A 67,657-nucleotide genomic window follows, 5' to 3' on the forward strand; every position below is an offset into this window, starting at 1 on the left:
TATGAAGAGGATGAGTCATTTTTAATAAATATAAAAAATGAAGAGAGGTAGACGAGAAAAACCTATAGTTTTAATGTATAGGATAAGTGACGAAAATAAAATTTTATAGCTCTATTAAAAAATACTATAAATAAAAAATAATGATTTTTTAAAAAATAATATAATATTATATCAATTTACTCTAAATTGCATTCAGATGGAAAATTATTTTTATAACAAATATTTTATTCTTTTTATAAAGAGTACGAGTTGTCTTTAGTAAATATATAAATGATAGGAGGGAGATGATAAAAACCCGTGGCTATTATTATTTTTGATACAAAAGATAGGTGACGAAGGTGAAATTATATAACTCCATTCAAAAATATTATAAATAAATTTGTTTATCATTTTATTCAAATTGGTTTTAGAAATTTTTTTTTATAAATATTTTAAATATTTTTATTAAGTTATCCTTCGTAAATATCGAAACGAGGGGAAAGAGATAAGAAAGACTCACAACCATTGAATTTTATTTTTATTCACACGATAAGTGATGAAGGTAAAATTTTATAACTCTATTAAAAAACATTATAAATAAAAATGATATAATATCATATTAGTTTAGTCTAAATTTGATTCATATGAAAAATTATTTTTTTATTTTTGTAATCCATTAACAAAGAAAATGAGTTGTCGGGGAGGAAGATGAGAAAAACCCATGGTCGTTGGGGTTTTTTTTTTAATGTAAAGAATAAATGACGAAGGTAAAAATACTATAACTCCATTCAAAAATATCATAAATAATTTTTTTATGATTTTATTAAAAATAACATAATACTATATCAATTTTGTCTAATTTGGATTCAGATGAAAAATTATTTTTTTTAAAAATATTTTAATCTTTTTATAAGAAAATGAGCCATTTTTCATAAATATAAAAATGAGAGGAGGGAGACCAAAAAAACCCATAATTGTTGATTTTTTATTATGTAAAGGATAAATGACGAAGATGAAATTCTATAGCTCTATTCAACAATACTATAAATAAATTTTTTTATGATTTTATCAAAAACTACTATAATATCACATCAGTTTACTCTAAATTATATTTGGATGAAAAATTATTTTTAAGAATACTTTACTTTTTCTATAAAGAGAATGAGCTGTCTTTAGTAAATATAAAAATGAGAAAAACTCATAACGTTGAATTATTATTATTATTATTATTATTATCATTTAATATAAAGAATAAACGACGAAAATAAACCGTTAAGATCTTTACCGGTTAGCTAGCCGTTGGTTTTTATCGTTACATCACCCAAGTTTCTAAGGAGGTAACGAATCACCCCGGAAACTTTCACGGGTGTACGACAGACGTGATACGGGACCCCTAGTTTGGGTGCCATCAAGGATGACGTCACACCTGAAACATTTCAAGGCTCGAATCGGTCCGCTCGGCCTCTGCGCTTCATCCTCACCCTCGAGTCGGCCGAGTCGAAAGCGAGAGCAGAGAAAGATTCCGTGAGTGGAATATTGTATGAAGGAAAGAGCAGAAGAGCAGCTTTATACCCCATCTTTTTGACGGCAGAAAAGCCACTTGCGACCCCGGTCTAGTCTTTGCCTTCGACCCCACGCACCCGTCCCCCGTCGATTCCAGATCGACGGCGCTTCCACGAGTCCCATGCGCCTCCCGGGCCCGCCACCCGTGCCGGGTCTTGTGGGGTGAGGTTCCGCTGTCTCGGACGGGACAGGGGAGCCAAAATCCATGGGCGGGTCAGCTCCCAACGCAAGCAGCAGTTGAGCGCTACTGACACCGGTTGGCTGCCCTATCCAGCGAGATCGGACATTGGTTTCAAGGCGGGTGAGGTGAGGAGGAGAAGGTTCAGAAAGCGAGAGGAATGGAGAAGGGTGCTCCAAATGCGAAAGCTTTTCGCTGTTGTCAAAGAGGGGAAGGCTGGTGGAGGTAGGCCCCGCTGGAGAGGGAGGACCAGGAAGGGGTGGCCTGGTGTCCCCCTCGCGGCCTCGTCCAAGTGTCCAAGATCTAGTCTTTTGTGTCGTTTCTTCCCCACGACTCTCGACTCTCGCTTCTCGCCTCTCGCCTGATAGGTGGAGAGAAAAACAGGTTCTCTCTTGAGGTCTTTCGCGTGATCGTGCCAGCAACCTGTTTCTTGGACCTCATCTCTTTCCGCTGCCTGTTTTCGTTCTGGGAAGAAAGGGGGGACCTTTGGTGCTTCTGCTATTTCACCACCAGTACCAGGTAATGGTGATACTGTAAAGCTTTTCCCACTGCGATTACCAGTTCTTTTTTGTCTCCCCACAGTCTGTTCTTGATCATTTTGGCGTTGCTGTTCCTTTTTTCTTCAGTTATGCGAGAAATTTGGTATGTTTTTTCTGTTTTTTTTTGCTTGCTAGCTTCTCTTTCCTTGTCGTGTTGCTTCCGGTGTGATTTAGTCTCTTCTGAAGCTGATTATTCTGGGTAAAAGTTGAAATCTTCTGGAAAATTCCATCCGTGAGGCTCAAAAGAATTTTCGGGTTTTTAGTCTGTTCTTATTCTTTCAGTTTTGCTCTCCTCGTCAAAATTTCTTCTATGGTTCCGTTTATTCTTGGAAAGATGTCACCTTCAGAAACGCTTTGTTACTGCAACGAGAGTAGGAACGCCAATTTAAATCTTTTCTGATATGCGAAACAAAAGTTCTTAGCGGCACAGATAATCTAGTTCTTGTGGTTTCTGGTGGAGATGGGATAACACTTGTTTGTTTCTTTGCAGCTTAGGAGAGATCTAGTAGAGAGTACAGGAGACCAAGAGGAGGAAGGTGGAGATGGGGAGAAAGGGGAAGTGGTTCAGTGTTGTGAAGAGTGTCTTGATTCCCAACTGCTGTCAAGGAGATCATGGCAAATCCAAGCATTCCGATCCACTCCCTACAAAAGAAGTGGAGATTACTGCTCACGATGCTGCTCAACCACTGCCACTGGCGCCCATCGAGGGGGATAAACTGACAGAGAAGGGGGATGAACAGAGCAAGCATGCTTACTCTGTGGTGGCGCTTGCTAGTGCTGTTGCCGCAGAGGCTGCAGCTGTCGCCGCTCAGGCTGCAGCAGAGGTTGTTTGCCTCACCACCTCAACAACTAGGCTTGTAGGTGAACCGAGAGAAGAGGTTGCAGCCATCAAGATCCAGACTGCTTTCAGGGGGTATCTGGTAAAGTTTCTTGTTTCTCTTTTTCCTCCATTGTCAAATGTACAATTTGTTTGGTTTCAAAATTCCTCCCTGGGGACAATGGTTGAGCTGTGCTATCATGCATAGGAAGAAAAGGGAAAGTTTTCTTGTTATTTATTCACTTTCAGATGAACTGAACTGCCTTCTGAATGTCATGCAAATATCACCTTATCTGAGAATCATGGAATCTTGACACGCTATTATTGTTCACTTTATATATTTAGGGTTTCTAATTTTGATAACTTCCCTACTTTAGTTTGAGTTTGCTCGTGGTAAATGGTCATCCGTTTGGTAAACTGCTTTGTGTTTATTAGACTTGTTTTGCCTAAAGTAAGATCAGCAAGATATTGGATTTTCATTAATTCTTTATTAACCGGATAATGGCAATCATATAAAGTTAATTGCTCAAAATGTGGCTTAAATAAACATATGACTTTTTACATATGGCTTTTTACAGATCTCAATGGCAAAAGATCTATATGGTCGATCCCAAATAGTTGGGACTTACGGTTTTATTGTTGTTGTGCTTAAAATGTATGGTATGCACATTGGCATATAGTACAAAATTGTGGGCACATTATGTTGGAAAACGTCTATTCTATGTGCTATTTTTCACTTTAGTTATGCATGCCAATTTGCTTGACAAATTTTTGTAACGGTATAATCTTCTTTTAAAACAATGCAAGAAAGCATCAAGTTACCATGAAATGTAAACTATTACTCGTGTATTCAAAGACAAGGCTAGTTTACTCCGAGTGCATAGTTCTGCCACATGTGCACAAGCATCAAGTAATATCATGTACTTATTTAGGGTTTACCAAGACCTATCCATTCTAGCATGAATGAACTAGTTTGACAGTGAATGAAGGCCATTTTTTAATTTCTCTTTTGCTATCTTATGCTGATCTGTTATTGTTGACGATTTGAACCATTGTCTTTTATTGAAAATTTTGTCAAGGCAAGAAGAGAATTGCGAATTCTGAGAGGACTGTTTAGGTTGAAGAGACTAGTTGATGGAAATGCTGTGAGGTCTCAAACCTATAACACCTTACATTGCATGCAAAAAATGGCAAGAGTTCAGACACAGATACGTGCAAGGAGGATCAGAATGACAGAGGAAAACCAGGCTCTCCAGAGGCATCTGCAACGGAAATATGAAAAGGAACTAGAGAAAGTGAAGGTGAGTGTGCATTTTATGTTAAAATCTCATATAACACAGCTCTTGATGCTCAGAAATCTATGATATCTGCATGTTTTCTTCGAAAAAGCTGTGTAAACTTGTAAGATCTAGGAAGGAAATTAATTTCACTATGCTACTTCACAAGAGTGAGGACTTGCATGTTAGGAAATAACCACATTAGTTTCAAATAATGCTACTTATTTACTCTATTCTAATTCTGAACCTTTTAGATGGTATAATACCTTCATGTATGGGGGGTGAACAACCTTGTATCTAGTTTGACGATTGGGCTAATTAGGCCTGAAATTTAACATTCCCAAACCTACCCGAAATCTGCTCTATTTCTTGATTGCAACGGGAATCTTTCCCCCATTTCTGCATTATCCAAGCATAGGATCCCTAGTTCCCACTTTGCCAACCCCATTATTCCTCATCGTATAGAAGAGAGAGGAGATGACGCGCGAGAGAGAGAGAGGGCGGGGGGGGGGGTGGGGGTGGCGCGGGGGCGGGGCAGGTGTTGGGGTTTTGTCGAGAGAAGGTAAGAAAGGGATAGGAGTCGAGAGAGGGAGAGGGAGATGGGGTAGGCTAGACTATATTCTAAGGGTGAGGGTTTGAATCAGGTTTGTGTCAGGGTTCAGGTCTGTGCCGAACTGCTTCTTGCATTGTCAAAATCCAGGTTTCCTCAAATAAAACCTGAACAACCATGAGCTGGGGAAAACCCCACCCCAATTAGGTCGGGTTCCATTCAGCACCGCATGGATTGGTTCCAGTCTTCCACCTTTACTTGTATTTTGTTTGGTCGATAATGCTCTCAAACTATCTTGGTCCCATTTTAATGGTAAATTTTGCAATGTAGCAATCAATTAACTAGTTAGTCTCTAAAAGATTACATTCCACCAAGACAATTAGCTAAGTGCTTATCAAGTCATTCTTTCGGTATCTTGTACAGGTCAAATTTAATGTAATAATATGCATTGTAAAGCTAACTGCACAAAATAAACAACTGCGGCCATAGTAATTTAGTTTGTACATCCACTGCTAGTAAGTTATACGACATAATTTTGGAAAGAGAGATTTATCACTTGCAATGATTATGCAGTTATCTTAATGATGATATGTACAATTTTACATATTTTACAAATCTACGTTGAGGTACCGTGACTGTTATCTATCCATGTGTTCTCACATTTCACATCTCCTGAACCTGTATTGCTGTCTTTTCATCCAAACTGAATTTGCCATATTTTGACTAATGGTTAATGTTGAAGTACAGATCGAAGAAGAATGGGATGATAGTCTTCGGTCCAAAGAGAAAATTGAAGCAAATCTAGTGAACAGACAAGAAGCTGCTGTAAGAAGAGAAAGGGCACTAGCTTATGCATTTTCTCATCAGGTAGTGGCCATTTCAACTCCTTAATGCATATTCATTATCCTTGCTATTCCAGTTCTCAAGTTTCTTCATTGTACTAGCATGATGATTAACTATATATTAGGTATTATTTGATGTATTTTCTTTCCTACTAGTATTTTGTACTTTATTCTGTACTGTAGTAATGATTTCATGCATTTTCTGGCACAGTGGAAGAGCTCTTCCAGATCCTTGACTCCAGCATTCACCGACCCAAGGAATCCGCAATGGGGTTGGAGCTGGTTGGAACGGTGGATGGCAGCAAGGCCATGGGAGAACCACAGGATAACAGAAACCAATGATCATGACTCCATAAGGAGTGCCACCTTCAGTCTCATCGGACAAACAATGAAACGGCGCGACACTAGCTTGGAACGCACCCCATCAGCAATTCGGAAATCAAGCCGACCTCCCAGCCGCCAGTCACCCATGACACCACAATCTAAGCCACGGTCCAGAAAGATATCGCTGAGTCCAAGAGGTGGTCGACGCTTGGTAGATGAGGATGCGAGGAGCATGGTCAGCTTTCAGTCTGAGCGGCCAAGGAGGCACAGCATTGCAGGATCATCAGCGAGAGACGACGAGAGCCTGGTGAGCTCACAGTCCATTCCGAGCTACATGGCATCCACAGAATCAGCTAGAGCCAGGTCCCGGTTCCATAGCCCACAAAGTGACATGGCTGACACTCCGGGGAAGAGATCTATTTGCTCAGTAAAGAAACGCCTTTCTTTTCCTATGGCTGACGATAACAGTATATCATCTCCTGCAGCAAGGATTAGGCGCTATTCAGAGCCTCCTAAGGTAGACATTTCCCCAGTGAATAACGAGGAACAATCAGTGGAGAATTGAGTTAGTTCATAACCTATGGGGGAGTCTTGGTGCTATGCCCTGTATGTATGTGTGTGCACGTCATTGAGAGTTGGGTTCATTGTTGTTGATATGGCTTGTTTGTAGCCTAGGGTTCTTAGCTTTCTTGTGTGTGTGTTAGTGAATGTGCTTTGGCTTTTGATTGCAGGCACAAGCAATGTGTGGGTTGCCTTGGATGTTGCTTGTGAGTCTGTCAGAATCTGACTTGATGTTGTATCCATTGCTGAAATGTTTTCTCCAACATCTGTTTCCCTTCCCCTTCCCCTTCCAGACAGAGGAGTCTTTTAGAGATCCCACTATCCATGAGTGTCAACTGTAAGAGAACCAACTGTTTGGCTCAATATTTCATTGGCTGGTGAGCATTTAGGAACCTACATTTCTGAAGCTGGTTCACTTCATAAATGCTATCTGCATGCTTCTAAGAGATGCTGTTGTGGTTATGAAGCAGGAGACACACACTGACCTCCCATGTCTTCCCGGTTGTTGGTTTCCTACATCGTTGCTCCAAACTAATCCATCATTGTAGCAGATGGACAGAGCAGGAAAGGCCATACAAAGACAATAGAAACTCCAGAACTTTTTCTTGTGGAATACATGAAGGCTAATAGTTTGCCATCTGATACTGTTTTATTAGCAAAGTGAACCTTTTGCACTTCTGTAAAGAGGAATTTAGGCCTTAAAAATCCTTGAAAGCATGCTTTGTGTGTCAGAGCTGTTCGTGATCGTTCTCTGCCATTCATTTGTTTGAAGAGCTGCTTCAGAGTTCAAATTACTTCTTTGCTATCAGTCTTTTTCGTCCAAGAGAAGTTACAGTTTCCATGAATCATTCCTCATCTATCCCTGCTATTTCCTTGACACTCTCGACCAGATTGCTATCTGGCCACCTGCCTGATTCCCATCAGTTCATCACAGTTGAGCAGCATGTTTCATGGAGACATCCAAGAACCATGCTGATATTGTACCTACGATGAACCATACCGGTGGATAGCTAAATGATGAACACAGCCGTACGATCAGCACAAGATCCGTAAACTTACTCACCGGAGAACCAAGTCGATGCAGGCAGCAACGACGCTACCTGCGCAGCAGATGACACCGCCGTCATCTTCCCGAACAAAGCGGATTCAGGACGGCAGCGATGTCATCTCTCCTGCGAAGGCAGCACTCCGATGCGGAGTCCATCCCTTCTCTCTGCCAATGGTTTCAGCGGGATGGATCATGGATGGCATGACACTTCACGGAGCTCAGTCTTCTGCAGTCAGCAAGCATCAGCTGCGATGTGTCTTCTTCTCATCGATTCGTGCGTGCGATTGATTGGGCACAAGAGAATGAGCGAGTGGGGGGTCGTTAATTATTATCATTAAGTTTAGTTTTAATTTTGTCTTATAGTTCTAATCATGTCATTAATATCTCAAGGTCGGTGGTAAGTGACGTCAGCATTTATGTCTTCTTCTCCTACCTTTGTCACTGCTCGAGCGGTGGTGAATGCCTCTCTGACAGAGCTTCGGAGAGGTTTCTTACTGCCACCGCCAGCGATGGCAACCTTCTGCATGTGCTCCCCTTCCTTGTCGCCCAAACAAAAGCGAAGTCGCAACAGATCTCGTGGCCATCATGAGTTAGGGTGAGGAATCCATCGCTCTTTTGTGGCCATCATGAGAATGTCAACTGTCTTCACTGCCCCCACCACTCCCTCCCCTTCCTTTAATTCCCTGCCTCCTTTGGATCTCACTGCGAGCCACGGCGAATGGGGATCTCGACCTTTACAGGCATGTCGCCGATGCTGTGGCTGCTGCTGTCGCTGTCGGTTCAGCTGAGATGCGGGCTGTCGGCGGACCAGGAGAGCGACCGGATCGGCCAGCTGCCCGGTCAGCCCGCCGTCGCCTTCGCGCAGTACTCCGGCTACGTCACCGTCGATCCCCGCCGCGGCCGCGCCCTTTTCTACTGGCTCGTCGAGGCCCCGCCCGCTGCCCAGCCTGCCCCCCTCGTGCTCTGGCTCAACGGCGGCCCCGGATGCTCGTCCGTCGGCTACGGCGCTTCCGAGGAGATCGGGCCCTTTCGCATCCGCCCCGATGGCTGGACTCTTGACGTCAATCCTTACGCTTGGAATAATGGTGATCATGTTTGTTCGTTTGATCGACTGATCGGTCGAGTTTAGGTTTTGATTTGTTCCTCGAACTGGTGGTTGGTTTTGCAGTGGCGAACTTGTTGTTCTTGGAGTCTCCTGCGGGCGTCGGCTTCTCGTACTCCAATACATCCATGGATCTGTACACTGCTGGTGACATGAGGACAGGTTGTGATTACATAATGGCGTGATCTTATTGGTAATGAACAATTTAGGGCTATTTGATTTCAATTTTCTTGATCTTTGTCATTAATTTCATTGTAGCGATGGATGCATATGCTTTTCTGGTGGGCTGGTTTCAGAGGTTTCCTCAGTACGAGGACAGAGATTTCTACATAGCAGGAGAGAGTTATGCAGGTATTGACTGGGAATGGATCTCTTAGCATTCAGCAGTGTGTTGAGGAGATCTCACTTGAGCTATTGTGGTCTCATTTGATTTCAGGGCATTATGTTCCTCAGTTGTCCCAGCTTATCTACAGGAGAAATAAAGGGATTCAGAACCCCTTCATTAATTTGAAAGGGTTCATGGTATTATTCAAAATCTTCATGAAGTGCATTATATTATTCATTCACATATATATATTGATATAATGAATGTGTGTGATTTCAGGTGGGCAATGCTGTTACTGATGATTACCATGATTATTTGGGTACATTTGAGTACTGGTGGACGCATGGCCTGATCTCCGATGGCACCTACCATGATCTGAATGCCACATGCAATCTCCAATCCTCAGAGCATCCTTCGGTTGAGTGCGTGAAGAACCTCAATGCAGCCACTGCAGAGCAGGGCAATATCGATCCCTACAGCATATATACTCAACCTTGCAATTCATCTAGGTCTCTTAAAAGTAGCCTAAATGGTCGCTATGTAAGATCTCTAGCACCGCAACATTCCTTGTCTTGCAAATCATATAGTACGAATATGGATGTGATAGTTTGACAGCTATATGCTTTTATTTTTGTCATACGAATCTTGCTAGTAAAGCTAAATACAACAACAACAACAACAAGGCCAGTAGTCCCAACTATTTGGGATCGGCTACATGGATCTTTTACCGTCATTGAGATCCGTAAAATGCTATATGTTTAGTTAAGTTTAATGTACTTAAATATTTATTTATAGTTTGTATTAAAGTCTTTAGGTCTTCCTCTACCTCTCCTCGTACCACTAACGTTAATCATTTTATCTTTTCTGACTATCGTATTTAGAAGTCTTCGAAGGCTAAGTGCATGCTTAAAATTGGTAAAGATTGATCCAAAGGCAAATAGGCAGATCAACGTCTGTGCACTTTGAATATCAGTTTTGTTCTCAATTATATTGCTCTTCATGGTTTGTTACATGTTTAGTCTATATACATGCTCAAATATGAACTTTGGGCCATCACACATGTTTATATCCCTTATCTCTCATCTGTACTATTCAGCCTTGGATGTCAAGAGCATATGATCCCTGCACTGACAGATATGCCAAAGTATACTACAATCGTCCTGAAGTGCAGAGAGCGCTCCATGCAAATGTTACAGGAATTCAATATCCTTGGGATACATGCAGGTTTTTCATATACCATGAATAAAATTTGATTTGTCTGACATTTTTCTCGTGAACATTCAAATAGTGGTCTTTGATTCAGTGACAACTGACATTATATGTTTACCTTCGTCGTCAGTGATATTGTAGGAAACTATTGGGCAGATTCTCCTAGGTCCATGCTACCTATTTATCAGGAGTTAATTGCAGCTGGTCTAAGAATATGGATGTTCAGGTACATATTCTTTCTCACTACATAATTTTCTTGCATCTAGTCTTGAGATTAATTCCTAAATTATCCAACCTTATCTGGTATGTGAAATATATTTATACCAGTCACAGGCTTTACCAGGTACCAAACTTTGACTAAATCAATAGGAAAAGTAAATTATTTAGTCTGATTGAAGATGACAGTTGCCGAGTTATATATAACAAGTAGATTGAAGCTTGCTTTACTTGGAACATATGTAAAACTGAGGTGGGAACTCATCTGAAGTATTTTATTCTTTCTTTTATCTTAGAATGTTAGATATCTATTAATTATTTCAGTTCTATATATTTAGCAAGAAAAAAGCTCCTTATAATACTTAATTCAGGTTCTGTATGACAGACTGAAAAGAACTAGCTACTTTCTCTTAAATCAGCTTGAAAATCCTTCTGTATGCTGTTTAAGGTTTTCTACAATAACAACGTTTTTTTTTCCCTTTTGTTTTGACAATTCCTATATGTCAACATTCATTTGTTGAACATAATAATTCAGTATCGTTGATAGCATTTGGTGTTTAAATTGCAAAATACAAGGATGATTAATTGAAATATATTATGTATATGTGTATTTAGCAACTTTCATTGAAGAAATCTGTCAATAGAACCCAAATGGATCTATCTTTTCATTCAAGAAAGTTTTTATAAGACATAAAACCTGCCAAATAAATTTTATTTCATGCTTAAATTGGAAGATGCTCGTACACAGGACTGCACGCAAACTCTTCTCTTTTCTGTGGAACTAGTGTTAAAATTGCAACTTTAAAACTATGTTCCAGGTATATTCCTCAGATCCTTCCCACAACGTCCTACTTTTACCAGCCTTCTGTGATACTGCAGATCACCATCATATATTCAGTACTGACTGCTGATAATGTGCACTTTGGCAGAAGTGCTTTCCATGCTTTTGAGATATATGTTAATTATATAAGAATCATCCTTTAGAATGCACATATGATGAGTGGTTGTAGCTGTAATATTAGTATGATATATATCCCTTGCCAAGAGAATATGCAATACATGGACTTTTAAAATCAACCTACTGATTTAAGATAAAAAATTCTTGTCCCTTCATGCGGAAGTAAAATAAAAAGAAGGAACTTTAAAAGCTCGAATACTATGGGAATGGACAACATATTTTAATCATGATACCAGCTATGACAAACCAATCACAAAATATCTCCTTGGTGCTAGATAAGAATGAAGCTAATTTCATGATCAATAAGATTCTTCAAACTGCTTCTGAAGTGTTAATTTCTTCCATCTCTGCTCCTGATGGTTACATTGATTTTATCTTTTTCATGTTCCTCATTCATCCTGTTGCTACTCCATGTGCTTCCTTGGCAGTGGAGACACTGATGCGGTGGTACCTGTGACTGCAACTAGATACTCCATTGATGCTCTTAACCTCCAAACCCTAATAAGTTGGTATCCTTGGTATGACAAAGGAAAGGTCAGTTGGGAAAAATCCTTCTTTACGATGTTCATTCTGGCACCAACGTATACTTGAATGAATCCATCTAATTACTAATCAAGATGTTTTTTCTTTCAACTCTATGCTTCATTGTTTGACAGGTTGGTGGATGGAGCCAAGTTTACAAAGGTTTGACATTTGTGACGATTATGGGAGCAGGGCATGAAGTCCCTCTTCATCACCCTCGGCAAGCTATGATACTATTTAGACAATTCCTAAAGAATCGCCCCATGCCAAGGTAAACCACAGAGCATGACAGACTAGGCAATCATACATAGAAGATTAAGCGGAGCAAATCTGCAAAATCATAGAATCCATGATTAATATATTCGTTTCACATCATAACTCTTTTGATTCGATTGGTACTCTTCTTAGGTTATTGAAATTTTTAGCAACCAATGTACCATCAGGTGTCAATTAAGGTTGGCCAGAAAATAAATACTAGGCACAGCGATAAGTGGTATTACATTTGTATTTATTAGCATGTCATGAAGAAATCTTATCTCTCAATGGAATTGCACTCGTCGATTTACTGTATGAAACATGCTGCCTTTATTAAATTTCTACTGGCAACTCCATCGTTTCTCAGAAAAATCATACCATTTGATGGATCAAATATACCGTGAATCATCTGCTTACATGACTTGACAGATGACTTCCCTGATACCAGCAAATTGCTCATAAAGGATAAAGGTATATGATAATGGAAGAAAAAGAAGGTTGATGGTAAAAGGTGAGAAGAAAATGTATTTATCCTACTATGATTGATTTATTAGTTTTTCAGAAACAAATTCACTGAGAGTCCATTGCTCACAACTATAATGTCCTTTTATGACTGTATCATTTTATTTCCAAGAAGTTTATATCATTAGATACCCTAGACATATGATAAGAAATATTCTGAGATAACATATGTGTTGTTTGTTAATGATGCATGATATGATTTTGGGCAATGTTCATATAACACGAACTATATAGCTTACAACAAGGCATTGAGGCACAGGGTCTCAAAGGATATTGGATTTATCAAACTAGTTGAATAGGCTTTTTTCCTATCACCCTCACAAGCAGCTTAATCTTGCTGTATCAGTTGCATATGTAAGAAACTGGCACATCAATATCAAAATGCAGCAACATTCAATATGTAATTTCTTACTATTGTGCTTGGTTGTGTCCTCGGATACACTGTTGTTGTCACTGCAAACAGTAGTATTAGTTGCAGTCAATTCATTGCTGTTTACTTCACAGTTTCTCCAGAACAAAAACTACAATCACCAGTTGGAGGAAGAAATAATTTCTCACTTTATTCAATTTATAAAGTGCTTGTCAATGTTTCATTCACTGTATCCTTTATAATTTCTCATTTTGATATGATTAGGCATTGCAGTTGTTTGGATGAGCATATTATGGCAGGGAAGTTGATGAACCAACTCATAAGCCATTGCTTACCTTTATTCATGAAAGCAGATAACGCATTGAATTTGAATCATTATGCCACATGATTTGAAGACTGAAACCAAACACTTCTTGTCTACCTAAATGTGTTAGATAAGATAACATGATATGTTACTGCTGATGAATGCTCATTTAAGATGGAATTCTCACCTTATTAGCCAATTCTTTTTGTTACCCTTCGAACGTGACCTGAAGCGCGACCCGCATGGTGATTAGGGGGAGACATGGGCTCCTGTGGGACCCAGGACATGTGGTCATCCAAGTGGACTGTGACGCTTTCTTACGCTAAACCGCCGGAACACCGCAATCCGGCTACCGTATCAGACCGGATGGTGTGACCTACTCGGATCTCGTACCACTGTGTCATACGCCCGGTAGTTCGTTGCACGGGGTCCTTCTGTGGGACCCATTTAATGGGTCAGTAAAGGAGCAGGTAGGTGCGTAGGTTGACGGGTAAGTCTTTCGCCAAAAAAGGAAATTAAAATAAGAAGAAGAAGCCTAGGTTTTTCCGGTTACCCTTTCTGGCCTGTTTTGATTTCTTCGATCTACCGATCTCGCGGTGGAATGGCGAGGGGAAGCTCGCAGTCGCAGACGGCGTCGTCGGCGGGGGGTGGGGCGCGGCCGGCCACGGTGGGGCCTCGTGGGACGCCCGCGGCGGCGGCGGGGATGCGGAGGCGGAGGCTGGGTGGCGGCGGCTCCGCCGGGGGGTTCGGAGGCGGAGGCGGAGGCGGCGGCGGGGGGAGCAACATGTTGCGCTTCTACACCGACGACGTCCCCGGGCTCAAGATGACGCCCACGGTCGTCTTGGTGATGAGCCTCTGCTTCATCGGCTTCGTCACCGCCCTCCACGTCTTCGGCAAGCTCTACCGCTACCGCTCCTCCGGCGGCTCTTGATCCGCCTACCCCCGATCTATTGGCCTACGCCGGAGGAAACTTTGTAACAGTTCGTGATCGCTTACCTTTTGTCTTTCCGCTTTTTCATTGATTCTATCTCGTGTTGTTTTGATCTGAGGGTTTGAAGAAAGAGTACTTCCGAAATGGAGCCTCATCTCTTCGTAGGCTCTGATCTTTTGCACCAAGCTTATCTTTCCTGTTCTCGCATTAATTTGCTCATATATTACATTGCATGTTCTCTTTCTGAGATTGTTCATACATATTTCAGCTCTTTGTTCATACACATTGTTCATACATATACAGGCAATAGATTGTTCGTGCATATATCAGCTCTTTGTCAATTACATAACACTCGTTGATGACTAAACCTTAAAAAAAACATGTAAATCAAGCATTTGATGATTCGTAAAAAGATATCGAATGAGGCTTTGAACCCTCAACCTTCGCAAATGGGGTTTCTGCCTCAAATTGCTCGGCCGAGCTAATTTTACCTTTGTGCCAAGATTAGCTGGGCACTGCTACTATGGAAAAGAAAGTGATATCACCCTGGATTGTCTGAGGGATCTTCTCGAGGCCTCATTTTGGAGAGTATTAATGAAGCTGAAGATAAGATTCAATCCATATAATTGGAAGACAGAGAGATTAATTGAATAAGAATTAAGATTATTTGATGGATGACAATGACTTGATTGTGTGTGTGTTTTTTTTTTCGGTTATTTCCTCCAAGTCCTCAAGAACCTGATAAAGTTTACAAGGTGAGGAGCATTTGCTAGCTCTAGCTTTTCAGAGCGGAAAGGGCTATAGACGGCTTAAAATTCGGAAATGTAGGATAGAATTGGTGACACTAATAATATTCTGACTTCAAGAACTCAATTCCAATGATATAGTCTAAAGACGTTTACCCTTCCAAACATGTTTGGTAAATGGGACTCAGTATTGAGTTGTCTAAGGATGTTAGCTGGATTGTTTGATTCACTCTTTCGAAGATCCCTTATTTTGGACAAGCTTGAGATATATATTAGGATGATGGTTTTTATTCATCTCCAATCAGCTATGGCAGTTTGTGATTTAAATGTTGGCTTAAGACTTGATTCTCTATAGAGTTTCTTCTTGCTTCTTGTTGGATGTTGTTTTAGATATGAGCATTGTTACATGGACTTCATGCCCAAACCCACAATCTGTGTTGTATGTGTATCTTCCTTGTGCAAGTCATTCATTTATCAGACTCTTAAACTAGTCCAGTATTAAATGGTATACCGATAACCACTGTGGCTACACAGTAGCTACTATATTCTGGCTCAGAGAAAAGAGTAATTGCAATGCTTAATTTTGGCTGTACTGCTTCAATAATGTTCGATCTGGGTCCACTCAGGATGTGGGCTGTAAGGCACTCGGTGTCCTATTTCAAATGCACCGCTGGAAGTTTGTTTGGCATGCCAAAGAAAGATAAGATGTTTTATCATCTTGTTAGCAATCTGATTGGCGTACAATTTCATGAAAACCTTTTGAAAGTTAAGGAGGTTTAAGTGGCTTTTAAAATCTGGTGAGTTCAAGGATCTTGAGAGGCCATATTGCCCATGCTTGCAAATTTGTCTAGAGTCTATGTTCCATTTTCTAAAAGAACCGGAAATTTTTGTTCATTATATAGTTGGGTGTTGTCGAAAAGTTGTAAGGCACACTTGTCATGTTAATGTTTTAGTCACTACCCGAAGAAATTTATGCTTACTAATCTTGGAAAGCTTCAAAAAAATTGAAGTTGGTGATGATCTGACCAAACAGTTTGCTTATATCTGACTCATCAATATTATTCCATACAGATTCGTGGAGATTGGCAGTGAAATGTTCATTACTGTCGAATCGGTACTCAGAAGAATACCATTTTCTTTTGCCAATTTTGATCCAATTTATCTTCCTACAAATTTCATCACCTTTTTACTCATTTCTAGTCGTTGCTGTCGAAGTAGATATAGCTATTAGTTCAAAGTAGTGATCTTGCAGCTAAAATAAGCAATTGCTATCTTCATGATAATATAACTTTTATATTCCAAGCGGTATATGCATGTTATTTATCTTTTTGATTGTTGATATGGAGTGGAGTGCCCAGAAATAGTTAACTGTGAGATAGTATTCTCTGCTTAGCTACCAATATGGTCAGAAGAACTCTCTTATGCATGGATTCTTGCTTCCTAATATATCCAAAGGTATCTCTTTATGTTTAGTTTTCATATAGAAGAAAACTTTAGTGGATCATATTTCTCTTTAGTTAATATGTTACATTCAAACATCCTAAGAACTTGTTGTTGTTGTGTTACATTCAAACAAAACCATCTTCAAAATTGAACAAAACTTGGAATGAATCCTATAGACTGTTTCAGATGTTTAATGCAGTCATTATTGCATAGCATGATGACAAAAGATAGTTGTTCATCTTTTACAAGTATAGCTTTTATGATGCTGAGTCTGATCATACTATCTTTGCTTGACTTGAGCAGTATATTTTCCTTTGGTATGAAGTGAAGTAGATTTGTGTGCCATGTGATGACAATTTGAACTGCTGTTGTTTCTTCCATTTTTTTGTGCTTCCTAAAGGCTCTCCAGAATAGTATATGCATATGTCAAGAGGGTTATCATCATCTCTAAAATGAGAATATTTATTTGAATTAAAAATAGTTTAAGTATATAAAATAAAGTAATTAAAAATTATATATATTGTTAGAAAATATTATTCTTAGTGTTCGTCTTCTAAGGCTAATTATCTATTTTAATTAATTATTTTTAGTATCTCGATATTTATATTTTTAAAATTTATATTAGGATCTTTATATTTATATAAATAAAATAATTAGATCTTAATATTTTAAAAAATATATTAAGATCTCTATATTTATAGAAATAAAATATTTAAACTTATTTTTTCTTATGCTTCTATCTTATTTCAATTTATCGTTGAATATATTCGATATTTTTTATCAATTGAATCGACAATATGAGAAAAAAAATACAATAAAATAAAATAATTTAAATTTTAAAAGTATAAAAATTAAAATGTAAGGGATAATCTTTAATTGCCCATTGTCATTCAACATGACTCACCTAATAAAAATATACTATGATGGAGTATCTATCATGCATCAGATTGTTCGAGTTGTATCTCGTCATGCATCTACGTCAAATCTATTACAAGATGGGGTGCAGAACGTTCTGCACCCAATGCCTTGAGCCTATGCATCCGAGCAATGGAACCGCATCAGCCGCCTTTGTTCCCCGCTCGCTCCGTCGATCGCCCCCACAAGCTCGGAAACAACAGCTCCCCATTCACAGTGCTCGCCTCTCTCTCCTCCGCCGTTGTCGTCGTCGTCGCCGTCGCCTCGCACGCCGCTTGGTGGGCCAACAAGCTGTCCTTCCTGCTTCCACCGCCAACTAACCATATCATCCTCCCGCGGGCGAATCGATTTTGAGCGAGGCGTTCGTTTACCTGGCGAAGAGGGTGCCGCAGTGGCACTCGTACTCCCGGGTGCCGCAGATCTTGGTGTGCGCTTTCCAGTCCGCCCGGACGGCGTACTTCTTGGGGCACCGCTCGCACTCCCACTTCTTCTCCCCGTGCTTCCGGCTGTAGTGCTTCTTGATCCCCGTGAGGTCCCCGAGCGCCCGGGACGGGTCGTGGTACACGCAGCTCGCCTCCGGGCACACGTACACCCGCCGCCTCGCCCTCGCCGCCGCCTCGTCTGACGACGCCTTCTTCGCCGCGAAGTTCCACGGAAGGTTGTGCCCGCGGCGGTGTATCTGGAGGTTCTGATCCCGCCGGAACTCCTTGCCGCAGACCTCGCAGACGAAGCTGCTCGCTGCCAGCAGCGTCCCCGGCGACAGCGCGATCACCTCCGCCTCCGGATCTGCACCGCACCGGAACTGGTAAGCTTTTAATCGATGAATCGATCAAGAAATCGAGAAAAAGACAAGGGTTTTGCCTGGGGTTCCCGGAAGATTCCTCTTTCGCTTAGGCCTCCGATCGATGAGAGGATCTCGATCGTTGCTGGGGTTAGGGTTAGGGCTCGGATATGGACTAAAATTAGGGTTCGGGATCTCGTCCGACACCATCTTCTACCCCTCTCGACCTCCTCTCCTCCTCTTCCTCGTGAATGACTTCCTCGGTGGAAGACGACGACGACGCGGCGCAACGGAGGCGTCGCTGTGGGCGAGAGACACGCTTCTGTTGTGGCACACCGGTAGTGGACGAATTCCGAATAGCTGACTGGTCACCGTGAGTGGGGCTGTCGGATGTGACGGGAGAGAGCTGAGAGATCGACACGTCAGGTGATACAGCTGGGTCAGTTCTGTGAACGGATGAGCTCGTGTAAGATTCACAATAAGAAATCACATAAAATGGAAGCCGAATCAACTAATTAGGCGACCTCCCATTTGTCGATGTCTTGGACCAAACCAACACATGGGCCTATGTCTGTTTGGGTCATGTCGGAATCAATTAGAGTCAATGTAAATGTTGATCGCATGTGTAGACTTTGGCAGGGTGCGAATTGATTTGACGAACTATTTGAGATCAATTAGAAATTATTTTTATTATTAATCGATTTAAGATTTATGTTCATATGATGTGATATAAATCGTCACATATTAGAATGGTTTATTATAATTAAATAAACCATGTTAAATTGACAAGTTAGAGAAAATTGATGTGATTGAAAAATCAATTGAAATTTATACGAAGAATCACATAACGAAAATTATAATTTGCAATCGAAGATGTGATTGAAAAATCAATTTAAAGAATCAAATAGTGGAAATTAAAATTTCCAATCTAAGATCTGACTGAAAAATCAATAGGAATGCATGAGAATCAAACAATGAATATCCAAATAAAAGCAGTAAAGAAACGGATTGATGGGTTTGACGAGAGAAGGCTCAGGTGGGCCCATTCGATTGATGAGGTGAAACACCACGTGGTGGCGGAGCCCACCTCTCCCTCCTCGACTTCAAGACGCGTAGTAGGTGTCCTTTCCTTCGTTTCCCTTCCCCCCCCCCTCTCCTCACAAATCCTATTTGATCTCCTCTCGCCCTCTCGATTGCAATTCTTCCCCTTTCCCCTCTTAGAACAGTCACTCAATCTCATCGCCTCGACTCTCCCTTCGATCTCGTGAGGAGACGGGATAGGGATGGAGGTTCGGAACGTGGACAACGCGTCCGCCCCGCCGCCATCGCCGGCGCCCTCCTCCAAGCAGCCCAAGCCTCCGCCTAATCCCGTCGACACCGCCTCCGTCTCCCAGAGGTCCATCCGAACCCTCCCTCCCTTTCTTCGTTCCTCTGAATTGTTTCTTTGCTTTATTTAGGGGTTCTTTTTTATGATTAGATCGGTTTCCGATTGACGTTTCTCTTCGCAGGCTTCAGAAGGAGTTGATGGCTCTTATGGTGTGTTTTCTTCTCTAGTGCGTAATTTTGTCGATCTCTTTATTCTCTGTAGATCGAACATGATATGTTGTCGTCATAGATTACAAATGATGCAAAGGCAGATTTAAATTCAAGTGTTGCAGCATCTTTCATGTAGTTTTAGTTTCGTGATATGGGATGTATGAATTTGTTGTTTGACCGATCGATCGATCGATCGATCATTACTTCCAATAGGAACTTGGGAATCCTCCTTTACTTACATTTAATTAAATCCCAATCCCATTAGGGTTTCTTTCTGCATTTGGTTTCGCATTGTTGTCGATGGCTAAAACTCCTGGCCTTCTTTGTTCTGGTCTGTTATCAATTATCAGGATGCTCTATGTTGGTAGTGCCTGTTTCTGCTAACTGGATCTACAAGTTCTGAAGTTGCTTATGAAGCTTATGATAAAGGCTAATCATGTTTTGAATTGAAATCAATTTGATCATTTAAACATGAAACATCAAAATTTTGTTATACGGATTAATATTTTCTTTGCTTATTATTCCTATGGGTAATGCTATATGGATTAATATGTTCTCTTTGTGTGTGACCCTCTAAGAACATCTAATTACTATCTGGTACATGCTATTTGCAGAAGAGAACCCTTTGCGATGAATTAATTTTCTTTAGCATGGATTTGGAGACTCAGTAGATTACTTTTGCGGTTTTGAGTCTTCCTCCAGTATCAATATTCCTATGTCGGTATCTGATAGTTTTTTCGATCCACAGATGAGTGGAGATACTGGAGTATCAGCATTTCCTGAAGGTGAAAATATATTCTCTTGGATTGGTACAATCGAGGGAAGCAAGGGAACTCCTTATGAAGGCTTGTCGTACAAGCTTTCTCTGAAGTTCCCGTTGGACTATCCATTCAAGCCACCACTGGTTAAGTTTGAAACTCCATGCTTCCATCCAAATATTGATCAATGTGGCAACATTTGTTTAGATATCCTTCAGGTACTCTGCTGTTTTGCAGTACTATTAGGAAACTACTACCATGCTAATGCGGTGTGCTATACTTTTTACTCATGATATTTCCTGTGCTCCGACCTAGGAAATGTGGTCGTCCGCCTATGATTGCAGAACGATCTTGTTATCTATACAGAGCTTGTTAGGAGGTAAATTGGATCTTTTTGATGATATGTGATGGCACTTTCTCGTCTAACCGGATGTTCTATCTTGTTGATTTTGGATTATTTCATTTGACAGAACCCAATAATGAGAGCCCTCTCAATTGCTATGCTGCAACACTGTGGAGCAATCAAGAAGGTTTATATGTTTTCTCTATCCTTGACTTGTTACTACTATTCTTATCCGTTTTCTCAGCACTCCATTATATACAGCACAACCAAACCTGTGAAGGAAATGCATTTTGAAGTTTTGAGCAATGAGGTTTTTTTTTTTTTTTTGGGATATATTGTTGGTGAACATTCGGAGGTAAAGTTCTTCCTAAGAGGTGCGCTGTCTCTGATTGCTGAAATTCCGTTAAAAATGATATTGTCATTTCTTTCGATGGGATCCTTTTCTGTGCTTGTCAATAGTCGTCTGTTAATTTATCTTCCCGTAACACGCATGGTTAGTTTATCTAGAATCGCTACTTTGGTATGCGCTCGACCTGTACTCATGTTTCTTTGTGCTAACAGATTACAAGAAAATGGTGCATAAGCAGTACTCCAGTGGTGGCGAAGCATTAGAAAGCTGAATGTGACTCCATCATACGACTGTAACACCTGAACAGTTGGAGCGAGACTCCTTTCAGACCTCAACAGTACATTTCTCGTTATTTCTTCCTTTTACTATAGACAACTGCCTATGTATGCTTCTTTCTTTTCTCAGTCTTTCAGTCTGTAAAATTAAGGAGACCTCGATTTGATGTTTATAAGCATTTGGGAGAAGTATCATACAACTGATAAGGTGGTTGGAAGTCATACCATAATTCTAGCTAGTTTTGTGTTTTGACTTTTGATCGATTGCTTTTCTCATATCAGAAGTTGTGCACTTGATAATTCCAAATCTTTGAAGAGGTGAGGCATAGCAAAAGTGTATGGGTTGTCAGCAAACCCATACACTTTTTGTTCAAAACAAACCAACGGTTTCTTTTAGTTCATTTCGGAGTATCTAAAGTCATTGAGACACTGTAAGCCTTCTTCGACACCAAGTCGTTGTACATCGCAATCCATCCGTCTCTTTACTCTTAAAGCTACAATCCTTGGGTTTGTTCATCCCAAAGCTACAATCGTTAGGATGACTTGGGTGGCCGACATGGAGTAGCCAAAAACATCATCCTCAAGATACTATCGACATGAAGAAATTTGGTGAGCTTCGATCCAAGTAAGTATACATTCGTCTCGTCTCACCTTCAGGTGGCATTTGGTCCTCGATCGACTGGCAAACAGAGTTGGGATCCGCAAGAAATTTACTTCATGTGTTTTTTGTTCATGAAATTGAGAAATGTGGTGTTCTTTGGAAAGATGTTTGTGATTTCTAACGAAATTGAAATACCACTAATTCTTTCAAAAGGGTACCGAGAATGAAACTGAAAGCCAATGCCACAACCAAAACATTGGGAACCATAACAGGAGATGCCAATTTAATGCAACTGCTCAAATATAATGATCCTATCTACATTAAAAATATATATATATATAATATAAAGATAACAAATGTGTTCAATGAACTTTTGATAATCGAAAATTAAGATTCATGTCGACGACGGGAGATCGATATAGACATTCTTATCTATCGATATAGACATTCTTATCTATCGATACACTCCACTATATTACATGTCGATACATACCGATGATCGATTGGTATACCGATACAGATCAATGTCACATCTAAAATCTGAAAATACAACCATCCGAGTATTTGTAATTGATCTCATACTCATACTCTCTTGCTAGTCCAAATTATCTAAATAGAAATCTGATCTGCAAGTGCTACCATGGCATGAGCCTTCTAACAAAGGCAACAGAGGTATAAAGGTGAACACCAAGGAAACAACACACTTCAAACTCAACCTTTCAAAAGTAGATCTACTCACATTTCCTTCCCTTTTTCTCTCATGAACAATCACTCACACAAAACTGGATCCATGTTTCAAAAATGAAGTACCATTTTGCACAAATCCAACAAACCAACAAAATTAGTTCAAATATCACAATAATCATCTGCTTTCTCCTAATTTTGAAGCTAAAAAGGAGACCTTTTTTTCTCGCTGTACAAGACTCGAGTGAGAGGATAAACACCACGGTTTCACGATTTAGTAACTACATATATGAATATATATAACCATCCATTATCCCTAATTCCATCGCCCATCACCCATAACCCATATCCCATCTATCAGTCTAAAAGAAGAGTACCCGAGTCGTCGTCGGAGGGCTGCAGAGCGCCGATCCTTATCTTGTACTTCCGGGAGCCGGAGGATGCAGGGTAATTGCTCTCCGACGACCCCTCGGAGGGAGAAGAAGGGGAGGAGGTGCCGTCGTAGGTGGCGACGCCGATAAGGCTACCGCAGCCGCGGCAGAGCAGGCGGGTCTGGTGGCGGAAGAGGCCCCAGGAGCGGCGGGAGCGGAAGTAGGGGAGGCAGCGGAGCTCGTCGGCCTGCGTGAACCGGCTCTCGTCGATGGCGACGAACGACACGACGCCCTTCTTGATGGCCTTCCCATACTCGACCCCGATCTTGGCGGTGTTCCGGTCCGACGAGCTCAGGTTCAGCGCGTAGCCGCAGTGACCGCAGCTGCCAAGAGGAAATCTCAAGATACTCGGCTGCTTCTCCCAATTCGCGGTGTTCACACACAGGAGGAGGGAGTGTACCTGTAGAAGACGTCTCTTTGGGAGCAAGAGGTGGCGTCGCGGCTGGTGTTGTGGAGAACCATCGGAGATCTCGAGAGAAGGTACGGATGACAGGAGGAAGAGGAGGAGAAGAAGAGTGAACCGGCCGGCAGCGATCCTTTCTTCGTTGTTGCTCTTCTCGTCGTCGTCGTCGTCGGGGAAGACGCGTCTGTGCCTACCTCAATCGACCCCAAATCCCGTGTTAGAATCAATCGAGCCAACTGGTGCTGTCGTGTTCCAACAAGAAATGGTATTCGTTTAGCATCACCTCGTTAAGAGATATGACTCAAACCCTATATATATATATATATATATATATATATACATATATATATATACATATACATATATATATATATACATACATATATATATATATATACATATATATATATATGTATATATATATACATATATATATACATACATATATATATAAAGCCATTTACTGAATGAAAATTATATCTCAAATTCTTCGTTCCTTCTAGATTAAATGAAAATTATATCTGATTCCTTCTAGATTAAATGAAAATTATATCTCAGATAATAATTTTATTTTACTTTTACCGTAGCAAATGCAAAGAATTCATATTGTATTATCAATAATTTAACATATTGTATTATCAATATTCGAGATCGAATAGTGAATTATCACTAGTTTATCTCTGTTTCTCCGAAAACAAAGCCGTATGTGTTGCGTCATCGTCTTTATTGTATATAATTAATTATTAAACGTTTTCAATATTTAAAGAATAATTTAAATTAAAACATTTAAATTTCTTAAATTAGAAGATAATGAAGTGTCAAACTCACTATACATTCATGCTTGACCTAAATTAATTTCAACTTTTGATCAAATTAGAAAGGAACTAAGTTCAATTTAAACTAAACATGGACTTGAATCGGTTTGGAATCACCCTAAATCGATAGTGATAAACCATAAGCCTCGAGCTAGACTCAACTAGACTTGAACCGGGTTGACTCTACTCTACCCTTACTAACCTAACTTAGTTCGAGTCCAATCTAAGTTAGACCCATGCCTAAGCTGAGCCTATGCCAATCAGATTTGACCAAACCATGGCCAAGCAATTCAATTTTCAATGACATAAATTAGAAAAAAAATATTTCACATCCTTTCAACTAGTTAAATCCATCTAAGAAGATCAATCAATAAAAGAAAAATGATCTTCGATGAGATTTTTAATCAAAATATGTCAATTATGATTAAAATTCAAAGTAACATAGTAAATATTAAATCCATCATGCATCCTAAAATTTGAAAATCTACAATTAATTAATTTCCAAGTGCAAAAAAATTTTATCAATCAAAACATAAATAAAATACTTCTTAAATTAAATTAAAGAAGGAAAATGAGAACTCACAATTATCTTAAGTCGAATCGTCCTTCTTCTTTCTTCCTTCTTTTGGTTCGCCTAGATAGTCTTTGCTAGACTCTTCTTGGTTATAAATCCTAATTTATGGTATAAATCCTATTTTTTAATTAATTATATTATTCTAAATGTACTCATTAAAATTAAGAAATAGTGTAAGGAAACAAACTATTCTAATAAGGTAAAATGCAAAATATAGAATTTTCAATTTAGGAAAACATGGAATAAAAATCCAGTGATTACAACAAAGAATGTATTCTATTTTCAAGGACATAATAACTTTATCAACCATTCAAAAGGGCTCAAGCAGCAGTCTTTGGACAGGAACAAAAAGACCAGCATGGAGGAAGATGCTTCCCATTCTCGCCTGGGTGAATGATTATGTTGGACAAAAGCTCTAAATATGTTTGTTCTAAAGAGTGACAAAAATCTTATCAGTAGCCACTTTGATGCAAGAGAAGAGATGCCCTCTGTTCCATTGGCCAAAGACAAGTAACATATAGCAGCAATCAATCTAAAACACTACTCACAGAAAAGATGGAAGTTTTAGAGAGCTTGTGGTTTGATGATGTGACCTACATTTGGTTAGTACACAGAACTCAGACCAAAAGAAACAGAGGAAAAGAAGGTATCTAATGAGCTCCACATGATGCCCAGAAACTGTAAACAAGCTTTATTAGTTCATGTACCTGAGCAAATGCAACTTGGAATTGAACTATATCAGCATTGAGTTTCTCAGGATTGTCCACCAGACCCAAAATGAAAGGGTTCTCAGAAATTTTAGCACAATTCTGTGCTTGTCAATCTGGTGGCAACTCTCAGGTGCCATTGTATCCCTTAGCCAAGACAAACTAGGTAAATGAAGAACCAAGCAAACACAGGAATCAAAATGACCTAATTAAGAAGGTTTGAACCTTTTAATCATAGTCTAAGCTCAGCCATGTGGCAATACTACAAGGTGAGTGGATCCTCGAGAATAACAATAAAAGCAGAAATGGCAAATTTTGCTATAAAACACATTTCAAAAGCAACAAGTAAAAATGTCCTTCATACCAAGGATTACTGTTATGTGTATCTTGACCACTGTGCAAGCAAGGTAGAAGGCATTCTGATATACCATCAAGCTAATGAGCAAATATGGAGCACTTATTAGAAATCATAGTTCAGCTTGCATAGAAAAGAGGTATCAAACAGAAAAATGTAGTCGTCGGCATCGAGTGCAAACATCGGAGGCTCCTGTGAGTCAATTCCATTTGAACAAAGACATGTTTAACAGCTTGTGGGCCAAGCTTGTCCAGTATATTGACCGATGTTTACTTTCCATATTAACGCAAGCATAAGAATCCCATAAACAAATTCATCAACCTTGAAAGGAGTAGCCCACGGAATGAAACTTTTACTCTTCAATCATGAATGCCACTTTATCGTGCTTCAGAAAATCATGTGTTGTGTGATCCACCACCTGTAATAAAATGATATTCCAAATTTAAAAAATCCAAACGAAACAAGTTTTACAAATGAAGTCCATATAACTGCTTCTATAATCAGAAAAACTTGTTGCATAAAGTTCATACTAAAAAGCAGGAATTAGCATGATAGACAGTACAATTGGCTGGCATGTTTTGCTAGAACCTCCAAATCCTCCTGTATTTGGAGAGGAACTTGGCCATATTTTGTGCTCCGAGGAGCATGGTTTACCTTGTATTAGAGCTTTAGAGTAATATATTTCTCCTTTTTGGAAAAAAAACAATGAAACTAGCAGTTTTGCCCGAAAGAGAAACATCATGAATTTCATCATAAAATCTCCAATTTGCTGTCATGCTGCTGAAGTGTGAACTTGTATTAACAAAATAATTTGAATGTTAAACTAGTAACAAGAGTTTACAATGAAATGAGCAAGAAAAATCAGGCAACAAAGTTTTTGGTGACGTTTACAGGGTATGAAGATACCTATGAAGAGTACTGTGGGCTGACTGCCTGACTTATGCAACAGAGTTCATTGATTAGGTGTTTTAGACTCTTTATCTTCCGAATTATAAATATAGCCTGCCATACCTAAACTTAAAGTTTTGAGGACTAGAAGAATAATGTTTTAAGAAATGCTTTTGCTCTCCCATGATACCACCATAGATGTCTTTTATTTGTTAGTCTCCCCATCAACATATCCACAAAAAAATCAGCATTACTCTCATCACATGTCATTTGTCCAATAAACAGAACTCTCTTTCAAGAATTTCATATTTAGTTGGATTTAGCAGATACTAAACTAAAATTCCAGACAACATATTAAAAGTTATATATATAGTTCCTGTGTGGAAATAAAAGAAGTCAGCTTGCGTGTCTGATAATATCAGCTGGAAAGGGGTTATGTACTGATGAGAAATGGAAAGGGAATAATGAGGGTGACACAGTCAAAAGATGAAATACAAAAGTTAACACAACGTTTTTCATAGCCACAAAAGACAATATGCCCTGTGATATAGGAACATGTGGCCCGATGGAACAAACAATGATGCGAAGTAATTCTGGAGACATAGGCAAAAATCCTAAGAACAACATAACTGCTATAAATTTAAAAACACCAGATATGAAGATGCTCACATTTGTGTTGCTTAGCTCTAGATTGTAGAAGTCCATTGTTTTTTTCTTGAACAAAGGGCCTGCGTGCCATGTGCCAACATTAAGCTTTAGAAATTTAGGACCAGAAATTCGGAAAACACAAACATCATCAGGATGAGGGGGCGTGTAATAGTGGCCACAGCAAGATTGAATGGGTTTCTGTCCATCCTCATTGATAATTTCACTTTCATTCAGTATAGATGCCTTGGCAACACCTAGATACCAGTCTTCGCCACCAACTGATCCAAGACACTGGGTAACACTTGCATGATGAGTGATCTTAGAAAATTTAAGGTCTCTGTCTTCTAGATGCATGATATAAAACCTGTTAATGAAAAATATCAGTACTGTGTCTAATGAAAAGAGATGTAAAATGCATAAAAGTGGAGAAATGATAGGCCCTAGAAAGGCTGACATATGAGACACATTGCATAGAAGCAGTGTTCAATATAATCTAAAACTCCAAAAGCATTTCCCAGGTAATTGTCATCAATATCCTCCAAGTAAAACTTGTATGATGCAAAGCATGACATGATGGAAGGTATATGCACCGACATCTGACTTCTGTGATCATACAATTATGAAGACAATGAAGATGGATACAATTCCATATCTACAGAGAGAACTTAAACAGAATAAAATATTCCTTACAGGCATTTAAAGGTCACGAAAATTGATTTTTTTTTAAAAAGGCTTATATTGGCAACAGTGAAGCAATGCAAACTAAGCCAAATAAATTGTTTGTCTATTGTTATTAAAATTAAGATATGAATAGATAACTAAAACACATGGTATGGGGCTATATCTGCATCTTGTCAGCTATTTATTATTGAAAAACCAAAGATTTTCCTAGCTTCCCGTGAACAAGAGTATGCTTTTTTCTTCCCTCTTCATGATAGCTGCACATAATCCCGAGGTACTGGAGGCCCTAGCTACACATTGACTAATAACCCTTAACTGCAATCTCTCTCTCTCTCTCTTTTCCTCTCAAGTTTTGATCAATATGTTGTTAAACCGTTCACCTGTCCAGCTGCAGACTCTCTTTCATGTTGCTGCCCTATTTGCACATAGTGTTGGAGTCTGAACATCTATTCCAGTAATTGTAACAAGAAGCATAGTTAATGGCATCTTAGCTTGGTGGAAGAAAGTGGATATCAGCTTGTAATTTTTGCTGAACCTGGCTGGTGCTGTCAAATACAGAGCTGGAGCTATAGAAATCGTCATGCATAACAGGAGGGCAACCAAGCTGCGAACCTACTAACCAGAACCGATTTAACCCCAGGTTCTTGGATCTTTCACATGATTGCGTTCAAAGCCGATCATTCAAGAGGATATTTTGAGGCAGCAAAGATTGATATTTGTTTCATTCATACAAAGCCTATTCAAGAGGATATTCTGAAGCTGCAAAGATTGATATTCATTTCATCCATACAAAACCTATCATTCAAGAGGATATCTAAGGCTGCAATGATTGATATTCATTTCATCAGTACAAGTTTCTCCTTACAATTTAAAAGAAGAGGTCAGCCAACAAAGGTTATAAACATAGAGCTATTAACAAACACATAAAAGATATTAACAATTGCATCAAGTGACGTCATGAGAAAAGCAAACCAAGAAGCAAATTGCAAACCACCTAATTAGAATCCAGATCTCCTTGCACCTTGTTTGATTTCTTTTCTAAACTATGAACTAAAAAAGATTAAAATCTGTAAGAGAAGAGAACCAGCAATCAATCGACAACAAGCTACCTTAAGTTTAGATGACAAAAGACAGCATAAAAACCTTGCTTATGTTGGATTTGAGTTACAATGAACTGTAACTGACAGAAAGATTATGACGTTGTTTCTCTACCTTCTTCAAATTTTCATTTTTCCCTTTCTGTTGCCTAATTGGAAGAAAGCGAACTAATTTAATTTAATTATGGGGTTGAAAGATTCAGAAAAACTACAGACATCGAGCTTGATCCACAAAATCGACTCTTTCCAACTATTTTATAATTAAGTCATTCAATCTTTCTTAAAAAGAAATCTAGAAAAAAAAAGCAAGAAAAAAAAATCACGGAAAAAAGACAAACCTTGGGACACCGCGGTGGAGCTCCAACTGCGCGTCGTGGGGACCGTACTCTTCGCCGTCGGAGGACGCAGAGATCACCTGCCCGAAGTCCGCGAACCTCGCCGGAGTCACTTCGATGGGCTTAAGCTTGACGATCTTAGGCGAGGAAGGCTTCAATGCGCTGGCGGGGTAAGAAGAACCCATCTAGTAACACACGAAACGAACTCTCCACACCATCACGCACGAAACAATCCAAACTTCAATCTTTAGGAGATTCAGTCGGAAGAGAGTACCTTCAGCCTTTGGGAAGGCGACGAGGAGGAGTGCGAGGAGACGCGGCAGAAGAAGAGGGCCGAGCGGCTCAAGGCGAGCATCCAACCTTCCGTGTGGAGGGGAGCCGAACCTTGACCTCTCATGTATATATATATATATATATATATATATATATATATATATATATATATATATATATATATATATATATATATATATATATATATATATATATATATATATATATATATATATATATAAGTAATACAATTTAGTATTGAGTAAAATATTTTATTGATACACATACTTCTCTAATTCAAATATTAATTGGACGATTGGATTGGACATAATAATTCAATTTGATGAATTATTATTGCTCATAAATGTTGTGATCGTGAAGTTATTGTCGGTCCCATTTATCGAAGTGTATGCAATACATTTAACACCTAACAGGCTTCACCCACCAGACTGGTGGGACCCAATTATTCTCCACGTGGCATCTTACCACCATTTCAAAAAGGAGAACATTGCGCGGGCTCAACAGTTATTTCTCCAGAAGCTGGTGGCGGACGAAGAAACCCTACTTCTTTCGATCGCCCTCGCATAGGTAGACGACGCCACGGGTGATCGGCGCTGTCTCGGCGAGGCGATGCGGCAACCAGATCTCTGTCTCGAGCACGGCATCGGCAAGGATGGCCTCCTCCTCCACGGTTCCGCTACCGAGGTCCGTCCGATCCCTCATTCTTTGCATCGATCTCGCTTCGGTCGGTGCCGTCTCTTCGTTAGGTTTCTTGAACGGATGACGCCGGTGCATATGGTCATGTGTCTTACGAAAGATATAGCCATTGAAGATTCGAGCGGCTTCTTGGATTCCTTTGGTAGCTCACGAGGTCGGTTCTTGAATCTTTTCGGGGTTGCTTTTGATCTTGCCTCTTCCACCGTGCGATGCGACGGGTTCTTGAATCTGGTTGGAGTTGCTCATAAAAGTCTTGCCGCTTCCACCGTGCGATGCGACGGGTTCTTGAATCTGGTTGGAGTTGCTCATAATAGTCTTGCCGCCTCCACCGTGCGATGCGACGGGTTCTTGAATCTGGTTAGAGTTGCTCATAATAGTCTTGCCGCTTCCACTGTGCGATGCGACGGGGTCTTCAATCTGGTTGGAGTTGCTCATAAAAGTGTTGCCGCTTCCGCTGTGCGATGCGACGGGTTCTTGAATCTGGTTAGAGTTGCTCATAATAGTGTTGTCTCTTCCGCTCTGCGTTGCGATGAATTCTTGAATCTTTTTTCCGATAGATCTTCGAGGTAGTCGCCTTCTTTTGAGATATGCAATGGGATGGTTCATAATCCACACATCAAGAATTGAGGTCGCTAAAATTATGGTCACGTTGGAGAATTGCCATCTCTGTCCGCGATAGTTTCGGACAGATCCGTGGTCTAGTTGTCCCTTGCCCTAAGGGGAATCTTTGTAGGCTGTACAACAAAGGGCCTGAGCTCGTGAAATCCTTGTTCGTTCTTTTGGGTGCGCCAGACCTCATCTGATCCACTGACCTGTGACTTCTGGAATTTCCCTTGTTTTAGTTATTGTGCTAGGGTGAGTTGTTCTATGAACGATGAGGAAAACCAGTTGATGCTACTATTCTTGGGGTCACAGCTTGCCTTTGTTATTATTAATTATTATTATCTTTGTCATACACACGATCCCCTTGGTACTATGGATATGTTAATTTTTCCTGCTTCATGGGTAGAAACAAATATGTGTTTATTGATAGAATAAGAAGTCTGGCTCATTTTAGCTATCTGTGGTTATAATACAAGCATTAGTTGCTGCTTTGTGGAGTTTTCTGTTATTTTTTCTAACCATTTCTAGCATCTAGTTCTCTCTCTCTCTCTCTTGATCAGTTCTTATTTTTTCTTCGACCTTCCATCTATTTCATTATTCTTTTTTTCGACAGTTTGATATCTTACGTTAAAAAGGTCTTTCTCTTCTCTCTCTCTCTCACATCCCTTTTCATTCTTTCACTGTCCGTATGTTTTGTTATTCTTTTAGTGAAAATTTAACATTGCCTTGATATGGGCTTCTTGGATGGCTAGGCTTGGTTATTGTAGTTATCAGTGATTTAAAAAGCGCTAGGCGTTAGTCATAGCAGGAGCGGCGAGTGGCAGTGACACCAAGAGCAGCGAGCGACAGTAGGAGTGGGAGCGGGAGCTGCGAGCGACAATGGGAGCGGCGACAACAACGGCGAGCGATGACAGCAGCGGCAAGCAGCGATTATGGTAACGACGAGTAGCGACAGTAGAGACGACAACGGAGAAGAAATCTCGATGGCAAAATCACGAGTGTTAGGGTTGGGGAAGTCGGGAAAATCGCGAGAGGGAGCCTGATATCAGTGATTTAGTTGGTTTGTCTTTGATTGCCAATGCGTCAATGGCAATGTTTGTGTAACTTAAATTCTATCAGTATGGTATAGTAATGATGGGAAAGAGGCCTTCTCATTGAATCCCATGGTTTTGAGTGACACTGAATTACATTTTCTTGAGAAAATCAAACATTCTTCTGTCTCTTTATATACAGTCACTGACACTTTTATCTAATAATTGCAGGGAGCAGACAGGATGTCTCTATGATCAACTTTACACATGAAGATATGTTCTAGTGGACCTAGAACAACTGATGGTATACAAAATAGTGAATACAGGAACCTTTACAGTCATGGAACATATTTGAGTCAGGTATGTGGACATGGTTCCAGATAACATCAGTTTATCTTGTTTTTTTTTTCCTTGCATTAAATACAAGTGCTTATTCTTTTTAATGTTAGTGCAATCAAGTTGAGTTATTTTCTGTTTTCCAGTCAATCGGACAACAACATACTACGTTTTGTGATACCTTGTTTGCCATGTCATCTGACATCTGTGCTGCATTGTTTCTTGACTTGGTTCACTATCTTTGATGGAAAAAATTTGACAAATATATTTAAGGCGGAAGTCCTACCATTTTGCTAGTAAAGTTGGTGTAGGTACCAAAACCTTTCCCATGGACGTCCATGGTGGGGCTTAAACTTCCTGATGTGATAATTGAAAGACCAAAAAGACCTAAAAAGTGTTGAAATTTTAGATAGGTTAAATGTCTTAAACTTCTTACTATCTAATTTGGTATAGAAGAATATTGAAATTGGACTAAACCTGTCTTAATGTCGATCGGCCATATTAGATAGGCGGATCTTACTTGATCATCGCCTTTGGACCCGAACGAGATTGCAACTAAGTTGATCTATAATTTTAGTTAAGTTTGTGACAATATATCGGTACACCAATATGCATCGGTATTTTAAGAAGGGATCAAAAGTTAGCTCAAAATTAAACAAATTTATTTTAGGATTATTTCTCGTAAAGTCTTCATATTTAAATTATATTTACATGAGAATAAAGTGTCAGGTTTTAAGGATGAAAAATTGTCTTTTGGAGGAACAACTTTGTCTCATATACAGGTTGTTTTCATTTATCTAGAGTCACCAGTAAAGAAAAAAGTTGATATGTTAGATTAGTTATCGAAACTTTAAGATTTCAACAAAATAAACCATCGAGATTTGACCATTGGAACTTTGTTTGACCCGAGGGATTTCACAATTGGAATTGTTAAATTATTAAATTTAGCCGAGGTGTCTTAACATGGTTCAGTGTTTATTTCAATGGTGTAGATGTATCAAAGATCCCTCTAGATTTGTTGCTCGTAAGGAAAACATTGGTTTTAGATCAATAGATAGCCACGATTGAGTTCAAAAGAGAAAAGGATGAGTTTGAGCAGGGTGAAATTTAGTTATAATGACGATCAGGTAATGACTCTAAAAAATCATTGCATGAGAATTGATAGGTAATTGTGTTGTTACTAGTCAGATTTCCATCATACGTATGAACAAGGATATATATTCTCGGAGATCATGTGAGGTTTTCTTCTCAACATATATATGCTCGGGGATCAATGATCTGATCAATGACAACAATAGCATGCTAAAGAAATCCTAGGAAGGAACAAAGTCACAATTGTTAAATGGTTGGGATAGTTTCAATGAAAAGGTAGGAAGGAACAAAGTCCCTCATTGAGTGTCGAGAAACACCTGTGTTAGTTTCTCTGTGAAGATTCAATGAAAAGGTACGCCCAATTGTTCTCAGCTTTCCTTTTGGTTTAAGGATCCATATCAGAAGAAAACTATGCAAACTTCCTTCCATGCAACTTTAATAAATCCTAAAAACATTGACAATTGAATATAACTTTTTTTATTTATTTCTATAAATAAATCCTAAAAACGAGCTGCTTGTCGAATTTGCTCGAATCTTCTCCCTGCACATTCAACAACTAAAAACTTGAGAAAAGAATCTAAAGCCATGGTGGTAAACTAGAAATATTTTGGTGCTTAGCTACATTCGATAGAATATAATGATATTCTAAAACTAAAATCCTTATCATGGATTCTAAAACTGCACAATAAATGAGAAGAAAATCTAAAGCTACATTCGATATAACAATCTCAAATTTAAGAACAAATGAGTCCACTGTCTGCATATATGAATGCCAAACCACCCACTCACCATCCACACCTGCACAGCAAATGAAAAGATTCGCACATCAGTTACAAATTTACTCCACAAGTATGTACAAAGGTAAACACATGAAATGCTCATCTGAACATATTATAAGATGGCACTGTTCCTGGCAGCAAAAGTTTATACGTTGCTCCCTTTAGGAAAAAGTTTAGCCCTTTAGGAAATTCTCAAGTGTATCTTTGGTTTAATATGGAGAAAAAAACTCAAAATGAAGGGAGAAAAAAAAAGAATTATGCTTTTATATAGCTTGGCAGGACCCAACTTACTCTAATCCTACACAAAATTTGACAATACAATTACTTTGATCTGAATGAAACAGACAAAGTAACCACATCAAATTACTCAATTCTGTTTTCCATACTTGTCAAAAAATTTGTCTATGAAATTTTGTAACTATGTATACTCACCGGATGGCTGACAGCAAAGCCTTCTCCAATCATTAGGAGCCATAGTTAGTCGTCACCTTCATCGTCATCACCAGCAACACCTTTTGCTTTAATTCCGTTAGTTTCTTCATCAGTTTCAGCCGTGTTCACTCTACCGCCCAATGGTTCATCATCCTCATCAGATTCTGACCAGGCTCGCCTCTTTCGATTTATTGCAGTTGAGTGGGCACCCTAACATAGAAAACCAACCGGAAAAGACAGGAAAGAAAACAATCCATCAGGGCGGCTATAATGCACAAACATAATCAGAAATTTTCTAACAGTAGCCCTCCTAAATCATTCGATGGACAGGTATGAGAAATAAATTTAATTAATTAGACTAGTAATCAGACTAGTAAATTTTCTAACAGTATCCCTCCATAATCAGGCTAGTAAATTTAATTACAAAGGAAGGGCAAATGTTTTACCAAATCATCTTCAGCATCCGAGTCTTCAAGACCAGCAGCGATAAGATCATTTTGTGCTTTCTCTACACCATCATCCTCATATTCATTCATGGCATTTGTGTCTTCCTCTAAGTCTTCATGCTCATCCTCCATGTCAGCCTCCTCTTCATAACGAGACTTCATCTTTTTCTCCTTCTTCCTCCTCTTACCACCTCTTCGTCTCCTCCTGTCACCACCTTCTTCATCTTCAACCTGAGATCTCTCTCTCCGTTTACCAGCAGTATTGCTGGAATGCTTCCATTGCTCCTGAACAAAAAAATGTGAAAGATCAATAAAGATATCCACATTGGTTATAAGATAAAGATGAGTGAGAATGAGGATAAAACAAATTAAAAGTACTATGATGTCAGATGATCATACTCGAATAAACTAATATCTCCTAGAATATAAATAAATCTGCTTTAATGACTGATAACAGTTGCAGCATAAAAACTGCATAAATAAATCTGCTTTAATGACAGAACAACTCTACCTTAATACGTTCAAAATGTTCTTCTTGTTGCATCACTTGTTTAAGCTCATCCTCTTGCTTCCTTTTCTCCAACTGGTTCATCATGGATATTTCAAGATAAGGTCTCAATGTCTGATATCTAAAGTTGTAGGTGACACTTGAATTAAACACTGAGCAAATTAATGTCAGAATATAGCAACTTGCCTGAAATTTCCTCTGTTCTTCAGCCTTACGTCGAGCTTCCTCAGCCAAGGAAACCTGTCTAGCAACTTCCAGTCTTTGACGATTCTGCTGCTCTTCACGTTCAGCTGCTTCACAATGAACTTTAGCAGCATCAAGCAAATGCTTGCAGTATTCAACATGAGTTTCAAGTTTCTTCTCATCAAATCCATGAGAATGGTAGATGGAAGCTGCAGATAACTGGCTGAATATACACACAGCATTCTTCAATTCTGTGACAGTTGAGCGTACCTATTGAAAACCCATAATACACAATATTTTAATAAACAAAAGTCGTGCATAGACATAAGTTTCTGAATGCAGATGCACCAAAATATAATTTTCTAAAGACATGAAGTTTGATCTGTGAAAAAAATCAAGAAGTTAATAGCATATACTATTAGTCACAATATATGATTAGTAAATCCAAAATATAATTTTCTAAAGACATGAAGTTTGATCTGTGAAAAAAATAAAGTTAATAGCATATACTATTAGTCACAATATATGATTAATAAATCCAAAAAAAGCAAGTCACAACTACAATTACACCAGCTCATGCAGCAGAGCCTCATAGTACAAGGATGATAATGGCAATATTGCTAGGTGTTCTCTATGTTTCTGCATCACATACACGTTATAAAATTACATCATATTAAATTGACGATAGTCACAATACCAGATCGTTTTGTGTTTACTGACCTCATCAGCAGTTCTTTTTGTCTTTTGTAGTGTTGAAGCTGAAAACTTTTGCATTGCAACACCTGCATCAAATCGAAGTGTATAATTTGAGGGTGCCAAATGAATGGCTCTCAGAAGAGTTTTTTTGCACTCCTGCCATTGTTCAGCCTCATAATGGGTACGGGCTAAGTACTGAAGAACATGAGTGTCGGTGTTGTAGTAGAACTTTCGCAAGCAGTTCTGATACTGTAAAAGAGTATCTGTCATGTTATATTTATAACCAACCAACTGAACAGAAGAATTAACATAAATAATATGGTTACCATTTTGGCAGCCAATGCAAAATGCCCTTGTGCAAAGTAGACATGGGCCAGATTGACCCACACATCTGGCATCTGAACGAATACACTGCCAGATGCTGCTTCTTGGACCTATATCCAATAAAAATCTTTTTTGCATGAGAAAAAAAATGTTAAGTATACATGTTGACCAAAAAGCCAATTAAATTGACCTGCGTAAATATATCCTTCGAAACATCAAAGTGACCTTTCTCAGCCAATACAATTGCAGCACCATTGGCAGCATATAAGTTGCTGGGGTGCTGCATTAAAACCTGTGAATAAGAGTTTCATATTCCAGAGTTAAAACAGGATTGTGTTGACATCATTAAGAACGTCAGAGATAAAACACAACCACAACAAAAACTCAACATAATGAAAAAAATCTCATGAGAGGAGTCTGTCAGAAGTACAATTTGATTTTATGATGATGTCAACATGATTTCTGCTGGACTTTCACAAATAATAGCATTGAACATTCACATACAAACTTAACCATATGCAGGATAACCACAAAAATCAATTAGCAAAAGAACCCATTGAAGATGCTTAGAATATCTACAAGCAATCATCTGAAACATAAGACAGATACCTATGATGTGTGGTTTTGATCAAGCATTTAAGTACAAATGGCACAAGAGATACCAGCCAGCCAATAAAATGGTTTGATTTCTTTTATACCAGCTTGAGCACAATTGCCAGCTTGACCATGTCTCTCTCTTTTTCAAATCATTGGCTGCTTCTTTCTTTCTCGTGAGACTGCAAAATTTGAGGGAGTCAACTGTGTAGGCATGAACTAGATCAATTTGGTCCAGTTCAACCAATTTTTAAATGAACAACTTGAAACAGGAGGTTTTGCATTTTGTTCCCGTATCAAGACGTGGGTGAAATAGTACATTTTTGTTCAGAACTTAAATCCAGGGTTTCGATTATCAGAACAGGAGGTTTTGCATTTTGTTCCCGTATCAAGACGTGGGTGAAATAGTACATTTTTGTTCAGAACTTAAATCCAGGGTTTCGATTATCAGAAAAGGTGAAGTGTGGAATATCTATTACAGGCTGGTTATTTTCAAGGTATGAAGTAAACAATTTGATACTAATGTACAATTTGAGTAATTTGACGACCTATTCAGTAGACCAATAAATTTACTTTCCAAGCATTCACTCACAACCAAGATTTCACTCAAATCTAACAGACAGCAATATCAAGTCCTTGGTGCCCATAAACCAAGTACTTGACTGGTGGCATATATCAGTACAAGGGCAAGTTCTTCATTAGCAGCATCAGTAAAGCAAGAAAAATGTTGGGCCCCATAATGTAGTACAAGTATTTAGAAATTACCAGTTATTCTGAAGGGCAGTCTTATTTGTTGTCATGCAAGTTTCAGAATGTTATCAGAATTCACATAATTCGTCCAACCTTGAAAATGGCACCTAAGATCCAACCTATAAAGTGACACTTTAATATAATTCAGATAATTCAGATAATTCGTCCAACCTAAAGTTACACTTTAATATATGCAGATGGAGCAATTTTTTGTTGTAAGCATAATTTTATTGCAAATAAGTAACTAGTACATCAGATGAATTACTTGAGTTGAGATACACTTTTCTGATGGTTTCATGCGTTAAAAGCCCTAGTTCACGAAGCAGCACCTCTGAATAATGGTAGTTTTAGTGAGATTTTCTTCTCATACAGGACTATGATGGAGGAGCATATTAATAGCAAAGCAGGAAGCTCTCATGACAATATAAATTAGAATAAAGACTTTAAGCAAGCATTTGGCTAGACAACATTGGCAAAGAATTTTCTTTCACTTGTTCAGCAGTTTATGAAATTGAATTATAGGAAAAAGTAAATATAACATTGTTTTTAATGTTTAGGCCACTTTAAAAACATTGGCAAAGGGAGGAGGATGGCTTACTTTAGGCCACTAAAAGCCAATGTGAAACTTTAGGAAGTTTGATAAGCATCAATCTAAGCTATTGTTGTAAGAAAAGTAAATGTCAGTCCTATGCTCGGATGAAAAATGTGGAGGATTGCTTTAGACCACTAACAGCATATCTGAGACTTTGACAGATTTGATGAGCATGGACTTTAACTGAATAGTCCAAGTAATAATTGAGGCAAAGGAAGTCAAAGTTACATTGTGATCCTAGAACTATAAACAGGACAAAGTAAACATTATTTGGAAAAAGTTATGGAGGTTTACTCCCAATTTCCCAAGATTCAAAGGTGATCACTAATAAGTAATCACAGGCTTCAACAAATCAAGTGGACCCAAGCAACGCAAGTGTGGAACCCATTCACTAGGGAAGCAAGTTTATAGTTCATGTCAGTCAGATGCAGGATGATTTGCCTACATGCATGCACGTGCAGTTTAAGCATTCAATGAATTCGACCTCCAGAGAGCTCTGTGTCGAATTGTGAATACATCCGAACAAATACTCAGATACTTGACAACTTTAGTTCTAGTGTTGCAAAAAATGATCAGGGTATAGGCGATCACAGCGCCACACCAGACTGCTTTATGTTTAGATATCAGGAAATATGCAACAATTAATACAACCCAAGAAGTAGATTAAGATGTTCCAATTAAAACAACTTAAGGATAATGTCAATATCATTGAAAAAGCATAAGAATAGGATACTTTCTTAAAGAGTCTTAAGTGTAGAATGTTCCAATTAAAAGGCAACGGGAACAGTTTTTTCATCAATTTTTCCACAAATACGATCTCAAATGGAATCAGAAATTCCACTGAGAAGGATGATTGTGAAGAAATTACACTATTAATTATATATTTCAAAGCATGTAAAAGAAGCTTAGGTCACTTTGGATGGTTCCAAAATTGAATCAGATTCAATATAGTAGATGAATCCAGAAAGGTTGGAATCAATGAAATCTGTATATATTTAAAAAAAAAAAATCATTATCGAGATAAGCATGAGCTGTCTAGAAAGAGGACAAAAAAGAAGCCAGATAGGCTAATAAATGGTAGAGCATTCCCTTCAAAAATTAGAGCGGACCTTAGACGTAGTGGCTAGACAGTTGCTCTATCTATTGTCAAGAAGAACATATCCCCAATTTCATGAGCGAGGAATTCTATTTCATCTATTTTTTGAAGTGCAATGTGTGTTTTCTCCAACTGCTATAGGAAAAATAATGAATTTATCCCAAGCATAAATCCTCCACATACAATAAATGGTAGACAATTCCCTTCAAAAATTAGAGTGAACCTTAGACGTAGTGGCTAGACAGTTGCTCTATCTATTGTCAAGAAGAACATATCCCCAATTTCATGAGTGAGGAATACTATTTCATCTATTGTTTGAAGTGCAATGTGTGTTTTCTCCAACTGCTATAGGAAAAATAATGAATTTATCCCAAGCATAAATCCTCCACATACAATAATAGGAGAATGCATCCAATTCCGACCTACACCAATGATGTTGGATCACGAATGATGAGTATGCACATAAGTATTTTACCGGAATTATATATTATTTTGTGTGAAGGCAGATGACAATTACACGACACTACTCCATTTGTTGTTGGGTTGGGAGTATAATATGATTCCTCTCAGTCTAGACAATTACATGACCCATTCCATTGGAAGACTATGCTGGATGTTCATGCATAATAATCTATTTGAGCAGGAAATCCTTTATCATGATGAATTATTCATGTCCTCGTACTCCTCTAGCACATATCAATACTTGATTATATGGATGATATCTACAATTCTACATTGATCAGCATATTTTTAACAATCATTTCCATGGAATCTTGTATTTCCATTAGGCATTTGTGCTCATGAAAAATGACCAACCTATGATATGAGGTTAGAGATCCTTGCTAGATCCAAGTTAGCAAGGTAGCTGAAGTAATTGTTGGAAGTCATATTCGGAATTGGAAAGTGGTTTACGTAAGGCAGGATCTTTGTTGGTACACAAATTAAATCATATGGAGGTGTAATAGTCCCACTTATGAATATTGGAATTGGTGCAAAGATGGTCTTCCTCTATCCAAACATCAGTTGCATCCTTCTACAAATTCCTGCATTTTGTAGGTAGAGTGTGTGACTTTCACAAATTCCTTTCGAAGCTTCACCTATATCATCAAAAGACAAACTTTTTATATTCTTTTCAACAGTTGGTAAATCCTTGCCCTTAGTAAACAAAGAGGCAAACTCAGTGACTGGAACAATTTAGTCACCCGAGTCACAACCAACCCACCCCTCATGTACTTGTTTGACTCATTAATGAAATAAGCTTGCTAGCATGCAAACCTTGCTGTTTTGCATTAAAAAAAAAGAAATGGTGACAACTGACTTCAAAGATGAGAATCAACAACTATGGATGACCCGAGGATCACCACAACAGTAATCTCATCAAATCACCTATCAAGGGCTTACTAAGGGAAAGACAAAGTAAGAGTACACAATTGAAGATGTAGCAACATATGTTGGTGAGGTCTCCACTAATTGTGTTTCAACAAAATACAAGTTCAAAGGTACAAAGAACTAAGAAGAGTGGTGATTAATCACAAAGGCCGGAACCACATTGCAAACTCAAGTTCAATTCAACTTTGAATTTCATCTAGCTTGGTTTCATTCGATTTAGGTGGTAAAACAAACAACATAATTGATTTTGTTAAAAAATTGTGGAAACCCAAGCCGAATTGAATACACCACTGAACAGGATCAGTCCATTAAGTTCAAGAAAATTGCAAAAGAGAAGATAGACAACTGCAGATGTTGACATAATGTATGAAGTAGCAAACAATAAAAGAATATGCTTACTTTGGTGTACAGCTCCTTAGCCTTTTCAAGATGGGTTGCTTCCAACTTGGGACCTCTTTTCTCATTACGTATAGCTGCAAAGTAGTTCCAATTTCCCTAGAAAAAGTATCAAAAGGATAAAAAGAACATCAAAAGAATAAATCCTACTTATAGAGATTCAAGGTAAACAATATGGAGACCAATGCACAGTGTGCCTACAAGCTAAACTCCACAAAATAGTATAGATGAGAAACATACGCACCAAGGCAAGAGTAGCATAGGAATCTTTTCCATCAGTCGCATCTTTAGCAGCACGGAATGTGTCTTTTGCCTTAACCCAGTCATCAATCTTAAGTTCCAGGTCACCAAGCATAGATAGAGCATTGGGGCATTTGTCATCTACTTTGAGAGCATCAGTTATCTACAAATAAAGCATAAGTTACTTGGCTTAGCCCTATAAGAATAAAAAGAAGCTATGTTGATGTTATACCAATTCAATGCTTAGTTGGATGTTGTTTCGTGCTATTGCCATGGCAGTCAGTCTCAAATAAGCATCAACATAGTCCGGATACTGAATGGAAAAGAGACAGATTAGTGTGCATGACAAAATTATATAAGCACATTGAAAGTAGTTCCATGGAGTAAAATGTAGCCAAATTATAATAGACACGAATTCACAATGACCATTTTTTAGCAATAACCAGAAAATAGATACCCAATGAATCACTTAGAACTTCCACATCATGCATTATAGTTTCAGAAGAAACAAAAGACATGATCTAAACTTGCTAGATAGATGAATAGTGGCACTTCTTATCAATTGCTAAAAGATGAAATAAAGCCTTCAAAGTAGCAACATGTCCAATTATAAGGCAAATTATTTAAAGGCATGTCAGATGGTGTCTGAAACACAAGATATACACTTGTATAAGAATGTGACATCTTCTAATAAAACAAGAATGGCAGTACGAACTAACATCCCCTCACTGTTCTAGTTCAGCACAAGACCAGAGCCATGGATGCACATATTTTGTTCTATGACCATGGCACAGTATAAGACACCCATGCACCTTGGCAGCAAGATACCATGCTGGCTTACATTGAATTGACATCAAATCCTAAAGTAGGCAAGAAAAGAACTAGAAAAATTTGTGAGGCTAGTTGGTGGCTAAAAACTATACCATAACCAAGGATGAAGGAAGTAGAGATTTGGAAAAGCATACATAACTTGGGAATGTCTACCTGACCTTTCATGCACCCATCTCACCCCTCTATAGCATAAGAGGACTAAATTTTAAAAGCAAAAAAGAATGCAATCACATATAAGTTTTCTTCATTGAAAGTACAGTCAAGTGAGAAATATTAAATCTCATGTATTTCTCTCTTGATATCTGATTTAACCAAGGTTCACAATTTTTTGAATCGATAACTTCAATCAAGCTCGAACCAGTACCTACCAGATTTTTTATAAAAAAAAACCTAAAAAAAGATAGAGAAAAAAAATTGTTGAATGCATGGTTCGCCTTACTGGTCCATATCGGTGTATCGATCAGCTATTGGTTCGGTACATACCGAGCTGTACTGAGCATACCGATAGATAGTACATGGGAGCGTACCAATGTACTGCCTATACCAATCCTCCTATCGGACCAGTACATACCGCTCATACCAAGTGAAACGTTACAGTATGGTGAACCTTGCTTGAACGTTACTCCGTAGTCCATATAGTGCTAGGCTATTGGACCGGTAAATACCACACATACTGAACCATTCCAGATGATATTGCAAAACTTGGTTTTAAAGTAAGTTTTGAGATTATCTTTTGCTAGTATCGGTTAGGGTTGAGGCTGAAGACATCAGGACTACTACAGCCACGTGCAAGACTTGTATTTTTAAGATACAGAACTCAACAGTAATAGAATGCATTTATGGAGTGACAACCCCTCGCACACCTTCAAGAGCAATCCAACACTATGATGCCTCTGTCTTGCTCTTAAACGCTTCCGCATCTGACCCCCCTTCCCATGTGTCTGCCATGCCATCTCTCTATAAGACTCGGGTGATAGGACAACAAAGCACCTATCTGTAAAGATCAGGTGGGATATTGCCTCCAATTTGTGTGGACCCGAAGCACCTATCTGTCACCACTAGTGGGTTAGGTTGATGCTAAAAATTAGAGGGAACAGAAGCTATGATCGAAGGGGAGTATTGTCTATATTTTCCCAGACTAATTAGGCTTTAGCTTTTAGAACAAACTAAAGAGAGGCAGCTTGCTAGACCCAAAAACATGTCAAGGCTGCTATCTTCTATTCTATTAATTTTTTATGCAATTCTCCAAAATTATTTTTAATCTAGTTTTCCTTATATAAATTCTTTGGACACATCTAATGTACCTTAATTGAAGTAGCACCAATTAGGAAGTGTTCTCCAGACAAACAAGCTGGTCCAGACCCCTTTTAAAATGTAATCTTGATAAGGATCATTTCGTGTGCCAACTACTAAAGCTCATAAATCTAACTGGTATTTTGAAACCTTGGTTAGAGGATATACTTCATAACTTCATATCATGATAAATGATTACTTAACAAGCATCTCAAACCTATTAAGCATAATAAAAAGTTTTTTAGATAAAATGACAATGTAGATAATGTAGCAAGGTCTCTTAAGAAGGTTGCACTATCTGAAATTCATACAGATGGCATAAAGATCCACATATATGAAAATAAAGTGCCTGCAAATAAATTCCTAATTTTTTTAAGAAGTTAAATACTTCAAGAAAGTAGGAAGTATCAAGGTGCCCACCATATCCAACAAGTAATCTACAAGTATAATTTGAAGAATCCACATTTTATAACTAAAAACATCAGATAAGTAATACATAAATTAGTGCTTAAAGCAACCTAGGCTGGACACATCACAATCATTGTGGAAAATTATATCTTAGTAATGATTTCAATGATGAGCCACACCAGTCACTTTTCTCCATCTCGAAAGGTCGATGATGAACTTTAGTACGTGTCTTTCACTTAATCAAATAATTGAAATAGTTGCAAGTACTTTGATGCACTTTCACTCAGAAAGCACCAGCAAAAAACTAGCAATGTTACTTTTAAAAAGGCCAATGGCTAGATGCACTGAAAGGGATGAAGGCACAGACCTTGAACAAAATTAGCCGGTACATATTGCTTGCCTTCTCAGTGTCATTTACTTGTTCAAGTAGTCTGGCATAGTTGAAAAGTGTGGTGACTTTATTCCAAGGCAATTCAATGCATGACCCATCTTCTTCGAGCTGATGAAATAGACTAAAATCCTTGTACTGGAAAGAGTAGTAGGCACTGCGGTCTATACTCCTAGTCAAAAATGAAAGCCATATGGCATCGCTCAATGCTTCCTTAAAAGTTTGTTCAGCCAACTGAGGAAGTAGGAAAAAAAAAAGAGAACTTCTGCTTCATATATGAATAACCAGTGACTCAGTGAAAAAATCTAGCCTAAATTTTAAAAAAATAGGATATTTTTTTGGTTACATATAAAACACCAAATAATTTCTCTTATAACAAATTGACAAAAAGAAAGAAGAAGATGAGACTCTTTTAACAAACCTCAAATTCTCCCTTTTCAAAGTATAGAACTCCAATATTGTTCATTAACTCTATTGGTACTTCTTGCCCTCCTTTCTTGATGAGGTTGCGAGCCTGTGATATCATGACAGTTCAAAATGAAAACACCTGATCAGCATTCAAAACTGAGATAGAAAAACTCTTGTAGTGAGCAGAAAATGCATAACTGCATGAGTTCTCTGACTAATGTAAATGCTAATTGCACAATCAGAAGATTGTTATGAATAAGTATGACAAAGCAATACGAGGAAATGGTATGATATCTCCAAAGCTACAAGGTTGACAAGATCCTAAACTGTACTAGCGAAATCATAAATTAGGTTTAGATAATATTAAGCTGAGATTTCACCACATACACAATGAACACAGGAAGGAATCATTACACAACCTGAGAATTTATGTAAAGGACTAAAAGAGAACATGTAATGTATTAATGCTAGCAATGGAATCATAATCAGCAGTAGGAGAAAATCTGTAAAGGGTAGCCGTGAGCAAGTTTAAGATGTTGCCTGTGTCCAGCAGATGTAAGCCAATATGTTATTTTACAAGGTGACTGCTGAAAGCTCTTTCAGTAAATAACTAACATATGCCCAAAACCAGACAAGGCATGTCCTGAATACACTTGGCATACCATATTAGTTACTTGTCATCACAAGTATAGTACATAGGGTCTAAATGACAGGAAGTGAATGGTTCTTGAGTTTCGCATATTTGAATACCTAGCGAGTATTATTTATATATTTATATAAAGTCAAAGAAACTCCAATTTTCAAGAAGCAAATCCAATTATTATTTGGATCTAAGCAGCCTGAAGTTATTAAATGAAACCTGAAGAAAGAAAATTCTGAAATCAATAAGGTAGAAGAATTTGCATTAATGAGCTTGTAATTTCCTAGACACATTTAAAAATGCAGAAACTAAGACCAGATAACAAAGATGAAAGTTAATAAAAGAACTAGGACCAAATAAATGAAGATGACAGTTAAGGAAAAAAGACAATGTTTTCCATGTCAAAAAAAATGACAAACAGCATAAGTTCAGTATAATAAATCAAGATGGCAGGTTTAATTTCATAATATATTTTATTTGTGTTCACAAGGATGTCATTGCCCTCTTAACCCATGGCCAACCGATTTCACACGTATCTGAGTCCTTAGACCAGTTCCAGCCAACTGAAGCCACATGCTCAACTATAGCTTAAACGATATTCCCACTAGACCACTTTTAAGAACATTAACTACGGGACTTTGATTACACCTTCAAACGAAATTGCAAGATATACATTATGGGCCTATCACATGGTTATGTCATGCTTATTTCATAATTATGGCCAAATAATTATGCAAGAAGAAAGCTCATACAGTTTTGAACACATCCAGCGCAGCCCCAGCATCTGATGATATCAGCAGCTCACCAAGTTCTGTGAATGCCTGCAACCACCTTTACTTAATGCAATGACTACAAAGTTGTATGACAAAAAACTGCTTAACAAGAAATAAGAAGCATGCACTAAAAAAGCATCATTAAATGCAAAAGAATGCGAAAGATTATCTTCATAATGTGTATAACTGTAATTAGAGGTAGTCTCCCTTTGCATGACACAGTGCCATGTGCTGGAACCATGCTAGCATGTGTCGGCATGATCAGCATGTCAGATACTTGACTCATGATCTAAATGCAACTTGATTTTGGTCATTACAAATTTAATAAGTAATGTTATTTACAAAGTCAACAAACAGTAGCAGAGCAAAGAAGCTATTTAATCTATAATAATCACTACTCAAGAAATTAACTGCACAGGAAATAGGCTACCAAGAAATGTTCAAAGGTCAACAAAAGAAGTGATCAAAAGAAGACCAGTACATTGGGTTGGGACTTATCATGATGAAATCAAAGATAAACCATCAAACAGATAATTATATAGAGTTGCACAAATTGGATGTACCACAGAATCTTTTGGGTCAATTCTGGTAGCCTTACGGAATGTATCTACCGCTTTGTCAATCTCACCAAGCTGGGAATATATATGTCCGACAGCCTGTAAATATAAGGAAAATGTAACTGCTAAGAATTATGACCAAAATTCTACTCTTAAACAAGAAAGAACAACAAATTTAAGCCTAAGCTATCGTTAGTTTGCAATGTCACTCACCTTTAGACTTTCACAATTTTCAGGATGAACCTCCAAAACCTTTTCAAAGCTTAAAAGTGAACTTTTAAAGTCTCCTAGCTTTAGCTGAACTTGACCAAGACCTATTCCAATGAATCAAGCATATTACAAATACCATGACAGATAAAAAGAATGAAAAAATCACAAAAGCATAGTACAAAATAGATGAACAATTGCATGAAAAAATGTTGAAGATTGTTATAAAATTAGTATGATTTATTTTTTATATCCATAGCCACAATGCAGGTTGAAATTAAGCAACATAAACAGTTAGTCTGACACATTTTTTAACAGGATGAGACTTGTCCTACTTGAAAGCATCTTTGTCCCAGTATCAGGGGTCCACCTTAAGTGCTTCTCAAGGACAGTTGGAATGGCAAGATGGCATAATCTGCTGGCAACTGCCACTAGACCTGAAAGCTTGGATAGGATTTCAGTAATTGATTATTGTATGTAATAGTAGAGTAGCATTAGGTGGGAGCCAGAATAATTACTGATTTTTCCCCTTGTGCTTGCCTTTTAGACTACTGATCTTTATATATGCATATACTTGTTCATGTATGAACTTATATTAACAGAGTAGGCACTTCACTGCTTTAATTATGTGGTTAAATGTATGAAAGATTTTCTTGTTACACATTTACAGTAGGTAACTGAACACTGGACACAACTGTCATTTGCAGGATTAGCTTTAGGATAAGTCTTATGATACTAAATAAAGCCTTAAAAAAGCATCAATGTGTACCTCTTTTAGTCTGATTCCTTAGAATATTCTACTGATCTAATAAACACAATTTATTTTCAACAATTTCACCATCCAAGTTGACCTTTAAATGCATTTGTCACACATTTGCACTAAGTTACTTGTACATAGTTGTCGTGTGTAGAATCAGCTAATTCTACTTCATTTTGCTTTAGAAACAGATCTATTAATAAATAAGACCTTAAATAAACATTAACAGATGCTCCTCTTTGACTAATTCTTATGATATGCTACCGGTTATCCATCTTGTTTAGGTATGCATAACTTCTACACAAGTTCCAACATACCCCAACTACATCTTGTTTAGGTATGCATAATTCTTATGAGTTGGACAAAAGGTGGCCCAATGCACGAGGTTCCCATTGATGCATGATCTGGGAGACCAGTGTAAAATTAAATATGTGAGCAATGTTGCTGTTTTGTTAACTTGAATCCTAGTTACCCAGATCACAACTGAGAAGCTTTACTATGGTGCCAAATTGCCAATTATAATTCAAAAATCATATTGAGAATATTAACGATTTAGAAATAAGAGAGAATAAAGTAACATCATGCGTGAAATATATTTTAATACTTATCAAAAATTTCAAATCATATTATAAAAGTATGAAACATATTTTAAACAATTAAAAAAATTAATTAATAATATTTTATCACTATTTGTTATTTATACTAATCTAAAGTTCAAACTTCAAAGTACATATTAAAAGCTCAGAACAAATTTAAACATTTTATAAATGACTTCTTTCATGAAAACACACAATATATATGTATCAATTATACAAATTTTATAAATCACCCCAAAAGAACTTTCTCAACTTCATAAGCAAAATAATATGCGGGACTTCATATTTTTTAAAAGAGTCATATCCTTGGTACTTTATCAAGACCAAGGACCATGAAACTCCGCATATCCAGGTCTCGCAGTCCATTGACAATCCTAGGGTGGAATGATAGGCTTGCAGCTGGAGTGAACTATAATCCCATTTTAGGCAAGGACTTGTTTTGAAGACTTATTTGTGAAATCTACTGTTAGATGTGATCCAACAGTAGTAAAAACTGTATATGAAATACACATTACATACCTACATAAAATATAACGGTACGCAGATCAGGTCATTGCCAAAACAAATTGAACGCAGAAAGTATGATTTGAATCATCAAACCAGATCATGATCTAAATCTGATGAGTTCTGGTCAAATTTGATCCATTGCCAGCCCTAAGGTGATACACCAGTGAATCATTAGAACTGAGATGTCTCACTTTTTGAACCAAAACACAACAAGATGCTCCCCGATAGTTGTTCAGACCTTTGCAACTTCACTTTTAATATATTATTATTACCCACTTGACAATATCACCTAAATGAACAACAGTGTCATGGTCTCGAGTCTTGACCATACTGGTTGGTAACTTGGTATAGTCCGGTTTACTTTAAGATGAACAGCCGTAGGGAAGTAGGTAGTTACATACCATAATATGGCAAAACAAATTCTTGCGGTTTACTGGTTTCTTTGACAGATGCCATGTAGTACCGCAATGCCTTCTCAAAATCCCCCTGCACAGGCAATTGTAAGACAATGTTCACTTGGTCCCCAAAAAGACAATACTCAAATAAAAGACTGAGATGCAGAGTTAGTAATAATAATAATCAATAGTTAAACTAGAAAACGTTGATCAAAAGTTCATCACAAGATAATCATAGCTGTTGCACCTTGCTGTGGTATGATCTTGCCAGGTTGTAGTAAGAATGTGCCTTCATCAATCCATGGCTACTCACAGCCAGAGCAGTCTCAGTTAACTGTTCAACCAGAAAATGCTGACCAGTAAAAAAGAAGTGATTGGCTAAACAATTGAGGGCCATTGGACAATAAGGATGAATCTCAAAAGCTCCTTGCATTTTCTCCATTCCTTTTTTAATACCATGAGCTGTAATTAACAAATATGAAAAAAGAATTATATGTGATCCAGAATCTGAGCTTGGGTAATACAATTTTTTCTAATAATAGAAACCTCTCTATAATATATGTACGAAATAATGGAAATATGATATGATTACTGAAGTACAGATAATTCACCTTCATTGGTTTGCAAATCCATTACTCCAAGAGCTACTAAAGCTTCAACATTATCTGGATCCAACTGCAAATTCCAGGGAGTAAAAGAATATATAAGATGGGAGACAAAGATTACATCAACATATGTAAACCATTGATGCAGATTTGCCTGAAGAACTCGCTGAAAAGCCTGTCGAGCTTTTTCAAACTGACCAAGTTTGTAGCGGCAAAAGCCAATACCAAGTCTCACAGAGGCTGGACAACTTGGATTTATTTGCAATGCTCTCTGACCAATGTTAAAACAAGTTAATAGAATATTCCAAAGAAAAAATTAGAAACAACACATCAACATCAATGAAACATTTATTTTTTTGGAAATGACATGTATTACACAAAAGAAATGAACCTTATAAAACTCTAAAGAGCTCCGGTATGAATCCATGGCTTTTTTGTAATGTTCTTCTCTCTCTGCAATATTGAAATCAACACAAGCCTGAAGAGAGGAAATTCTATATTTAGACTGCTGTAATCAACAAACATGTCCAGTAAGATAATAGTTTCAGCAAGCAAAACAATGTGTCTCAATACATTAGTTGGCGGATAAGCAGAACAACAAAGATCTGCAAAGATTAATACAATTATGAATGATTCACATAAGCATATCAAACAAATGGTGGCAAACTTTCATCACGGTAGTAAAATTGATTTAGTTAAAAGTAAAGGGAAAAACAGCAGTCAAACAACTTGTATACGTGTATAACTTCCATCTCTATCCCCTCTTTGGCACTTGAAATGTACCTTATAGATTAGCAGCAGTCACGATGAAATTAATTACATGGTATTTGACTTTCCCCTAATACTAGCAGTATTTTATGATATGCATAACAAATTGGTGCCATAAAATGTTATAGTTCCCTTATTCTGTGTGACCACTATGTTAATTGGTTGAACACACAAGGACGATGTTATATTCAACCCACAGCTCCACATAATCTCAAACTAAATGTGTACATTAGTTGCAACACATAAACTGATTTACAACCTTGAAATTATCATAGACCAGCTAAGAATCACGATCACTCGTTTTGAAACATAGACATCACAAAAAGAATATTCAAGAAAATGGCATCTGACTCCAGGATTATCACCTTGTATGCCCGTATAACACTTGCAGCTAGACAGATTGGTATGTACCAATTGACACAGTATAACACAATTTCTATCCCAACCAGTGCAAGCCAATCATATTTCAAAAGGTATGCAGCACTAACACCACCCTTGATGTGACAAAGAATCCAATAAAAGCACCTAAACAGATGGGAAACTTCCTCATCGTGGTCAACTGACTCACTTCTTGTCACTTGATTTTCAATGTGATATTTTATTGTTTCGAATCACTCACTATGGTTATGACAACTTTGACTCAAAATCCAATACATTCTAAGACACTTCCTGTGGTCCATAATGTAAGTGCCAAATGCAGAAACACAAATAGACCGTCTTTTTATTCGACTCAACCTAGTTAAATTCCAAGTCACATTTGGAGGTTATTGAATGCGTCACAAGATTATGCTCTTTGCAATATTATATAGTAACAGTAGATTTATTATAATGGGAGAGTTCTTAGCATTGCTCCAGAAATAAACATGTAAAGGTAGATAAGCATAGCCAAGAAGAAGAAAACAAACTCCATTTACAACAACATACCTAAAATAGCCTAGATACATTTTGAAAATTACAACAACATACCTAAAATAACCAATAAATAGATTCTAAGAAGGCAGAATGTATAAGCTATTTAGGCAAAAGAGATGACTTAGTAAATATCAAGGAGACTATTCTTGAGATCTGTCTAGAAGCAACCAAGGAAAATTTTGAAGCAGACATCCCCAAATGCATAGGCGAGAACCTTTACAAAACATCTTAATGCTTATAATCTAAAAATTAATGTGACACACCATCCTGGAAGGTTACTAACACAGCTAAGGGATATATCTTACAATTCAAGGTAGCCAATATGAAGATGCACTTTATACATCCATCCATATAAGCATCAATACACCAAAAAATACAAACACAACCTGACAGACACATACTAAAAGGTGCAGCAAAAAAGAGGCTAGTAAAATAACTATAGAAATTACCATTGTCCATATCAAACTATCTGAAGACATACAGTATAAGAGCTGGACCCCTCATATACAAAAAACATGATGTTGCTATTGTAACGTCCCCACTCTCAATTTTTGAATTAAAGCTCCACGATTCTAGTGACACCAATAAAACAACTTCAACATGAACCTCAACAAATCAGGATGCGAATCGGACGTTCAAGAACTTGATACACCAAAAACAGAACACCTTCAAGATAAACCTCACACCAGATCGGGATGCTAAGCAGACACTTAAGATCTTGATTATTGCTATTTATACAAACAAGCTCGATGCTCCTCTAGGTGTGTCCTATGCATCATGATATATACCACTTCATGTTTGACGTTAGGTTGAAAAAATTGGTAATATTATATTTCTCAAAAACAATTCTAGATGGTCTGCAACATATAAACTAACATTCAGAGAATGGATACAACTTAACTCTGAAAATATGTAAGCCTAACTTTGAAACATGAATAAACAGCGAAGTCTTTACAAGATATGAGGACCTTTACTTTCGAACTGGAATTGAATTTCTCTCTTTATTAGACTCATACAAGGAAAAGAAATACCTTTATTCATGAACAACTAGGTATTACTTCGATAGAGGATAAGATGAGATAAAATTGTTTAAGATGGTATGGGCATATGTCTAGGAGACCTCCGAATGCAATAGTTAGAACCAGTGAAATGATTAATGTTGGTAGTACGAGGAGAAATAGAAGAAGACCTATAAAAACTTTAATAGAAACTATGAATAAAGATTTAAGTACTCTGAACTTAACTAAACATATGGCTTTTTACAGATCTCAATTGCGACAAAAGATCCATGTAGCCGACCCCAAATAGTTGGGATTTACGACTTTGCTATTGTTTTTGTTTTTGTTGTCTTAGACCCATACATAATTTCACATCTGCTATTGGTAAAACAAGAGCTAGAAATTTTTTTTACATATTCATTGACTGCATTATAATAAAGCTTAATGAAGTGGCCCTTGATATTCCTATTATTGAAAGATATTATCAATAACATATCACTGAAGTTCATTGGTTAAATGGTGTGTTTGAGTTCAATAGTAAGGTTGCTCCTTTGTGACCAAAATGACCAACTATCTCAGTTTAATAGTAAGTTTAATTCAGGGAAGTAATATTTCCGTTTTTAGGGTTGAGGTTCCATATGTTAACTCTTCCCACATCCTACATTCGTGAAAGCGTCATGCAGTGGGCCATAATATATTGGTACGGGTCGTGAAATGATATCATGAATCCATTTTAATGCATAAGCGAGAATATAAAAGAATGCCATCTCAGCATTCATATCATCAATCTCATCATCCCCATGAGAAATGTTTTCATAGAAGAGAACAACCAACCCAGGGATTTAACAGGGCTCCTATGCTGCCGCATGCTAACCTCCATAACAAATTTAACGCAGCGATGAAGTCTTTTTTTGGTGTCTTTTCGGCAACCACTGATGTAGTATCTGATTTTCTCTTTTATTTTTTCCTTCTTTGCTCCTTTTATTAATACTTATCACCTTAATAAAGTAAGATAACAATTCCCAGTTTTCGACAAAAAAAATAGTAGTGACTAGTGAATGCTTTGTAAGATATGGGAACTGCAACAAGTACCTGACCCAGAAGAGCAGGAACACAGTTGGGATCTTCCACTAATGCAATTCTAAACGATTCAGATGCTGTCTGAAGTTCACCTTTCGCTACATAAAGCTGACCTGTGTGAAAGATCCAAAACAGCAAGTAAATATTTCCTATGTTTAAAGATGATCTCAGTTATGTGCATTTTCTTAGGAGGAAACCAAGTGATAATATTTCAATAAACCACAAGACTAACCTCATAATAACCAGAAAATTTTGCATACTAATACCTGTTGCAACTTGCACGCTCATTGCATTCGTATTTTATGTCGATTAGACAGGTTTTTCTAAGAAAAAAAACTTGTGACTAAAGCACCAGAACATCATGTATGTTGTTTAGCACAACAAAGTGTCATGGAAATATCATAAAGTTGTCAACATCCATAAAAGCACACAGACACAAAGATCCAAACAAGGCGAGACCCTAGGCACCTGAAAAGTCACTTCCTAGCGCAAGATGGCACATCCAGTTCTGGATTGCAATCACGAGGTACAAACCGCATGGCAAATTCTAGCAAGTAAAACCAAAGAAATGAACCCAAACCTTTCCCGATCCATGTATAGGGTTCATGTGCATCAATTCTTGATGCTCTATTATAGTACTGGGTTGCTGAAATAAAATGCTCCTCCTTGTCTCGTTGTTTTGTTTCAATCTTCCCCAAATAAGTGTAGTACGCAGCCAAGGCATTTAGTATAGCGATCCTCTCATACTTGACATCAGCATAATACTCATCGATCTCTGCAACAAAGAAAATATTATAAAGCACCTAACAAACATCTAAACACTCATATAAATCGGTAAATAAAAATTAAACAGACATCAATGGACTTCAGGCTTCTTTGTATTTTATAATAACTCGAAACAAAATCTTCCTTCAATAAGGTGGGAGAAAATAATGGTACCTGGGCTTGATCCTTCCTCCAAAATCTGCCGAAATTGGTCGAGTTTCCCTTGCTTAAAGTACTCTCTCTGTGTTGACGCAAATGAAAAATAAGTTGACACTGTAGGAAGCAAATAAATGGTATTATTTTGAAATTATAAAATCAATGAACCAAGTGCTGATGTGCCTGAAGCAGATCAACAAACTTATATTCTCCATTTTCCAGGAAGCACAGAAAACCTTCATAGTTTAGTTTGGGCTTGACTAAGGTTCTCTTAGCAATGATCACAACGCTTGCTGATAGGAAAATCAGAAAGAGTATATTTGCTTTCCTTCGTTTGAATTGAATCAATACCAAGTCCATTCAATTGCAAACGAGGGTTTCGCTCTTATCCAAGGTTAAACATACGTCAGTTTTTTTTTTTTTTTTTCGCGTGACCGTGATGCTCTCACTTGGTTAGTCTGAGTATAAATGTAAGAAAGACTTCTTAGCTTTCTTGACTTGTGCAATGTAATTTCACACATGCTTCAGAACCTGGTTCAAAATATACAGTGTATGATGGAATTTACACTTCTTATCTTTCTTCTCACTATTGCTTCTTTGGCAATATTGGTCGATAAGCTTTGTTGTGATGAAATTTTAATCAAATTACAGTTCAACTATGATATGCTATCTTAGTCAATTATGCTATGCTAGTATATGATGGAATTTAATTCACTCTTACGTTCATATCATTGTGGTAGTTATACATTTATTTTATAAGCAAAATTTCCTTGTGGCAACTTTCATTTTCAACCTAAACATCTCACTTTTGGAAGTAATAAATTAGCAACGAATAAATTTAAAAAGTAGTGCAAGATATAGTTCCTCAATTCCCTGCAAAATCCAACTATGTAAACCACCATTATAAAAATTTAAATTATAGTGAAAAAGAAAAAAATAGCAATTCTTGATATCCCTATACAGACACACACACAAACCAAGAACAGCAGCAAGAATTATCAGCTTGTGGAAACACATCCAAAAAACTTAAAATAAAAAAGAATGATTAAGGATTATCCAAAGAAATTATGCTTTTTTTTTGTCTGATGCTAGCTGAAACGAAGTGCAAACTTGAGTAACTCAGTTTCTTGCTAACCATAAACAAACAAAGAAATTAAAGCACGAGAAATCAATGACAGCAAAGGACAACCGCGTCAAAAAAACTAACTCTATACCTACAAAACTAGAGATTATTGAAACTTCTAGGAAGGGTCCAACCAGAGTCCAATTACAAAGATTAAAACGGACGACGGAACAGAGAAGGAAAAGAGGAAAATAAACGGGAATGGAAGAGGGGGAGCCGACCGCAATGATGAGCCAGAGGTGGAGCGGAGCCTGCTCGGCCTTGAGGATGTCGATCATGTCGGTGGCGTCGCGAGGCAGATGATCGAGCGCCACCATCACCTCCTCCTCCGAGTTCTGGACCGGGATGTACACGACGCCCCCCATCATCCCCTTGCTCGATCAGCCACGCCCCCGATATTATGCCCTTCTGCCCCCGTTCTGTCTCTCTCTCCCCTTCTCTTCTCTCTCTAGGTTTTTATGTCCCTTTTCCTTTCCCTGGCCCGTCTTTCTTTCTTTTAATCCAGAAACAGAAACCAATATACGAGTTGCCGATTAATGCTGCGTCTGGGTCGGGTTCGGGTTCGCGTTCGGGTTCGTGCAAATATGCAGGAAGGGCCCACCTTGTCTTTGAGCCGTTACACCTCTTGACCTACGCAATCAAACTAACACTGCCAAGTGCGTCAAGGGAGCTTTCTTGACTGAAATAAATAATTAATTCTTAAAAGAAAAAAAACTAAAAATGCACGAAGGGTTTTACAGACGCACCTATTGTATTTAGTATCACGTGCGATGCATGTGACGATCTTAACAAGTTCTCCCTTATCGACGAAGTACAGAACTCCAATATCGATCACCAATTATATTGGCAATAAATCTATTCAGCATTCAAAAGTGAATTAGAAAAAATTGCCAGAAAAGCAATCGAGATTCCTAATTATCATTGTAAATGGTAATTGCACACTCAGAAGATTGTTATATTTCTTACAAGCACGAAGCAGCAATATAAGAAAATGGTATGATTCTCCGAAGCTAAGCGAGGAACCACTGCGAAACCAGACATAATGTGGAGCGCAGGAAAAGGGATCGAGAAAGCATAACGTCACAGATAACAGGAAGCGTAAGAAACCAGAGAGGACGGGAACAATTTACAGCGGCAAAGCAAAACGCGTCGGTTCAAAGAACAGAGTATGGGATCAAGGGATGCCCATAAACAAAAGCCGTCAAGAAACTACTTCAAGAACTCGAATCGAATCAAGAAAAGAGGCTACTCGCTCTTCGATTTCACGGCAAGAAGAACCCGGAACAACCAACCCAAGACACAAAGTACAGGTCGAAGCGATTTTACCTTCTCTCCAACGTCGAGCAACAAGTAAACGAACCACGAGAGAAGCAATCAAAAAACCACTTCGAGAGGTCAAAGCAAATGAAGAGAGGATGGATCAAGAACAATACCTTGCCGCCGTATCGAGTTCCTCTTGCTCGTTTCTCTCTCATGCTCAAACTCCAGATTATTATTTCGAGCCAGAGTTAGGCCGAAGCGAAAGAAAAGGGATCAAGAAGACATAAAGCAAAGGGTCGCAGGAAGCGAAAGCAATCAGAGAGGAAGGAAATAATTTACAGCAGAAACCATCGGAGAAAAAACATTCGAGAAACCAACTCGGAAACCAAATTGTGACATAATGAGCATCATCGATCACAGTTTGAGCCCAAACCGTGAATAGGAACGTTAGGAAACAAGAGGAACACACCTCTGAAACCGCAGGATTGAGACGAGCAAACCGATTCAAGAAACCCCATCAAGAACTCGAAGCAAGCCCGGAAACCATCGGCGGAAAAGCATTCAAGAAATCAACTCGAATCGAGTGAAGATCAGAGAAGAAGCATGGGATCGAGCGCATTGCCTAGTCTCTTCCGGCTGCGCGTGCGCCCTTCCGCTCTTCCTCCGGCCGCTCGCTCTTTCATTGCACGGCACAAACAAATCCAATTGCCCCAATAAAAGAAACAATACGACTCTGCGCGTCGTCGAACGAACCGAGCTCGAGCTCGAGCTCAATACATCTGATTTAACCGCCCTGGGAGCCATGCAGATTTACCACGGACGAGGGTTCAGGAATCTCCATCTCGACGTCACCCAGACGTGTAGGGCCCACCGCGGGGATGATCCAGGGTCCGATCCGGATCGTAGCGGACGAGGCTGTGTAGCCCGTCTCGGACGCTTCGTGTGATGCTGTTTTCGGCGAACGCGAATCTGACGTGACCTGTGGGTCCCGTTCATCGCTAGCATGCCACGTCGCCTCATGGCTGTCTCTCCGCGAGAGTACGCTTCACGGTTCTCCCTGTCCAGCCACCGAAAGCTCACCACGTGGCGAGACCTGACAAAAGGTGGTGGAAAGCCTTTGTTCCGTTCTCTTTTGATGCGATTCTTTTTTCTGGTCGTCGTCTCGAATGGCCACGATGCCTGGAAACTTGATAAGGTTGCTGCAATCGGCGGTCTCACAATGCAGAGGATAGCTGTTTGTCAACTGATGTGCCGTGGCTCGTTAGTCAGTACGGTCTAGTCCGCGGGTCGATGTCGAGAGCATTCCATCGATTGAGCTGGACGTCGAAACGTCGATCGACCCTCGATGTCAGATTTTTGGTAAGCGTTCCTCAAGGCTGAATAGTCAATGGCTCGCCTACGAGATCATCGGTCGGTGGCTCTCGAAGTTGGGGTACTCGTGAATCGTGGGTGGCTGCTTTCCTACGGAAAAAGGCCATCGTCGGATGATCCCCGACCGTGGCCCCTCCGACGAGCGAGTTAGTTGAATATTTTTTCTCTCCCGAGATCCCCCTTGTGTGGGTATCCACGAAGGGTTCTTATACTATGGCATGAAGGTGGGTCGTACGCGGTTCGAGGTGATGATCGTGTCGGAAGTGTCTCAGCATGCATGGGCCCTGACCTTGCGTGCGACGATGGTAATGTCCTGGATTTATCGGAATAAGACGTGTGGGATATCATGATGTGTGACATTTTGATATGGATTCTGACTTTACGTGAGATATGATGACGTACCTTATGTCCATAATTTGTCATATCAGTAGCAGCACCTTCATTGATGAGGCCAGAGCAGTGAGGAGGCAGCCGCACCGGCCATAGAAGCCATGGAATCTGTGGAGAAGATAGCGTCGTCGCCTAAGAGGCCACCGAGTAAGCCAAGTCAGAGGCAGAGACTTCCACAAGAAACCACAATAACTCCAGCCGCTGAGAAGACAACTTTAGCCTCCAGCAGCTCCGGCTGCAACGGAGGAAGCGGAGGCTGCGGAGGAGAGTGGGTGTTGTTGAGCTTGAGCGTGGAGTCAGGAACCCAAGTAAATTCTCGACACCGTATGATTGACAGTAGGCGTAGTAAAATCCTTTTAGAGTCCACTTAAATTGCACTCGAATGCTGTTCATATCATCCAATGCCATGTGTCATGGGTATATGTTCTGAGTTGTAGTCCTTATCGAAGTATATAATTGGAGGGTCCACGATTTCCCCATCTCGCAATCCCAGGTTCAGTCATGTGTCATGCATGTTGCTGTGGTGGCAGACCACCGCACGCGGATAAGACTGCACCAAGCACATGATCTCGAGCCTTTGTACTACGAGGAAGATAAGGTTTCTTATTGAGTTGCTTGCACCTTTTACAACTCCATGATTCTCTCCTTCAACATATGGTTAATGCACGTCATGTCACGTAGCATCACTTACCTAATGTTTGGCGAAATATTATTCTATGCTACAGGCATATATGTGCTTCATCAAAATAATAGTCGATAATCCTCACCCGAAATCTTATCTCCGGCAGGAAACGTACATGTGATTCCTTAATATCATAATTACTCGATAAACCCTCACCTGAAATCTTATCTCCAGCAGGATACGTACATGCTTGGTCTAGAAAATGCTCCCCCAGGAATCACATCAGTGACGGTGACGACCAAGCCAACAACATGCTAAATGCTTAATCTTTCCACCTACGAATTAATTTGAATCACGTAAAATTAATATTTGATAGGATATATTCCGGCATCTCTCCCGTAGTCAACCATCACATCAAAGCCAATGTGATGCCTCGAAGTTGACGTGATTCACTCGGTACAAGATAGCTCGGGAAGTGCAAAGCAACGTCGTGCAGTGCAGGATTAAGCAGGTTGGTTAGCACCTGTAGGGCATACAAATCAGCCACTTAAGATGTTGACGACCTCATACAACCACCTTCGATTGTGAATATAAAAATCAACATATGGGCTAACACATTTCAGAGGATCTTGAACATTTCTTTTTACTGACTTAAGTCTCGAAGGAATCAGATCAAAGAATTCACTTTCAATCTCGACTTATGTGCAGAAATTAGGAGCTTGACGTAGAAAGACGAAGCGCTATAAAACGCACCCAACTTGATCTACCTTGGACCGACTCCAATCTGGCCTTAACTCATGCTAACTAAGAAGTCACGTTTGACGACTTTACGCATATATCCCGGACCAAACCGTGCTGACTTCTCGATTATGATATGAAGTTACACAATAATATTAATGTTTTAACATTAGCTGCGACTCAAACGAGGAGTTCCGATGGCATATTGCAACTGAACGTTAAATCAAATAAATCTCTATCTAAATCGAAATGTTCTTTCCCGCACAGAGAAAGGGATGAAGGCGTGCAGTCAGTGCAAGCTCGGGCAATTGCGTAGTAGGTAGAACGTTGAAGAGTGCACTCAAGGATGGAAGCTAATTCCAAGCTGACAGTCCTCACCAACCAGCAGTAATCCAAGCGTCGCTTTTGTGTGCCAGATTGGGAGTCCTTTTCCCCTTCTTGTATTGGCCCCAAGGCAGTCCAAAGGGCACAAGAGAAGCCACAGGACGGGCGAAGACGAGAGGTGTGTTGGCCATATCTGCGGCGAGAAGTCACAAAGGCGTCCTTGTGGGTGCCTCCCCGACTCTAAAATAAATACGCTGTGGAGTCAATCACAGAGAGATCGTTTCGGGAGGGTCACATTTTCTATTCCTAAGTTCGAACATGTTTTACGGTCCTCTGGAATATGCTCGCAGCCTCTCCTTCTTCCTACTCCTCGCATGGCCGATATCTGGAAGCGTGGCTTGACCGGAGATGATCACTGTGGACGACATCTGCGCATGCTTCGACCGAAAGCATGGAGTCTTTTATTAATGCTACAGAATCATTTTCTTCTAATTTTTAATCGTGATAATGTTCGACCTCGTTCTGTCAATTGATATACCTTTCGAAGATCGAGCGACCGACAGAGCGACACCCTTCCACTGGATTTGCTCAGATGCAACACGTGATGCACTTACGCCGGACGGACGGATAAGAATACGCATGGGACCCGGAGACACGTCCACCGGAAGATGCCTGACAGAGACGTTGCTGGGGTGGTGGCAGATTACTAGCCGTCAGATCAGGAATCGACGGGCGTGATGTTGGGTTGCTGGTGCCCGTGGTTCTATCTTCTGCGTGGTTTGTCCCTGTCAACTTTTCTTTTCTATCATCTCCTCTTTTTTTTTCTTTTTCTTTTTTTTGGGTTTAAAGGTCACATAAAAAAGAGTTGATATTGGAGGAAATCTCAACTCTACTGGACCTTATCGTTATCCACACAAACGCCTTACTCGCGGGACCCACTTTCTAAGTGGCCAACCACGATATGACTTTGGCCCACGTCACTCGTGCCACGTCATCCACATGGTCGATCGCCGCGTATCAAATCCAGATCTCTTACATTACACGCGCCAAAAAAAGAAAAATAATAATAATAATAATAAAAGAAGAAACTCGTCACTATTATCCGCCGCCGCAGCCTTCGTCTCAACGGGTTCGCGCGGCAGGAGTCGCCGGGCGAGCCGTCGCCGCGAACCCCACCGCCCTGCACTTGATGTCGCCTTCTGGGACGGTAGCGGCGGCGACGAGGGAGGCCGGCAACGGGTTGGTGGTTCGCCGGTATGGTCCTAGCCACTTGGCGAGCATGTAGCGGCTCTTGCGCCACGGCGGCACGTGCAGACCCTGTGCCCGCAGCGACCTCCTCGCCGCGTCCGCCACTGCCCGCACCACCTGCCGCACCGCCTCCTCTCCCGCCACCGCCACCCGCGGCACCGCCGCCACCACGCCCTTGTATGCTTCTGTCGCCCTCGCCACCTCGAACTCCGCGGCGAAGCCCAAGTCCACGATGTACCTCCTCCCCTGCCCGTGTCCATTTCCTCGCGCCGCTACCACGTCGATGTACTCGTGGTTCCCGGCGGCAAGCCCCCCGGATGCTTCCCACCTCGCCTTGCAGATCCCGGCATTGTAGCCCGCCGCCCTCAGTTGCGCCATCACCGTCCGCCTGAAGACTGAGGCGCCGCAGCTCGAGCTCAGCCAGGCGAGACCCTCAGTCGCCCTGGATACGTCAGCGGCTAGCCGTACCCGAAACGAGTCCAACTCGGCCACAGCGCGCATCAGCTCACAGACGGTTTCTGCGGCGACCCGATCCCGGTCCTCGTCGGCGTCGACGCCCTCGACGCTATCGTCACGGTCGGATCCTCCACTGCCCCCGTCGTCGGCAGCGGCAGAGGGCGTGTCGTAGTTACCACCGGGTTCGAGGAAGTCGTGGACGAGGCCGGAGAGGCAGGTTGTGCCGCTGTGATCGCTGCCGCTGCTGGCGCAGCTAGCGGCGCGGCCGGGGTCGTCGCCGCGGAGGCGCGCCCTCGCCTCGTCGTCGAGCGGGCCGGTGACCCGCTTTGCCCGGATTTGTACCGCCATCTCTCGATTCTTCACGCCAAAATGCAGTGGTAAGAGAGAGGATTAGCACTCCACGAGACGGGTCACAGACGCGGAGGGAGGAGGACGAAGGAGATAGGTGGGCCTTTTATAGAAAGGGGAGACGGGATTCGGAGATGGTAGGGGCCACGCGGGACCCGCATCTTCTTCTCAATCAAAGGCAGGTTAGAAAGTCGGGTAAATGAACCTCGCGTGCAAGAAGAATTGCGCTCCCCGGGTTCTAATCCGGCGTGTTCTGGACTCCAAACCGATCGCTTCGACGCAGACTTTGACGGTGGGAATATTCTTCGGAGATGCTGTCACTTTTCCAGTCTCCATTGCCTTTTCCATCTGTTCTGATCTCCAGACAATAACATATAAATCGAATTACTATACATTGCCTTTTCCACCTCGCAATGCTTTTAATTTTGTTACTAATAACAGGGACATAAATTGGGGATGCCACGTGGCGACATAAGCTTGGCACACGGTGCTTCATGCACGTGACGGCTAGCGACGGACACGCGCGCGTTTGGCAAGTTCGGGCGCCGGGATGCGTCGCACACGTGTAAGCGCGAGGGGGCGGGTGGCTCTTGGCGGAGCAGCAGGGGCAGCTGGTGAGACAAAGGACGGGCGCTTTGAGGAATCCCAACCCATTGCACTGCATCATGAGGAGAGAGAGAGAGAGAGAGAGAGCGAACGCTGGGCATGTCATGTGATTTGCACCTCCGAACCTTCCCTTTGTTTTCGCCTGATCATCTCTGCCTAGTCTTCTTATGATCCGAATATTAGATGAAAATATTATCGACTTGGTCATGAACAGAAAATACGACCATGGGGACGCCACTTGGAAATCTCGGGTTCCAGCTAAAGGTTAGATAAGCTTCATTATCATGGGAAGAATTGAAATGTTTGACCTTTGACTCCGTGAAGATTATCTTCACACATCATCCCATATCTTTCCTTCATGAGATTCGCATGTGGCTTGACGAGCTTCAAGCTCGAAATGGTGGCCCTGTCGAAGCACATCCGTCTTATCCTTATTACTTTAATCGGTCCCAACCAAATAAATAAATATAATCACTTGATTATATTTGGTTTAATAATTAGAAATCAATTTTTCTTTAGGGTGGAGATGATGGTGTTATTTCGTGGCATGATATGATTGGAATCAAATGCTTGTGTTTATATTTACTCTTTTAACTCTATGGTTGTGTAACTTCTCTAATTTTGAGTTGTCACTATCAACCGGCCAATACTATTTCACGTAAAGACTAAAAACAAGAATAAAAGAGTTCTCAAAGTCCAGCCAAACTCTAGAAGGCTCTCTAATCACGCCAGTAATCCCTAATTACTTATCGCCTTTTAACCTCTTATTAATCCTTAAATTCCAAAAATCAACATCAAGTGGACTCAGATCGTGCTAATATTATATATAAATACAATTAAATTTATCTCACTGATGTTGATCAGGAAACCACCAATCGAACAGACGGGAATGTGTTACCTGAATCCATCTTCTCATGTGAGTGTTCTGAGTTCTCGCTGAAGTGATGTCTCCAGTGACGGAAATCGCGAATCTGTCCGACGAAGTAATTGCAGCCGAACGCGTGGAATGGAACGAGTGGGAGGTCTTATTCTGATGTCAAATATGATTGGAACGAGTTCGGCATCATCTGTTCCTGTGTGGCTTTATGGATCAAAACTTATCACAAATTACAATCCTGACACTCCCGTGGCTGCCGGGCATCTTTTGCTGCTTTTTCTGTACTCGTTGGACCAAAGTTGGAGACTTCGATTATGATTCAAGCACCAGCGATGGCTAATCGAATCTAGATCTCATCATATAAAAATGGCCTACGAGGCTCTTGCTTTACCACCAACCTATGATTTAAAGTTCCAAGGTTGCATCACAGTCTACTGACCGTCTTCTTCTATTGCTCACAGCTCAGAGTGTGTCAGCTGAAGCACGAGAAGAGATCTTGAGCAGAATGCGGTCTGCTATTTGATCACCTCCAATTCAGCTGCCGTTGATGGATGATTGAGACCTCCGGCCAGGTTTCATGTCACATTCAGCATTTTGATCGGCGTATTGTGACGCAGATGACAGGTGTGAGAGCTGCGCGAGGTGCGTCTGGATGATCTCCAAGGGTTTCTCGTGGATGGTGGTCTCCAGCATCGCAGTGGTCTCGCTTCTCCTCCTTGCATACGGCATCTCGACACCGTCCTCCGGCGTCAACATCGACGACGACCGATTTAACTCTTACAGGTGACCTTCCTTTTCGTCTCATCACGACTCCAGCATGAATGTTTGACCTGCTAGTGCGATGGACGGTACAGAAAGCAAGTTCCTTCTCCGAGAGCGATGGAGAGCTCCAATGACAGCATGCAAGGAGGCGACAGGATCGGCGGCAGATGGGAGCTATTGAAGGAGGAGTTCACCTTCACCATGAATTCTGCTCCTTTCAACAATTGTCATGCTTCTACCATCGTCGAGGCAATCCCTTTCCGCCTGCACCTTTCCTTTCTAGGCTTCACGGGAAGAGTTTCTTTGAAGATCATTTCAGCGTTTTATGTGTGTAGATCGAGAAAGATCATTTCTTGGTAGGCTACTTTGGAGGTTCGATTGAGGGTGCCCCTGACGTCAAGATCTGGTTGCAGAGATACAAGGTAAGATGCAGCTGACCTATCGTCTTCGTCCTCATTGCGCAAGTCTCCTTTTAAGATCATCATTTACAGTCAGTGCACATACGGTGTGTAGGATGGCCATTGGAGTCCTCCATCTGTAGTCGATGAAGAACCCGACATTCCCATGTGGAATCCTGTTCTGTTCAAGCTTCCATCCGACGAGCTGCTTCTCTTCTATAGGATTGGACCAGATGTGCAGAAGTAAAAGTCCCCAACCCATACCTTTCTTGAAATGCAAGCTAGATGAGTGAATGCAAGTTGGTGCCAAACTACAATTTGCTTGCACAACGCAGTTGGAGCGGTTTCATGAAGCGATCACTCGATGGTGGCATTTCTTGGCAGGAAAGGGAGCAACTTCCCCCTGGAATCCTTGGACCCATCAAGAACAAGGCATGTATCACCTCGAAACCTTGTCATCTCTTTCTTTCCGGAAATCAGTGAGGACAGTAATGCTTGATGCGTGCAATCTGTGCTGCAGCCCATCTTGTTAGATGATGGTCGCCTGGTCTGTGGATCCTCGGTCGAGAGCTGGAACTCCTGGGGAGCATGGATCGAGGTAGGCAGCTGCAAATGTCGTGCTCATACATCATATCTAGAGCTTGATCAGTCACTCGATGGTTACTGAAGGTTACCGAAGATTCCGGCCGTTCATGGAACAAGTACGGGCCTATATTCGTCGAAGACGAATCGGTCAGCGTGATTCAACCTTTCCCATACCCGACCAAGAACAGAAACTTGGGTGTGCTGATGCGGTCGGCTTTAGGGAGGATCTATCTTGCAGAGTCCTTCGACAGTGGTCGAAGCTGGAGCTCCGCGAAGCCAACTCAACTCCCCAATCCAAATTCAGGTCCGTAAGATTCATACTTGTGAACCGAAGTAGATTCTTGAGGTCACGGCTGATGATTTAAGGTGATCATCATAGGAATTGATGGAGTAAAGATGAACGACGGCCGGCTGCTGGTGGTCTACAACACGGATTCAAGAGGAACACTTAAGGTGGCATCTTCTGCGGATGATGGTGATTCTTGGGAAGAAGTGATGACACTGGAGGAGGGCTCGATGGAATTCTCGTACCCGGCGGTGATCCAAGCCATGAATGAGCTCATTCATGTCACCTACACCTACAACAGGACTCAGATCAAGGTGATGCTTCCCTCTTACTTAACCTGCTGGTTTAGCTTCGAGGACATGGTCTCGACCTGTGGCTGAGGAATGTAGCTTTCTTACTTACTGTGTTGCAGCATGTTGTTATCCGACCCGAAGTGTTCTGAGATCATGAATCGGGGATCCGTCAAATCGATAACGCTCAGTGGTATTTCGATTCTGATAATGTCGAGAGAACAGAAGCACTGCAAGAATTCAATTCTTGGGAGTTGTGTTTTACAAAGCAAGTCCCATCGTGTTTCGAATGAATAGAGTCCGCAGTATCTGCCTGTACCCAAGTGTTCTATATCATAGTTTCTTGGGACCTTTAACATGAAATGCTTTCTACTCCGAACCATGCAGTGTAAACAAACATCAAGAATGCACCATTGGCAGTACACAAAGAACATTCGAGTTGAAGAAAATAATCACTGTTTTCATTGTTCACCATCTGTAATATGATTCAGTTTATCCGTGTTTTATTTCTGCCAGTATGTCTCAATACATAGTTTGATTGATAAAGCTTTCTTGATACCACAGTTTTGGAGATCATGGGGTGTTAGTCTCAATCTTGAGTGTCGATGACGACTTTCCTAGATTATGTCCTTTGATCAGCTTACAACTCTGATTAATCTGCACCTCTTGTAGCCAGCCACCTTCCCTAGGTAGGA

At 39.7% G+C, this 67,657-nt stretch overlaps 10 protein-coding genes across 23 annotated transcripts; 5 read left to right on the plus strand and 5 right to left on the minus strand.

Moving 5' to 3' along the window:
* The first annotated feature begins 1,672 nt into the window (after positions 1 to 1,672).
* Positions 1,673 to 6,893, plus strand: LOC135585051 (protein IQ-DOMAIN 3-like). 2 transcript variants are annotated; one of them, XM_065193088.1, is made up of 5 exons: positions 1,673 to 2,239; positions 2,750 to 3,179; positions 4,156 to 4,377; positions 5,651 to 5,770; positions 5,957 to 6,893. In XM_065193088.1, the coding sequence occupies exons 2-5, from the start codon at positions 2,802 to 2,804 to the stop codon at positions 6,632 to 6,634; spliced, it is 1,398 nt and encodes a 465-aa protein (XP_065049160.1). In that variant the 5' UTR covers positions 1,673 to 2,239; positions 2,750 to 2,801; the 3' UTR covers positions 6,635 to 6,893. The 2 variants fall into 2 exon arrangements, with proteins under 2 accessions (XP_065049160.1, XP_065049161.1); XM_065193089.1 differs by having other exon boundaries at positions 2,234 to 2,362.
* A 1,236-nt stretch (positions 6,894 to 8,129) lies between these two features.
* On the plus strand, positions 8,130 to 13,871 carry LOC135585056 (serine carboxypeptidase-like 27). Of its 4 annotated transcripts, XR_010515241.1 has the most exons (11): positions 8,130 to 8,763; positions 8,847 to 8,942; positions 9,039 to 9,131; positions 9,217 to 9,302; positions 9,385 to 9,645; positions 10,202 to 10,329; positions 10,445 to 10,540; positions 11,917 to 12,022; positions 12,145 to 12,281; positions 12,695 to 12,776; positions 13,715 to 13,871. XR_010515241.1 is itself a non-coding variant. In XM_065193086.1 (10 exons), exons 1-10 carry the CDS (start codon positions 8,397 to 8,399, stop codon positions 13,335 to 13,337), a joined length of 1,416 nt encoding a protein of 471 aa, XP_065049158.1. In that variant the 5' UTR covers positions 8,130 to 8,396; the 3' UTR covers positions 13,338 to 13,352. The 4 variants fall into 4 exon arrangements, 2 of the variants coding, with proteins under 2 accessions (XP_065049158.1, XP_065049159.1); XM_065193086.1 differs by lacking the exons at positions 12,695 to 12,776; positions 13,715 to 13,871 and adding an exon at positions 13,292 to 13,352; XM_065193087.1 differs by lacking the exon at positions 13,715 to 13,871 and having other exon boundaries at positions 12,695 to 13,297.
* Positions 13,872 to 13,926: 55 nt separating this feature from the next.
* On the plus strand, positions 13,927 to 14,636 carry LOC103992570 (protein transport protein Sec61 subunit beta). The gene has a single exon (XM_009412327.3). The coding sequence runs from the start codon at positions 14,063 to 14,065 to the stop codon at positions 14,390 to 14,392; it is 330 nt and encodes a 109-aa protein (XP_009410602.2). The 5' UTR covers positions 13,927 to 14,062; the 3' UTR covers positions 14,393 to 14,636.
* Positions 14,637 to 17,426: 2,790 nt separating this feature from the next.
* Positions 17,427 to 18,602, minus strand: LOC103992571 (zinc finger protein BALDIBIS). Its single transcript, XM_009412328.3, has 3 exons — positions 18,358 to 18,602; positions 17,868 to 18,282; positions 17,427 to 17,796 (listed from the first exon to the last, which is right to left on the minus strand). The coding sequence occupies exons 1-3, from the start codon at positions 18,485 to 18,487 to the stop codon at positions 17,640 to 17,642; spliced, it is 702 nt and encodes a 233-aa protein (XP_009410603.3). The 5' UTR covers positions 18,488 to 18,602; the 3' UTR covers positions 17,427 to 17,639.
* An 807-nt stretch (positions 18,603 to 19,409) lies between these two features.
* Positions 19,410 to 21,816, plus strand: LOC103992572 (uncharacterized). 4 transcript variants are annotated; one of them, XM_009412330.3, is made up of 6 exons: positions 19,410 to 19,673; positions 19,786 to 19,813; positions 20,562 to 20,789; positions 20,887 to 20,950; positions 21,042 to 21,101; positions 21,476 to 21,816. In XM_009412330.3, exons 1-6 carry the CDS (start codon positions 19,561 to 19,563, stop codon positions 21,532 to 21,534), a joined length of 552 nt encoding a protein of 183 aa, XP_009410605.2. In that variant the 5' UTR covers positions 19,410 to 19,560; the 3' UTR covers positions 21,535 to 21,816. The 4 variants fall into 4 exon arrangements, with proteins under 4 accessions (XP_009410605.2, XP_018684975.2, XP_018684974.2 ...); XM_018829429.2 differs by having other exon boundaries at positions 19,562 to 19,673; positions 19,755 to 19,813; XM_065193085.1 differs by having other exon boundaries at positions 19,600 to 19,673; positions 19,786 to 19,830.
* Positions 21,817 to 22,911: 1,095 nt separating this feature from the next.
* LOC135679387 (uncharacterized protein At4g08330, chloroplastic-like) lies at positions 22,912 to 23,950 on the minus strand. Its single transcript, XM_065193090.1, has 2 exons — positions 23,655 to 23,950; positions 22,912 to 23,577 (listed from the first exon to the last, which is right to left on the minus strand). The coding sequence occupies exons 1-2, from the start codon at positions 23,714 to 23,716 to the stop codon at positions 23,181 to 23,183; spliced, it is 459 nt and encodes a 152-aa protein (XP_065049162.1). The 5' UTR covers positions 23,717 to 23,950; the 3' UTR covers positions 22,912 to 23,180.
* A 2,242-nt stretch (positions 23,951 to 26,192) lies between these two features.
* Positions 26,193 to 30,142, minus strand: LOC103992574 (uncharacterized). The gene is made up of 4 exons (XM_009412334.3): positions 30,032 to 30,142; positions 29,761 to 29,942; positions 27,666 to 28,008; positions 26,193 to 26,526 (listed from the first exon to the last, which is right to left on the minus strand). The coding sequence occupies exons 1-4, from the start codon at positions 30,110 to 30,112 to the stop codon at positions 26,461 to 26,463; spliced, it is 672 nt and encodes a 223-aa protein (XP_009410609.2). The 5' UTR covers positions 30,113 to 30,142; the 3' UTR covers positions 26,193 to 26,460.
* A 4,231-nt stretch (positions 30,143 to 34,373) lies between these two features.
* On the minus strand, positions 34,374 to 58,425 carry LOC103992575 (protein CTR9 homolog). 6 transcript variants are annotated; one of them, XM_065193098.1, is made up of 27 exons: positions 58,284 to 58,425; positions 57,148 to 57,256; positions 56,623 to 57,031; positions 55,297 to 55,363; positions 54,938 to 55,132; positions 54,370 to 54,470; positions 50,991 to 51,077; positions 50,754 to 50,870; positions 50,606 to 50,669; positions 50,242 to 50,456; positions 50,001 to 50,085; positions 47,746 to 47,846; positions 47,539 to 47,631; positions 46,955 to 47,023; positions 45,576 to 45,668; positions 45,134 to 45,388; positions 42,467 to 42,547; positions 42,239 to 42,397; positions 41,998 to 42,093; positions 37,368 to 37,469; positions 37,180 to 37,287; positions 36,878 to 37,102; positions 36,161 to 36,427; positions 35,978 to 36,049; positions 35,467 to 35,751; positions 35,021 to 35,230; positions 34,374 to 34,607 (listed from the first exon to the last, which is right to left on the minus strand). In XM_065193098.1, the coding sequence occupies exons 3-26, from the start codon at positions 56,767 to 56,769 to the stop codon at positions 35,066 to 35,068; spliced, it is 3,249 nt and encodes a 1,082-aa protein (XP_065049170.1). In that variant the 5' UTR covers positions 56,770 to 57,031; positions 57,148 to 57,256; positions 58,284 to 58,425; the 3' UTR covers positions 34,374 to 34,607; positions 35,021 to 35,065. The 6 variants fall into 6 exon arrangements, with proteins under 6 accessions (XP_065049170.1, XP_065049168.1, XP_065049166.1 ...); XM_065193096.1 differs by having other exon boundaries at positions 56,623 to 57,044; XM_065193094.1 differs by having other exon boundaries at positions 56,623 to 57,050.
* Positions 58,426 to 61,956: 3,531 nt separating this feature from the next.
* LOC135679388 (uncharacterized) lies at positions 61,957 to 63,221 on the minus strand. The gene has a single exon (XM_065193092.1). It carries the CDS (start codon positions 63,156 to 63,158, stop codon positions 62,229 to 62,231), a length of 930 nt encoding a protein of 309 aa, XP_065049164.1. The 5' UTR covers positions 63,159 to 63,221; the 3' UTR covers positions 61,957 to 62,228.
* A 1,670-nt stretch (positions 63,222 to 64,891) lies between these two features.
* On the plus strand, positions 64,892 to 67,472 carry LOC135679390 (uncharacterized). Of its 2 annotated transcripts, XM_065193102.1 has the most exons (10): positions 64,892 to 65,151; positions 65,259 to 65,424; positions 65,496 to 65,652; positions 65,739 to 65,825; positions 65,917 to 66,044; positions 66,137 to 66,233; positions 66,322 to 66,399; positions 66,471 to 66,690; positions 66,766 to 66,986; positions 67,085 to 67,472. In XM_065193102.1, the coding sequence occupies exons 2-10, from the start codon at positions 65,294 to 65,296 to the stop codon at positions 67,112 to 67,114; spliced, it is 1,149 nt and encodes a 382-aa protein (XP_065049174.1). In that variant the 5' UTR covers positions 64,892 to 65,151; positions 65,259 to 65,293; the 3' UTR covers positions 67,115 to 67,472. The 2 variants fall into 2 exon arrangements, with proteins under 2 accessions (XP_065049174.1, XP_065049173.1); XM_065193101.1 differs by having other exon boundaries at positions 64,892 to 65,424.
* The last annotated feature ends 185 nt before the right edge of the window (positions 67,473 to 67,657 follow it).

The sequence above is a fragment of the Musa acuminata genome, chromosome BXJ1-7, assembly GCF_036884655.1.
Source record: "Musa acuminata AAA Group cultivar baxijiao chromosome BXJ1-7, Cavendish_Baxijiao_AAA, whole genome shotgun sequence".
Classification (NCBI taxonomy): Eukaryota; Viridiplantae; Streptophyta; class Magnoliopsida; order Zingiberales; family Musaceae; genus Musa; species Musa acuminata.

Bases quoted from the DNA above. Each gene is read 5' to 3' on its own strand.
- LOC135585051 (XM_065193088.1), top strand. From the start codon at position 2,802: ATGGGGAGAAAGGGGAAGTGGTTCAGTGTTGTGAAGAGTGTCTTGATT. The intron at 4,378-5,650 runs GTGAGTGTGCAT...GTTGAAGTACAG, and splicing joins AGGAACTAGAGAAAGTGAAG to ATCGAAGAAGAATGGGATGA. The intron at 5,771-5,956 runs GTAGTGGCCATT...TTTCTGGCACAG, and splicing joins CTTATGCATTTTCTCATCAG to TGGAAGAGCTCTTCCAGATC.
- LOC135585056 (XM_065193086.1), top strand. From the start codon at position 8,397: ATGGGGATCTCGACCTTTACAGGCATGTCGCCGATGCTGTGGCTGCTG. The intron at 9,646-10,201 runs GTAAGATCTCTA...TGTACTATTCAG, and splicing joins GTAGCCTAAATGGTCGCTAT to CCTTGGATGTCAAGAGCATA. The intron at 12,023-12,144 runs GTCAGTTGGGAA...ATTGTTTGACAG, and splicing joins CTTGGTATGACAAAGGAAAG to GTTGGTGGATGGAGCCAAGT.
- LOC103992570 (XM_009412327.3), top strand. From the start codon at position 14,063: ATGGCGAGGGGAAGCTCGCAGTCGCAGACGGCGTCGTCGGCGGGGGGT.
- LOC103992571 (XM_009412328.3), bottom strand. From the start codon at position 18,487: ATGGTGTCGGACGAGATCCCGAACCCTAATTTTAGTCCATATCCGAGC. The intron at 18,283-18,357 runs GCAAAACCCTTG...GGTGCGGTGCAG, and splicing joins GAATCTTCCGGGAACCCCAG to ATCCGGAGGCGGAGGTGATC. The intron at 17,797-17,867 runs GTAAACGAACGC...CGGTGGAAGCAG, and splicing joins TGCGGCACCCTCTTCGCCAG to GAAGGACAGCTTGTTGGCCC.
- LOC103992572 (XM_009412330.3), top strand. From the start codon at position 19,561: ATGGAGGTTCGGAACGTGGACAACGCGTCCGCCCCGCCGCCATCGCCG. The intron at 20,790-20,886 runs GTACTCTGCTGT...GCTCCGACCTAG, and splicing joins TTTGTTTAGATATCCTTCAG to GAAATGTGGTCGTCCGCCTA. The intron at 21,102-21,475 runs GTTTATATGTTT...TTGTGCTAACAG, and splicing joins ACTGTGGAGCAATCAAGAAG to ATTACAAGAAAATGGTGCAT.
- LOC135679387 (XM_065193090.1), bottom strand. From the start codon at position 23,716: ATGGTTCTCCACAACACCAGCCGCGACGCCACCTCTTGCTCCCAAAGA. The intron at 23,578-23,654 runs GTACACTCCCTC...TCCTCTTGGCAG, and splicing joins CAAAGAGACGTCTTCTACAG to CTGCGGTCACTGCGGCTACG.
- LOC103992574 (XM_009412334.3), bottom strand. From the start codon at position 30,112: ATGCTCGCCTTGAGCCGCTCGGCCCTCTTCTTCTGCCGCGTCTCCTCG. The intron at 29,943-30,031 runs GTACTCTCTTCC...GTGTGTTACTAG, and splicing joins CGCCTTCCCAAAGGCTGAAG to ATGGGTTCTTCTTACCCCGC. The intron at 26,527-27,665 runs GTGAGCATCTTC...ATTTTATTACAG, and splicing joins TAGAGCTAAGCAACACAAAT to GTGGTGGATCACACAACACA.
- LOC103992575 (XM_065193098.1), bottom strand. From the start codon at position 56,769: ATGATGGGGGGCGTCGTGTACATCCCGGTCCAGAACTCGGAGGAGGAG. The intron at 47,847-50,000 runs GTATGTAACTAC...TCATTGGAATAG, and splicing joins ATTTGTTTTGCCATATTATG to GTCTTGGTCAAGTTCAGCTA. The intron at 47,024-47,538 runs GTACATCCAATT...AGGTGGTTGCAG, and splicing joins TTGACCCAAAAGATTCTGTG to GCATTCACAGAACTTGGTGA.
- LOC135679388 (XM_065193092.1), bottom strand. From the start codon at position 63,158: ATGGCGGTACAAATCCGGGCAAAGCGGGTCACCGGCCCGCTCGACGAC.
- LOC135679390 (XM_065193101.1), top strand. From the start codon at position 65,294: ATGATCTCCAAGGGTTTCTCGTGGATGGTGGTCTCCAGCATCGCAGTG. The intron at 65,826-65,916 runs GTAAGATGCAGC...TACGGTGTGTAG, and splicing joins TCTGGTTGCAGAGATACAAG to GATGGCCATTGGAGTCCTCC. The intron at 66,987-67,084 runs GTGATGCTTCCC...ACTGTGTTGCAG, and splicing joins ACAACAGGACTCAGATCAAG to CATGTTGTTATCCGACCCGA.